A 72089-nucleotide genomic window follows, 5' to 3' on the forward strand; every position below is an offset into this window, starting at 1 on the left:
CTTGCTCTTGAAAGTTGAAGTAGTCATCTTTCCTAGTTGACATTCTTTACAAAGAGCATTAACCAGTTTGTCTAGCTGAGGCAGACCTCTTACTGTCTTAGACTTGCTTACTTTAATAATATTGTCAAAATTAATATGACAAAATTTCCTATGCCAAAGCCAACTATCATCTATTTTTTCAATCAAACAATTGCCAACTTTAGGATTGAGATGAAATAGATTACCTCTGGTCTATTTACCAGTTGCAATCAATTCTCCTTTGTTGTCAAAGATTTTGCATATACCATTTATAAATTCCAGTGGGTATCCTCTATCATTAATTTGTGCCACACTAAGAAGGTTGTGCTTTAGGCCTTCAACTCAATAGACATCTTCAACACTACTTTTCCTATTAAGAGAAATAACTCCCTTACCTTTAACTGTACAGGGTGAGTCATTGCCAAATCTAACAACACTACCATCAAATTCCTTCAAGGAAATAAATTTGCTCCGACCACCGATCATGTGATGTGACGAACCACCATCAATGATCCAATCATCACAATTATCCATTCTGGATACTAGTTTCATTTGATCTGATATTTCTTCCTTAATTTCTACAAACACAATACCTTCACTAGCATCATCATCCGATTCTTCATCAATAGCACCACTGTCAATAGCTACAAGATAATATCACTTGCCTTTACCCTTGTATTTCTTAAATTTGTCTCTCTTGTATTCATTTTCACCATTAGGGCAATTTGTTGCTATATGACCAATCTTGTTGCATGCAATACATTTTAAAGGTAGCTTACCTCTATATTTACCAGTGCCTCTAGGTAGTTGTTTTGCCAACAATGCTTCAAGTCCCACTAAGTTGTCTTCATCTTCAACATCTTTGCTAAGTCTAGATTCATAGTTATGGCCAGTATCTCTACTTCTTCTCATAAATGGGTTAGAGACAGGAGCTCTAAATGCATATTCTGATTTTTATACACTACCATCATAGCCATTTAGTTCAAAAGTAGTAAGTTTGCTAATAATAGAGTCAAGAGTTACCTTTGTCTTATCAATGGATTTCAGCTCCTGAATAGCTGCAACTCGGATAGCATAGACAGGTAGCAGGGCTCTTAGTACCTTACTAATTACTGTGGCATCTTCTACTTTCCCTCCTACACTCTTTATCTCACCAACTATCTCTTTAATCCTTTGACCATACTGCTGGATATTCTCACCTTTGGACATTTTCATGTCGTTAAACTTGCCTCTTAAACTCTCCTCCTTGGCAATCTTAACATGTTCATCACCACTTCTGTCCTCTTCTCTATCTTCTTTTCTTAATTTGGATCTTAGTATAAATGGATCTCATATCTGGAACCATGTTTCTAAATGTAAAGAGGTGATTGATAAAGGTGTGACATGGAAACTTGGAAATGGTAGAAAAGTGAGATTCTGGGAGGATCCCTGGCTTTTTGACAAACCCCTAATGGATTTCTATGAGTGGGCTTCCCATGCCCCCTCTTGTATTGGCTCTTATGGTACCTTAGTGGCAGATTACTGGGATGGGAAAAACTAGCAGAACATTGATAGTATTCATCCCAGTCTCTCCAAGATCAAAACCCAACTGTCTGCTATCTGGTTGAATAAGGAAGAGGATTCCCTGATCTGGAGATATAACCCCAAAGGTACCTTTACTATATCTTCGATGTATGGTATCCTCTCCCCCTCCCCTCCTATGAATCCTTTCTGGTCTAAAGCTTGGTTAAAAGGGCTAACTGCTAAAATCAATATGTTCTTCTGGACTATTCTCCAGAATAAGATCCTTACTGTTGACAACTTTAAATGCAGAGGTTTTGCTATTCCTAATAGGTGTGTGTTGTGCTTTCAAGAGGAAGAGTCAATGGATCATCTTGCCCTCCATTGTTCTTTCTCAACCTCTGTTTGGGAAAGCTTTCTCAAAAGCTTTAGTCTTGCTTGGGTGTTTCCCAATAACATTAGAGATTTGTTCTCTTCCTAGCAAATTCATTGGACCAACTCTTTTCTGAGGTGTATGTGGCAGCTCTCTTTGCCTCATATTCTGTGGGGTCTCTAGAAGGAAAGAAACAACTGAATTTTCAAGGATGTGTCCTTAAATCAAGACATTGTTTTTCAGAAAATTCAAAGGGCTATTCAGGAAAATATGGGAACTATGGAGGTCTCTTGTTACTCAAACAACTCTTTGGAGTCAAATATCTTAATAGCCTGGAATATTAAGATCACTGATGGTCATAATATCAACCACAATAAAAGGCTTGAAGTTAAATGGCAAACCCCTCCTCATGGTTGGCTTAAAATCAATTTTGATGGAGCAGCCAAAGGAAATCTAGGTCCTTCAGGCTATGGAGCTATTCTCAGAGACGACAGAGGCATTTGCAAAGGTATGGTTGCTATCCCTATTGGCATTCAAACCAATCATAAGGCGGAAGCTATGGTAGCCCTTCAAGGCATTATTCGAGCCAAAAAATGGAACTGTACCCATCTCTGGATCGAAGGTGATTCCAACAATATTATTAAGTGTCTCAATGGGACCTCTCAGCCCTCTTGGTTGATCCACAATATAATTTATTCTGCCATTGACATCATCAGAACCTTCAAAAAATGCCACATATCCCATATATATCGAGAGGCCAACTGTTCTGCTAATTGGGCTGCAAACATGGCAGTGAAGAATGATAGAATAACCATGTGGACAGGTGAGAGCAGTCTTCCCGAAGATGTAAGACAAATCATAATAAATGAAAGATATCGAAGTACCCCAAAGAATCTTGATTGACAAGGCAATTATGATATGTACTGAAGCAAGCACTTCGAGTTACTTCGATAATGAGGGAATTACTCATTATAACATCAAAGTTAGAAGATCGTGCATTATAACTTGTCAAATCATTAATGCTACGCACACTTTTTGGGCTTTTGTTTTAGCTTCGAAAAGCTTTTTGTTTCACCAGCTCTGTAACTTGAACTTGACTATGAGAAACGACACCATGGGCAGAAATAGGAGAAGATATGAGCTAGGAAGTTGCAAGGAGTGGAAACAGAATGAAGAGGTGTGGGAGATTTTGCAGAAGGGTGGTCTTTCGAGCTTCCTTGAGAGACTCCATGGCCATGATGGAAAGATAACCAGCTACTTCTACAAAAATTGGAAGAAGGGTAAGCTTAAAATGGGCGACCAACTGGTGGAAATTGATGAAGAGTTAATAGCTAAAGCTATGGGACTCAAAAGGGAGGGCTGCAATTTCTACAGAGACAGGAAGGTCAGCAGGGAAGCCATTGAAAGGTACCCGGTCATAGAGAAAGAGAAGAAAAGACTGGTAAAGTTGAGCAAAACCTATTTCCCACCTAGGGCTTTCGCAAAGCCTTGGTGGAAAATTCTCTTTGTTTTAATGAGATATATAACTCTAGATGGCAGGTTTACAAAAGTATATGGATATCACTTTGTCCTCTTAAATCATTTTAGGCATAACGATAAGGTGAATTTCCCTTATTTCTTGCTTTGTTCTATGAATGCATCCCTAAAAGCATATAAAGAAAATCCTCGGGGTGACATTGCAATGCACCAGGGACTTATGGTCCTCATTTATGATCATCTAAAGGCCAGTAAAATCAATTGAATGCAGCTCTCTATGGATTCAGAAGAAGAAATCTCTGATTCTGATTTCTTAGAGGAGGAGGATTCAGACAATGATTCCTTGACTAAAAATGAGGAAAGCTCTGATGACTCAGAGTATGAGAGGAGCAAGAAGAGGAAATCAAAACCCTCTTCTTCTAAGGGTAAAAAACCCCAAAGCAAACCCTTGATTAGTATTTCTTCGGAAGAAGAGGACTCTAATTTCCCTGAGGAGAAGAAGAACCCTGAGGGAGTGCTGAAGGAAAAAAGTAAAATCTAAACCCAACCTAGGAAGAAGCAAAAGAAAAAAGAGGAGACTGGGAAAGATCCGGAGGACACAGGCAAGGAACCGGAAGAGGACAAGCAAACAAGAACCCTGGAAGCTGAACAAAGCCTGGAGATGGAGACTATGGAGGAGACCCTCAAGGCCGCTGATACTATTTCTACCCTCCATATTGCTAAAGATGAACAGATAACCCCTAGTAAAGTTACTCCTTCTCCTGGTCCTCACCTCGAGGCCTTGAAGGGTTTTATGAAAACCATTGAATGACTTATTGATGGGAATAAGAATACTGTGAATGAATACAAAAAAATCTACAATAGAGTCATGATCCTAGAGACCATTAACATTGGAGAGGGGAACACTATGGCCAATTATATTGAAGATTTGAAGAATACAATTGCCAAAGTGGAAGACATCAGAGATGCCTTTAATCCCCAGTTTGAGAAAATTGAAAAGGAGATACAGGACATAAAAACCCTGGAGGAAACTAACGAAAAAACGCTCTCGGATATAGCTGCCAAAGTGGACAAGATAGAGGAGTGCCTCAAGAACATTGCGGAGAAGAGTCTCAGCATTCTGAAAAATCTCAGCCAACAACACCCATACCCTCATCAACAAGCTCAATGATGAAAAGGAAACCCAGGAAATTGACTTGGATGCATAAGGAACCGGGGAAGCCCAAGGTCCCAGAACTCGTACAAATGGAAAGAAGAAGAAAAAGAAAGTGAATAAGGACCTGGAGGAGCTAAAAGTAGTTGGGGCGACCTATGATGAGCTGGTGACTAAGGCAGAGGAACTGCTGAAGAAAATTACTATGTAGTGTCTCCTTGGGTTCTTTGCTGTTGTTTGTTGTTTTGCTATTTTTTCTGTTCACTGGTTTTTTGAACCAGTCGCTTTGTCTGTGGACTCTATTTTCTCATCTTTTTATTTTAACTAAGGTGTAAAGGTTTCGGGTCCTTAAAACTTGTTTTTCAATCAATCAAAACATGTTCATCACCACTATAAATCTCTTCCAGTTTCTTCCATACTTCATATGTAGTTTCAAGACCATTAACATCTACATATTCAACATCAGACATGAAAGTGATAATAGCTTCTAGTGCTTGGTGATTTTCTTGATGTTCTTTCTTCTGATCATCAGTCAGGGGTCTAAAAGGTGTAGTATACTTATTTTCTATATGCTCCCAATATTGATTACCAAGACTCTTAATGTAAATATTCATTCCGTCACTCCATATTCTATAGTTATCTTTGTTGAACTTCAGACCTTCTTTCTTCATCATGATCTACAAGATATTTTTCTCAAGCTGTTAGGCTTTTAGATTAAGAGGACCTAAGATGCTCTGATACCAATTGATGGTATGATGAAAGAATAAGTATCCGGTAGAATACTGGTGGGGGGGGGGGGTGAATCAGTATATTGAAAAACTAATACAAAGTTCCCAAACTCAAACTTAGTCAAACAAAGTAACCAGATCTCAGTCAAGATCAATATTCATAAGAATACTTGACATCAACCGCTTTAACTGTTATGACAACTTTAACAGTAAACAACTTCAATCTTGTGAATATCAACAATGCTTAATAATAACTCAACATATTCATCTCTCAATGCTTCTACTTAACATGCCTTATCAAAGATTAACCAAATCAACAAATAATATCACAACCACAAAAGCATTCACCACTTGACACAAATATTTATACGTGGAAAACCCAAATAGGTAAAAACCATGGTGAGATGAGACTCACAAGGATAGCTATCTGAACTCTTTCAAAGTTTGCCCTGTTAGGAGCCAAAGCCTGTTAGAGCTTTACAATAAGTCCTGTTAAGAACTAATTCCGGTTAGGAATCACCCGGTTAAGGGATTTACAAATATGCCTTGTCAGAAGCACAATACCCTATTAGGAGTAACCTCATTGGAGGATTTAAGAATCCAAGCTAATGGACCACCGCGTTAGAGGATTTAATGAGTAACCAAGCTTGTTAGAGCTTACTGTAATTATTTTAAAACAATAGGTTTTCTTGATCTATCTGAGTAGCACTACATTTGCTTGATCAGATCCTTCTATAACCTTTAGTCTACCTTCACTCAAAGTGCAGATCCATCCACCAGTTTGGCAACTACACACTCAACAGGTTTTCTACCAACCTTGCCAACAACCTTAACAAACAACTTCATTGACCTTAAATAGAAATCAATTACGTCGGTAACCCAGCAAAAAAACTAATTCTCATCATCGAGATTACAAACAAGTCGGTACAATCTTGACCATTAGAAATCATGACAATCTCTTCACATTCTTCAAGACAATTTCAACCGCTCCATGATCACCGCTCTATTGGACTTTGTAACTCATAACGCATTGTGCATTAGATGCAATCCACTTTGCTCCTTCCCTAGACAAGAACAAACATGCCAAAACAATTTGAATATATCCTTAATCAAATGATCACATGTGTCTCCATCATTACTACTTATTTGATAATAAACCATCAAACTTGGTCGATTAGGGTTTAACAGCTGATAGGGTTTTACTGGTTATTTTACATAGAAAGGTTTAACCCTTTATATCGATTCAACTCACAAACTTAACATACAATTTTACAACATCTTCCACAAATCTCTTCTTACCAATTACTAGCTAATATAAAAAACAACATTATCAATAATCACATGAATACCATTTACCGGTTCAATTGACATCAATGACAACATACCATTAATTCAATCTTGATGCAAAATACCAACAATCTCAAAATGCAACATAGCTTTCCTTATGGAATATTCATTAAAAGGATCCTTTGTCTCTATCTCCTAAATTTTTGCTTTTATTATGCCATCAAGTCTAATGTGTTCTTCATAGGCTTTAGAGGTACTTGTGTAGACGCTCCAAGACTTATCAACATACACAATCATTTATTGAAATCTATGTTTCACTAACTCAAACAATATTATAAATCGTAATCTTTGTCTGCACAGTCTTTTGTTCATGTTTCTTGTTAAATCTCTATGCCTACTCCTTCCAGTATGACACTTCTTCCTGCACCTATAAGAGAGCTTTATCTAGTTGAAATATTGATTTTGATGGGCCTAGTGCATACTTTAATTAATCTTTTAATTTTGCATTTTCTTGTTCCAATAGCTTATTCCTAGATTCATACACACTCTTCTCCTTTACCAAATTTTCAATTTGAGTTTGAGTGAAATTGGCCATATTTACATTCAAGCTGGCAGTCTCCATAGGATTAGTGTCATCAACTCTTTGGACTATAAGGTGTCCAAACACCTTACCTATATCAATGAATCTTGGTCTTTTGTCAAGAGGGTATAATGCCCATATCAGTAAGGTCTTCTTATCAGGGTTGAATCTAGATCTAGTGTAGATTTTATCCACTACCTTTGGGATAAACTTCATCTCTTATCTTTGGCTGGTTACAAAACTATTGAAAACAATGGCAAAGCTTATATCCCATCCAGGGAAAATAATGACAGCGGCTTCTTGAAAGAGCGCTCTCCCTCTTTCAGGGGCCATTTTACTCATTTCTTGATCAATATCCTCTTGAAATTTACTTAACAACTCGGGTTAATTTTCTAATGTGATTTCTACAACCCCTTTTCTAATTTTCTTACCTTTATATCCAAACAAGAATGACTTGAATTCTGATTTATGCACAAAAAAATAATTAGAAATAAATTATTTGCAAGCTAATTGTCTTACATCATTAGTTAAATTATCTAATGGTTGAATCTCCATAACCATTCTATCATTTGGGGTACTATAATCCCTAATACTAGGTGTCAAAATTATTTTACATTGAGACCTAGTTGGAATATCTCCTACTGGTGATGCCGTCTCATTTGTGGAAAAGTTAATTTTAGGAGTAGGCTATGGGGAGATATGTTGAATAGGAGACTCACTTCCTACCTCTATTCTTTGTATAATATTTCCCTTTGGCTCATTTGACCTTTCTTTGAACACAAAAGGAGGCACAACACTGGTCAAATCATTATCATGTGACATCAGTGCTTCAACTCTTGCAATTGGGTCTTTGTTCTCTAAAAAAGAACCATTGTAAGATGGGTAATTAGCAGTTTTCCATTCTTCTGCCTTCACTACCTTATTGTAGGTTTCAATATTCTCCATAGTTAATGATTCATCCAAATTCCTTATGATGTCATCATGGAAAAAAGGAATGTGTTTATACTCAGATTTTGTTTCACCTTTGTATTTTGGATGAAACCTTCAAGATAAAATCCTCTCTTGGCTTTCCTTGTGGTAAATAGAAATATGCCAATTTGGAATCTATAAGATCATATCCATCCATGGGCATGACATTGAAATCTCCAAAATGAAGGGTGTCTAGCATGAGAGACTATTTTCCATATGAGCTCATAACATCAAAGTAAGACAATTGTCTCACAATTTCCAAATAGGCCTATTCTGTTTGGCACAGTCCTTGGGAGAAGGAAGGGAGCCCCCTTGAATTGATATACTCTGATTTTGGTAAAATATTCAAGGAGTACCAATCTCCCCAATTGTGATCTACCTTGCCCCTTTCATCCTTTTCCTTTGGTCTGAGAAATGAGTGACCAAAAAGCTTCTAAAGTAGTTTAACAAAATATTCTTTAAAAAATAATAATGGGACTAGATGCATTTGCTATCCCATATTGCAGTCCACATTTGTACTGGCCTTAAATTTCCATGTTTATCATAATTCACAATCTTCAAATTATTTTTTCATACCACCATTTCTTGACCCACATACAAGATCATATACATGAGGAGTGAGTAATGTTTGAAGTATATACAATCGTTGTCACTTTAAATTTCTCTCAAACCTGTATTGAGTTTCTTTTCTAGGTATTATACATAGTCAAATGGATGGGCATCATGGATTTGTATATCTACATCCAATACCATTGGTATGATTGACATTTGGGAAGGTACATCCATACCCAAAACTTAACAAATGAGTAGTAAGCATATTGAAAATACTCCTCAAATACTTCAATAGGGAATGTCAGTTTGTCACTAGTGTCAAATACTCTAAGTTTCTTCCCATCTATCATTGGCATGTGTAGAGGTATCCTACATCTCTTATAGTCATTGTCCATTCTGTAGAACTCCTCCTTAAGCTCCTCTAATATAACTTTCTTGTCAAGCCTGGTATCCAACGCAAATACTAGGGATATCTAATCTTAGATAATCAATATGAAAGGTGATCCTTGGGAATCACAGATCATTTTCTTCTTTGGGTAATATTTTTTTGCAATTACCTTCATCAATTCTACATTCACATAAACATTTGGTACAACTAGCTTTCCTAAATTCAATTCTTGTGGGTGGCATACTACTTTTTGTTCGAACATTCTCTTATAATGGTACATGAATAGATCATATCCCCTTTCAAGGGTCCATGTATCTCTCAAATTTATCTGTCTTGTTGGATATTTTTGGGATAATGTGAAAATGTGTGTTTGGATTGGTTGAGTTATGTGTTGTCATTGTTGTCAGCATATTCCTCAATGTGTTTCAGTGTTGCTGTTAGATTAAGTAAGTTGGTTTGGCCAGTCTATTGTAGATGAGTTGTTGTGGATTGAAGGGTTTTGAGATAAGTATCTCTAGTTGATTCAACTCAAGTTTCAATGGTTCACATGGAGATTTGATCAAGTTCTGAGATCTGATATTGCGGTTGGTTTTTGAGTTGTTCGGTGTTGATCAGTATTCTGGATTTTGCTCCACATTGCTCCATGCTACAATATCTTAGTTTGCAGATTCGACAGAGTGTTTGGGACATTCTGGCGTATCCTCAATTTAGATGGTTTGTGATTTGGAGGTCCACAATTGAATCTTTCAGTATGTCAGTCATTGTAGTTAGTGTTCTTGAAGTTCGGTATAATGATGATGGAGATTGTAGTAAGTGGTGTTGGTGCAGTTATTTCTATGGTAATTCAAGATGCATGTGGATGTTTCTAGATCATGTCCTATTTGTGTTGGTGGTCCGTATTGATCATTTTGTGTGTTATTCATTATTTTCTTTGATTCAATGGTGTTCTTCATGTTCTTGGTAGACATGATGATTGTAGCATGTTGTGGATGTTTGAGGCATAATTCTTGGAGGTTTTTCATGTTCGAGGTGTTGATTTGGGTCCATACTATATCTTAGCAAACATTGTTTTGGTCTATATTTTTTTTTATTCAATAAAAGTGGATTATTCCACTAAACTTTTTTATTAATATTTTTTATTTTTTACACAGGATTCAAAGAGCATACCCGAGGAAAGAACCCTGGGAAGAACATTGCTTTGGTCTGTATTTGTTATTGTAGCGTGTATGGTTATATTTTATAATTTTTAATGTGGGTTGAGTTGACCTTGAAAGATAGGTTGATGATATGTATAAATTAATGTAATATCATGTTGCAGATGTATCTGTGGATGTGTGTGATGTGCAAATAATGCTTTGATCTTTCAGAAGCAGTGAAGAAGTGCAAAGAAGTGTGAAAGAGAAGTATATGTGCCTAACTAAAACTTTAACCAAGCATTAGGAGATGCTATTTTCTTAGTTCATGATCTTTTGGATGTAATTAGAATATCGTTGTAAGACAATGAGTCTTCCCTGGGTTGTAGCCCTTTGTTTTTTTTTAACAATGAGCTCTAGGCAGTGTACCTGAATGCATGCGCATTCCCCATTGTAATATTTTATATACTTCTAACAAGGTATCATCATATTATGGATAGGTTCCCACCATGATTTTTGCCTTGATTGGGTTTTCCTTGTCAAAAATCTTGGTGTTATGTGTGTTATTGATGTGATGTTGATTTATGCTTTCATTGTTGTTTATCAGATCTGAAATTGTGGTTAAGTAAAGATTTTGAGAAAACTGATTCACCCCCCCTCTCAATTTTTTGCCTTGTTGCCAACAATTGGTATCAAAGCTAGCTCCTCCAAAGAAGCTTGATCGCTTGAGGTGATCCAGGATGGTGACTTATAAGAAGGATATTCCAAGAATTGATGGAACAAACTAAACTCTTTGGAAAATCCGGACGGAGTGTCACTTGAGATGCATTGGTGAAGATTACTGGAAGATTACTAAAAATGTGTACAACGTTCCTCTAAATGGCCCTACAACTCCGGATGAGATAAATGAAGCTGAATATAATATTAGAGATAAGGAAGCATTGTTGAGTGCCTTGATTGATTCTAAAATGACAAATGTGATGGATTTGTAGTCTGCTCATGAGATCTGGAAGAGGTTGGAAATATTGTATGAAGGTGATAGTCATGTGAAGATTGCTAAGATGGAGATCTTGAAGGGAAAGTATGAGTTGTTGAAGATGGGAGAAGATGAGAACATTACTTCTTTTATGCAGAAAGTGAATGAGCTTGTGTTCAATATCATATGTGCTAGTGGAGTATTGGAAGAATCAGAAATCGTTGCTAAAGTGTGGATATCCTTGCCTCCTGCTTACAAGCATAAAGTTGTTGTTATTGAGGAGATCTAGATCATGACTAATGTGTATAGAGATATGTTGATTGAAAATATTTCTACCTTTGAATTGAGTGAGTTTGGTGACTCTCTTCATAAGACAAAATTTGCATTCAAAGCTACAATTTCCAAAAAATAGAGATATGATCCAAGAGAAAGTTCTTCAAGAAGAGTATCTAGAAATGAGAAGGAGATGAAAGAGATGTGTTGTTCTCAAAAAATGAGAAACCAAAGTTCACCTGCAATTGATCTATGAAATAGCCAATTTCAATCTATGAAGAACCTCAGGACTTGGACAACATAACATAGGATCCTAATGATCCTCTTGCACTTTAGGTTTTGCTAGACCTAGGGGAGGACACCCTTTTGATGCTTTAAATAAGACCTATTACACACATATGACAGCATCAACAAAAGCAAATAGATCTCATCAAGGCTCAACAACAAGGAGGTTACTGCAGATGGGCTAGATCTACATTGACATCTCAACTAATTGGAGCATGAGATAGGTGGAACCAATTATAACTGTAAACATAAAAGTAAATGGATGTTTGATTTTTTAAATTTCTGAGAATCTCTAGAATTTGCAAGACTAGTGCCTTATCTAAGGGCATGGAGTCATACATCAAACTGTAAATGAAAACCTCTACTGCAAATCCATCTTCATCATTGAATATCCTGCATTAATGCCTTACACAAATGCATTACTCAGTTCACTCACAAAATCATCAGATCTTGAATATATATTCCATTATTTATGATTGATTACAGAATTTAAACTCTTCATTGAAGAATGCCTACAAACAATCACAACAATCTCCTTGAGATGACAAATTCTAGCCTCCTTGAGGATTTAATTTGTAACAAAGAAATACATAACTCAGAGACAATTCTGTGTGAATTTAGGTTTCTCATTTTTTGAGAACAACAAAAATGGCGACTCTACTGGGGAAGAATGAACTATTGAGAATCTCTGGTTAAAGAAAATTTGCTTAATATATAGTTGAGATTATCCCATCCGAGTCACCAACAAAAATGGTGACTCTGCTAGAGACTTGAATAGAAATTGCATAATTTCATCCAGTTAGTCAATCCATTGAGATTGCACAGAGTTGAAAATGTCTTTTATGGTTGAGGGATTTAATATTATGTCTTGAGGTTGTAATGGTGTTTTCTGTTATTAGAGAAAGTTTCTTGTGAAGAATTGAAAAGTATATATTGTTGAGGGTTGTAAGAAGTCCTTCCAGTTGTTTATAAATTTTTTCCCAATGTCATAATTGGGTGGCGACTCTAGTCTCTGCACTAGTGCTTGTAGGAAGTTTGTGTTCCAAGATTTTCACAAATAATTATAAGAGAAGTTTTAAAATGAATTACTATGCTGCTCTAAATTTCAAAGATATTTCGGGTTACCCAAATCCCATACCCATAGAAATTAGAAAGCATTTGACAATATTTAGTGGGAAGAAATCAGAATCAACACATTTACATTTGAAAAAAAATTCAAACTTGATGGAAGATTTTGAAGTTTGTCAAGAAGATGTGTGCATAAAATTATTTATGCAGTCACTGAAAGAGGATGCAAGAGATTGGTTCTCTTTTTTGCTAGCAAATTGTATTTCCTCATGGGATTAACTAACAACTGACTTCATAGCCCAATTTGCTGAAAGGTGAGTGATTATGATATGCTGAGAGGATTCATGTACATACAAATCAGGGAAGATGAATTGGTGCCGACATTTAATATCAGGTTTTCACAAATATTGTCTAATATTTCTAGCAAGTATGAGTTTAGTGATGAAGCATGCTTGGAGATTTATATGAGTGCTTTTGACAAGAAGATGGGTTTCATATTAAGAGACAAGGAACCCAAAACTTTGCATGAAGCTTTTAATACAACTAGGCACATTGAAAATAATTTAAAATTTGGGATCTCAAAGAAAATTTTGTCTATTGTTGCTTCTTGTCAAAACATCTTCAATGGTAAAAGGAAATGTGAAGCTAAGCAAAACATTCCTTGTCAAGGTGTGTCAAGCTTTGCTATTCAAAATGGTCTTGCAGATATATGTGATTCAAAGTTAAATGAGAGTCAAGAATCTTTGTTGTCAATGCCAGTTGTCTCTCACAGTAGTGATGGAATAATTAGTGGGAAGTTTTGTGATAATGTTGTTGCAAAGATAGATATACATAAAGGATACGCACCATTTGATTTGTATGTCAGTTATGCTGATTATGTGGCTACAAATTATGAGGTTAATCATGCATCTCCCAAGGATAATGATAATGAAAATAATGATGATGATGACCATTGGTCTTTACATGCTGCTAATGTATTTGATGTTGAAGTACCAAATATTGAGGTATCACCAAGTGTTGCAGATTATGAGAGTTCTTATTATTCATCTTGTGAAGATGATATAAAAGGAGACCAAGTTATATATCTCAATCATGAATCTGAAAATGAAAGTAGTTTTGAAGATAAAAACATATGTGAAAGTGCAGATAATATTTCATTTTCAAATTTAAATGAACCTATATTTGAATGTTTTCAAGGTTTGACATACCATGAAGATGATGTGAATGTTGATGGTATGCTTGAACTAGATATGAAGTTCTTTGCCTTGATATAAATGTTCATAGTGCTGATGTCATTGATGAAAATGCTGAAGTTTCCCCTTGTGTTGAACAAATTTTTGATGCTAATGAAGTTGCCAACAACAGTAGCATGTGTTGTAAAAAATGACTTCTTGATGAAGATAAGAGGCATGGGTTGTGTTCGACCCTTAAATTTTTTTAAGGTTCCAGATTCATACAGGGAAGCAAATCTCTCTCTGCAATTATTGAGATCAAGTATGTATTCCACTCCAAGTTCCCTGCAACCTACTTTGATGCATGAGCAGGGTGGTCGATTTCCAAGTTTCGAACCTTCATCAACCCATCTGATATGTTTTTGAAAGAAAGACAAAAGGTAGTTTTCAAATGTTTACACCAACGAAATTTTCAGAAATGAAAAGTTGTCAACTTTGGTGATCAAAATATTTGCACTCAGTGATGATCTCAAGAAACCGGTTGGTGAAAGGTTTGTTGGTATATGGGATTATGACCCTGAGTGATTTCGCAAGGATCGAAGAAGTTTTGATATGCTTTTTAATTGTTTCCTGACTGATCTTAACATAAAAATGCGTCAGAATTTTTTTTGAATTTGAACGATCGGAGGAAAATCCACCTAATATTTTTATCGCTTCCATTTTAATTTTCACAGAGATGAGAGGTCATTTGATGTATTAATTTAAAATTTATATTGCCTGTGACTAGCTTCGACAGGCTAGTTTACAAAGCAAGTACCAAAATTTGGCGAACTAATTGAAATTTGAAATAAAAACCATGTTTTATTTAAATTATCATAACTTTTGGCCAAGTATCATGGTAATCAGATGCTTGGTTAGTCGGCAATGAAATTAAACCAGAATGAGCCGCAAGAAAAATTAATTATTTTAAATTTTTTGTATAGTTTGAAACAGTTTGCAAAAGGAAATACCGAGTTTATCTCAAAAGGAATAAGGTGCCAATATTAGATGGGAAGAATATATTTATTGAGTCATTTTAATAAATGATTTAAGAATGTATATTATGAAAGCATCTTTTAAGAAACATATATTTGATCTTTTAAATAAGAGACTAAATATATTGCAAAGGAAGTAATGAATTTTATTTCTACAAGGCACTTGTTGTATCCAACCAATTTGGTCTCAACTTTGTTGCTCATTACTGAGGATTTTGTGTTACTAAGATTGCAGGTTACAGAGGAGTTGAAAGGTAATCCACACAAATCATTGGTAGTTCAAGATGCAAACATTATGGATAATGATAGGCAACATCTCTGAATTTGCCAAAGGAAATAATACAGATGTGTATGGAACAACGCGTTGTTCTTCTACCCCCTTGAGACACTATGCATTGTGTTTTAAAAATGGAGAATATAATGTGTAGCTTCACTTTGCAAGATAGTAATAATCCAACAATTGAGAATGCATTTGAAGCATTAGTTGCTCGGACATTGTCAGAGGCTGAATACAAATCAATTGGAGAAGTTTAATACATATCAATTGGAGAAGTTTCAGAATCGTCAAGCTTTTATCATTATAGACTTGCCCTGGAGTTCTACACATATTTCACGTCTCCAATAAGATGATACACTGACATTGTTGTTCATTGGGTGTTTGCTGCATCATGTTCAAACACCATTTCCAGCCAGGGAGTGTTTTTCACCAAAAGTTTAATTTAATGATTTATATTATCATTATCTTTAAAATGGCATTTTTGTTTTGCAAATAATATTCCAATATTTATTTTTATTATCCTATGAAAATTAAAAAGGAGATATTTTGTTAAAAGGATAAAGGAATATTATGTTCTTAAATGCATATTAAAAATCATAATATGTTTTGATCATTTTCTTATAAATACTTTTACCCTTTGAATCATTAAATTTATTATATGTTAGGGTAAGTATTATTAAGAGATTAAAGTAGAAATATTATAATTACAAATAAACATTTTATTAAAAGAGAAAATGCATTTGTGTTTCTTTTATACAAATGATAATGATGGATAGTATTTTGTATTTTGGGTGTTATGAGGCCATCTTTTCATATGATATTTACCCTAAGTCAATATATTGAAAATGTTTACTCTAGGGTAAGATAATTTTTCCAAAAGGAATGATATATTTACATCATATAATAATGATTGGATTGATTTTTTGCAAGTATATATCCCATATGATAAAGTATTTCTGAGAGAATTGGAGTTGCCCTACAAATGTGAAAATATATTCTCATCACATGGTTGGAATATTTGTTCATAGATATCATTTTTAAGGGAAGTATTGTCTTTTATATTTGATATAAAAATCTTTTACCTTATATGAAAAATTATTATTAGGGTAAATTATTATCTTATATCAATGGATGTTATATTTGCAAATTATTTTCTTAAAGGATTGAAATACTTTGATTTAAATGAGTTAATTTAAACAAGTATTTATACAAGGAAATAAAGATTATTGATTCTTCAAATTAAAACCTAATTGAAGGTGAGATATATTTAATGTCCAAATCAAGGGAATTGATTGGTCTATCTTGTGTGCAGGATATATTAGGAAGATGATGAATATCTACCGAGGAATTTTATCAAGGCGAAGAATAAAAAAGCACATTATTAAAGCATCATTTAGTAGTTTTAGGGTTTTCATCTGTAATTATTTATTAAACCAAAGGGTGTGTCCTTTGGAAGGAATGCAATTGTCTATTACTCCCTTCTGTGTATGAAAGGGTGTGTCCTTTCATATATGTCTTTTGATACACATACTTATAGGGAGTCATTTTGTGATGTAAGAAGGGGGGAAGAGTCATAAGAAGAACATACTGCTATAAGGATTGAATATCATTTTGTATTAGAGAATTCTATACGAAGAATAAGTATCATTTTGTGCAAGCAATTTGTAATGGAGTATCTGCAAGTGCAGCTTATGTATGCAATTATTTCCTGAAGATTAATATAGAAGGTTCCTTGTTTCTTTTTCCAAATATTGTGTACACTTTTGTGTTGATGGTTATCTTTGTCCTCTTGATAAATTTGTTTATAGATTTTCTATAATGTGAATCACATGCCATTGCATTAAGTGAAAGATTGAGTTCTTATTGTTTATGTAACGCATACTGAACCTTCATAGTTGATGAGAAATTGTGTCTTGAGTTGATAAGATATTTTGTCCACAAAGTGTCATATATATCCCTAGATAGAGGCACTGGTCTATTATTGATCTTTTCAGGTTTTGATCCATATGCATTCAAGGTCCTTGATAGAGAAATATTCTTCCAAATCCTATATGAACTGATCTATACAGATTTCATTTAAGTCTTGAAAGCAATCTCATTTTCAATATACATTCACAATCACTTCTTTTCAAAGCATTCAGTTAAAGCACATAATAAAGCATAGTTGCAGAACAATAATTTGCTAGTTGTGTAAACTTGCTAAAATATTTAAATCTACTATAAATAACCTCTGTTGTGCTTGAGAGGAAGAGGCACACCCACCTAGGTTCAATGGAGCCTAAAGTGCAAAGGGATCTAGTCCTTGACTATCCCTATTCATTGGCCAAGGCTGATTGGATTACTTGAGGATTTGGCAAGTCTTTTGGTTTTCCAATCTATGGTTTTGGGAACCAACAGGTTGTGTGATGATTATTTCAGACTACAAATGGAAGTTTTTCAGGTGGATGTAAGTCTGAATGAGAAAGACTTAGCGAAGGATTTACTTCAGCCAGAAGTATGCATTCTTTTTCGTGATTGGGATATTGAGAATGCTGATGTATTGAGTTTGATGAACAAGGATAATATAAAGTGTGATCATCATAGTGAAGTATCACATCTGGACCAAAATGTTTATGTTCCTTGTTTGCATCAATTGGTTATTAATGTCCCTCATTCTATGAATTTAAATGATAATGAAGTGAGTGCTGATGAGAACTACAATGTTGAAAATGAATGTTTTATTTTTGAAATTCAGTATGATGACACCCTTGCAAAGAAGAGAGTTGATTGGGATAGTGAAATGTATGGCAGCTTGTGGAAAGGCCTATATGGTGATTTGTCTCATGATTTTACTTTTATTGAAGTAGTGTGTGGCTATAAAGTTTAAAATCAGGCAAAAGGTGTGCACACTAGTTGTTGTAGTAATGAGATGAAAAGGGTTGATTATAAGGATTATGCTCAGTTATCGTTAAAAGGTGTCTTTGTTTGGATCATGATATCAGGTGATGAGAATCAAATTTTTGATAGAGGTAAATGCTGAGATTGTTTGGGGCAATGTATAATCATTTGTAAGTATGTTTGTACATTTTGTATAGTTGCTTTGCTTTTAGTTGTGTGGTTTTCAATAAAGGAGCCCTGTTGTTTGGGTAGAATAAGGAACCCCTGTTTTGGAGAGTGAATCTCATTGAAGAACTTAAAATGAGGAGAAGTGATCTGTTTTTGGGTGGTCTGCTCTACCAAAGATCTGAATTCTTGTGTTGATCTTGCAATCGACCATCCCCAGTCAGAGCCACGGTTGGGACTCATAAATTTTGAGTGAATTTGAGAGGCCCATTTCAAAATTTTACTATTGCACTTTCAAATGACCACCTAATCTCATTTAGATGGCCTAGTTTGAAGAAGGGTAAAATGGAGCCAATTGATTATCAAGGGGTAAGGCTTGGGAAATGTGTCCTACACCCTTCATTTTTCCTATGCAGCACTTTACAACTTTCAAAATTTAGTTTGAATCAGTTTATCAAGTACCCATTTCAAGGGGTGAGCTGAAAGTTGTTCATAGGTGCAAATGCAGATTTTACCAAATGACCTACTTTGAGGCCTTGCATTTCATGACCAGTAGTTTGTCATGTTGAAATTCAAAGTGCACTAAATTATATGCATATAGGTGAGTCCACATGCCAAATTTCAAATCCCTATGAATCCATTTGCTCAGTTTGGTAAGCCCAATCCATTTGCAGTTTGTATTGTTTGCATAAGTCCCTATTTCAACAGCTAGTCAAAGCCTCATTTTGCACATGTGTAAAAGATGCCCCGACAAGTTGTGTTTCTAGTTTGAAGCTCCTACCAATCCGTTTGATCAGTTTTCCAAGATGGTTTCTTGAGCCCTTTTGTTCAGTTTTCTGCACTTTCATTGTTGCATCTGTTAAAGTGGCTATTTTCCTGAGCTCACCATTTGCACCCTATTAGCTTCTTGGTTGAACTGAGCATTCCATTGTCTTCCCTGTACTTCAAGGTATCTATGTCCCATATTTGGATATCTATGAAGATTATTTGATATTTTTAATGCATGCACTTTGAGGTCCATGCACATTGATTTTATCAGGTTCATTTGCTGATAGAGCCATTTGGTCATCTTTGTGCATTAATATTTCTTCACCCGGGATTCATCATGAGGAGTGGTTTTGTAGGATGAAATTTAACATATCAGAGTACACGCCTATCAGTTTGTGAAGTCCAAGAAGTTGTTCTGACTAGTTTTTAAAATGCATCTTTGGGTTTAAATGTGGAAATGTGACACAAGCGCCTGAAAGTTGCAAGTTGAGTTTTAATAATCAAAAAATTGTGCCAATCAACTCCAGAGGTATGTTCAAGGTGCCTGAGGTATTTCAAGGGTCAGTTGAATGAAAACGAATTTTTTTTTAGTCAGGCCCACTTTGGGGCCTAATCTGGCTCATACCCATGCATTAATTTTATGACGAAATATTCTTAATTCATAATAATGCATATCAATACCAGCTTGAATGCACATTGGCAACTTGGTTTATTGAGAGATGATTTCATTTCATTCGTGTGATTGGATAAAGAACAGAGAAGTATTTTTTCGCTAGCGGGATAGTGAGTAACTTCATTTTATTTGTCGTATATGGATTGATGGACATATACATGAAGTACTAATGTGTGAGCCATTATAAGTTGAAGATTTGAATTTCTTGGTACAAGAGAATATAAGATAAGGATTAGAGTACTTGCATGTTGGTTGTAAACCTCAAATAATTCACAGATATCAAATTGGCCAATATATTATTAAGTGAAAAATGGATGCGAAAGTAGCAGACTTTGGGCTTTCAAGGGAGGGGTCATCTAGTGAAGCAACTCATGTCTCATCGAATGTGAAGGACACATTTGGTTACCTTGATCCTCAATATACCATAGCAAACAAATTAACAAAGAAAAGTGGTGTGGAATGGGTAAGGCCCATTGAAGTTTTCAACGAATTCCATTGGCAGGTGCTTGTTAACATCCTTCCTACGTGGTGGCTAAGGAGGGCAATTTTGGAACTTCCAAGCAAATGGAAAATTATCTGGTGTAGCCTCCTTCTGCATGGAGTTTGGAGGGCTTTATAGAACTTTCTGCAAATGCAAATTGCCATGGTGTAAGCCAATCTTCCCCTGCTGCGTGGAGAAGGCGTTGAAAGGCCATTGAAACTCTCTAGCATTCTTCCTGCAGATGGCGATGGCTAAAGAGGCCAGAGAAAACTTTCAACAAATATAATCAGCAGTTGTAGCCTCCTCCCTGTGTGGTGTTTGGAAGGCATTCTAAAACTTCCAAGTAAATGCAATTTGTGTAGAGCTTCCCTCGTGTGCCTCTTCCTATCCCCTTTTGTGGAGGTGAGGTAGGATTAAAATGAAGTTCCAAACCAATGCAATTGGTAGGTTTAAATGCCAGAATCTCCCCTTGCGTGGTATGATGGAGATATGGAGAAAGTTTTATAGACTATCAACAAATTGCAATTGGCATATGAAATGCCTTTCCTTTTCCTGTGTGTGGGTATGGCATGGAGGAAGTGTTTCAAACAAAATCATTGTTAGGCGTAGAACAAGAAATCTCTCCCTGCGTAGCATGGTTGCCATAAAAAAAATTAGCAAATGCAAATTGATAGGTGTAAGTGCTAATTTCCCTCTGTGTGGTGAGGTAAATACTCAGAAGCTTCCAGGCGAATGCAAATGCTAGGGATGTGTAAAACCATTTATCCCACATTGGTGGTGGGAAGGAGCATTTTTGTATTTAAATACAAAGTCTCACACATCCATAGTGTCAAAGCTTAAAGGTTTTTGACAAGGAGCTAGCTCAGCGACCTAGTGGACCCCACGTGCATGCACGCATCCCGATGCAACCAAATTTTGCAGTAGAAAGGTGAATTAAAGGCCGAGCAAGTTGGAGATGATCTAACAGTGGTCGCTGATCTGCAAGACGAAGTTGCACGCTAGTTAACCATCGTGACTCAGCGACTAAATGGTGGGCCCGACAGAAGAGTAGCTCAGGTGTGTTAAAAGTTGAGCAAGTTGAGGAAAATCCAATGACTATCGCTATTCTGCAAGATGAAGATGCATGCCAGTTACCCATTGTGGATCAGCGACAAAGAAGTGGCGGTCCAGTGGTGGATGAGGTGGCGAACAGGTGGATTTGCAAGCCAATCATAGGGTGCCATGTGGCAGGGCGTCGGAGATGAAAATGGAGTAAAAATTAAAATTAAATATATAGTTCTAGCTATAGTGGAAAATTCAAAAATTTAAATGACTAGTCTGCATCCAGATTAATTCACTAGAGGGGTATTTTTTACCCAAATATAGACATATTATATGTCGTTGGAAAGCTCTCAAAATGTAGAATTCAGTTTTACTATCAGTTTCAATGAAAATAAGATATTTTGAGAGAAGTTTACATGGGAAGGATGCAAGGAATATTGTCAGTTGGGGATAGAGGACACTAGGCAATTTATAATGCAGATCTGATCTTTTTCCCTTTCTTTATATTCTCAATTCTTCTCATTTCTAAGGGTTCTAGTTTTTTTTTGGAGAAATTCTCCAAAGGAGATTTCCAAGAGGGGTTCTAGTCTTATGCATTTAATTTTCTTGGTTGTAACTGTTGATGTTCCCATTCTTCTGTCATTGAATATATACATTTAGCTGTAAAATTCTTAGTTGCAGGTCATATATATGTAAGGCATATATACATTTCCATTGGATTGTCTTCAGGCATTTTTCAATTTCAATAAATTCAGTCTTCAAGGGAGTTTGAATTTATCCTCTCCATGGGAGAGTGTAATTCATGTTCTTAGGTGTCTTTTATAGAAGGGATTTAAATTCTATGAGCAGAAATTATGAAACTAAATTAATGTTTGGATTTGTATGATCTTTTGATTTGAAGTTTAGAATGTATTAATGTTAGGCATTAATACAGGGATATCTTTCAGTAAATATGATGTGTAACTTGGATTTAATTTATGGTTATTTGTATTGACTCTATGCCCAGATTGAGGCACTAATCTATTACAGCTAGAAGTTACTTGCAACATTTAAAAATCAAATCAGAATATCTTTCTTTTTTTTGTTCTGTGGTAGTGTTCCATCCATCTCATGATTCAAACATTGTTGAGTTGTAAGTGTAGATCTAGCCCATCTATAGTACCCTCCTTGTTTTTTGAACCTTTAATGAGATCTACCTATTTTATTGATGTTGTCATATGTCAGTAATGGATCTAATTTTAATGCATCAAAGGGTGTCCCCCCTAGGTCTAGCAGAATCTGAAGTGTAGGAGGATCATTAGGATCCTATGTTATATTGTCCAAGTCCTGAGCTTCTTCATAGATTGAAATTGGTTATTTCATAGATCAATTGTAGGTGAACTTGGGTTTCTCATTTTTTGAGAACAACAAGATGGAAGAAGAAGAAAGAGATCTTGAGGAGCTTGAAGCCCTTATTGTCAGGAGATTGCTTAAAGGAGCTGGTAATTATGAAGGTAAATTGCCTCTTAAACGCTTTTCATGTAACAAGATAGGATATTTTGCTTCAAGGTGTCTAGAAAGAGTTTCTAAGAAGCCATACAGGCCTAAATATTAGAAGAAATGTTATTATGCTAGTGATGAAGGTGTGACTGATGATGAATCTAAGAAAGGAAATTCAAGTGATAATGAATGGGCATTTATATCTATCGAGGAAGATGATCTCGTGCCTATTGATTCCGCTAGTTGCATTAATGAGGAGAAAGCTTTGGCTGCTAAAGTTGAAGAGAAAGATGAATGGGTTATTGAGAGTGGCTACTCTCATTATATGATAGGTGATGAGATTAAGTTTGTGAGTATGGAAAAGTATGATGGTGGTGTAGTAAGATTTGGTGATAACAAAGTTGGTATAATCCATGGTAGAGGTTCCATTTCTTTTGATTGTAAGCACAATACTGATGATGTCCTCTATGTAGAAGGTCTAAAGCATAATATTTTGAGAGTTGGATAGATGGTTGACAAGGGATATGACTTGTAATCCAAGAATGTCAAGTGTAAAATCTTAAGTGGTTGTGGAACTAAGATTGCATCAGGGACAAAGAGTAAAGGTAATATCTTTCACTTGAATGCTGGTGGTAAAAGTTGTTTGATTGCTCAAATTGATTAAAGTTGGTTATGGCATATGAGGATGTGTCATGTGAATTTTAATTACATGGTTAAGATAAGTTCTACTCAAGCAGTGAGAGATATTCGTAAGTTGGTAAAGGCTACTAATCCGGTATGCAAGGAATGCCAATTAGGGAATCAGACAAGAGTTACTTTTAAAAGAAAACAATATTGTTCTATTGGATTATTGAATCTTGTTCAGATTGATTTGTGTGGTCCTTCTAGAGTGAGAATATTGTAGCGAGATGGGCATTTCATGTTGCTGATTGATGACTATTCAAGGATGATGTCAATTACTCTCTAAAGGGAGAAGTCTAAAGCCTTGAAGAAGTTCAATATTTTCAAAGCCATGGTTGAGACTGAAACAGGATTGAAGATAATGTGTCTGAGATCTGATAGAGGTGGTGAATTCACTTTCGGTGAGCTTAATGCATTTTGTGAAGAGCACAGAGTGAAGAGACAATTATCTGCGCCTAGAACTTCTTAGCAAAATGGTGTTGGGGAGAGGAAGAATAGAACAATTCCGGAAGTTGCTAGAACCATGATGTTAGAAGAAAATGTTTTGCATATCTATTGGAGAGAAGCTATGAGTACTACTATATACACTCTTAACCAAGTGCACATGAAAGGTGATACCAGCAAGACTCCATATGAGTTATGGTTTGGTCATGTTCCTACAATTAGGTATTTCAGAATTTTGGAAGTAAATGCTATATCAAAAGAGATGAAGATCTAGGAAAATTTGATGCTAGATGTGATGAAGGGTTTTTACTTGGTTATTCTACTAAGATCAAGGCTTACTGATGTTATGATACAAGATTGAGAAAGATAGTTGAAAGTGCAAATGTGAAGGTTGATGAAGGCAATGCGAGATAGATCAGATCTTGCAAATATGATTCTGGTGATCAGAGTGACAACTCTGATAAAGGAAAGCAAGTGCAGACCCATAATCAAATTAAGACTATTCTAGATAAGCCAAAAAATCAAGGAGAGACTAGTGCTAGTGCAGAAGAGAGAGCTCAAGGGTCTGAAAATCAAGAAAATCCTAAGACTCCCAATTATGTGAGATTGAATCATTCAGAAAATCAAATCATAGGTGATAAGAATAAAGGTGTGATGACTAGAAGGAGAATTATTGAAGAATATTGCTTAATTTCTAAGATTGAACCTAAAGATGTTAATGAAGCATGCAAAGATGAAAACTGGGTTAAAGCAATGGAAGAAGAATTGAACCAGATTGAAAAGAATAATACATGGATTCTTGTTCCTGGACATAAGGGTAAAATGTAATTGGAACTAAATGGGTCTTCTAAAACAAATTGAATGAACAAGGTAAAGTTGTTAGGAACAAAGCAAGACTTGTTTGTAAGGGATATTCTCAGATGGAAGGAATTGACTTTGAGGAGAATTTTGCTCTGGTGGCAAGAATTGAAGTTGTTAGATTGTTTCTTGCTTATGGGCAAGTGCAAGGTAATGAGTCACAAATTCGCGGAAGTCCACGCGTTGGAAAAACACGCTCTTATAAACAGGGGTCCGTTTATGCTTCGGGCTTTTGAGCTGAAAGGTAACGAGGGCCCGAAGCAAAAATAAATGGGCCCGCTTTTAAACAAAATGGGGGCCCATTTCTAAAAAATGGGCCCCCGTTTCTAAATCGTATTTTCCCTTTTTTTTCTACAAGTCGCCCTTGTTTGAAAACGGGGGCCTGTTCTATAGAAGTTGATTCCACAACCCGCCACTTGGCTTAGGATTAGGCCTCGGATGGCCACACCTAAGACATGGACCTGCAAATTCAAATCTCCATGAATGAAAGCACAAATATGATCTTCTGAAATAATTTACGTGCCTGCAATTAGAGAATTTTTATACGAAATCAAAACCCATTTTAGATTATAATGTTTAGATTCTAAATATGTAAATTTATTTAAAAATTGATTATTTTAGCTATTTTTCATTTAATGTATACTAAATTGGGTCCATAAACTTGAAATATTAACTAATTTTGTTAATTTAATAACTTTTTATTTTAATGAATTTTGAAAAAAAATTATGTCATCAATATACACAAAATTATTTTCTGTTTAAACAAAATAATAATTTAAAAATGTTTAGTTTACATCAAATTATGTGGGTCGTACACATCAAATTATGTGGGTCGTACACATCAAATTTTTAAAAACATAATTACAGTCATTAAAAAATTAGTTAAAAATAAAATATTTTTATTAAAAATACAGAAAAATATGCTCATCAATCTTCAGTGAGTTACAAACCATTTCCCAAAATGGTTTGAGAAAATAATTTTAATTATGTCAAAAAGTGTGGGTCGTACACATGCATGGTATGGTCCTAAAACAAGGATTTTTAAAACATAGTTTTTAGAACTCCATTCTAAACGTTATTTTTTATTATGTGGGTATTAAAATAAATTACATATTTGGAAAGTACACTCAGAGGGATATCTTTTAAATTAATGACTTTTTCCAAGATTGAATCTCCAAGTGTTTCAAAATTTAAGCTCAAATGAGACAAAATCTGAAAAATTCGGGAAAACACTTCCACTTTTTGGCCAAAAAGTGGAGTCAGCTTCTTGCACTGACCCTTATGCTACTTTCAGAGATTTCAAAGTTTATTAGATGGATGTAAATGCAGCCTTTCTTAATTGTGAGTTGTAAGAGGAAGTTTATATTGAGCAACCAGATGGATTTCAGTTGATAGATTAGGGAGATATGGTTTGCAGATTGAAGAAAGCACTATATGGATTGAAGCAAGCCCCAAGAGCTTGGTATGCCCGATTGGGTAAGTATTGCTGAAGCTTGGACTCAATAAAGGTACTGTTGATAGTAATTTGTATTTCAAGATTGATCATGATAACATTATGATTGTTGAATTTTTTGTTGATGATATTATTTTTGGAGGGAATGATAGTTTGTGCAAGAAGTTTATTGATGAAATGTAGAATGAGTTTGAAATGTCTATGATTGGTGAGATAAAATTCTTTTCGAGATTGAAAATTACACAGTCACATAAAGGTATTTTTATATCTCAGTCCAAGTATGTAAAGGAATTGTTGAAGAAGTTTGATTTAGTTGATTCAAAGCCTGTTGGTACTCCTATGGTGACCGAATATGTTGATTGGGCAAGTGATTTTGATGACTGAAAGAGTACTAGTGGTGGTGTATTTTTCTTGGGAAATAAATTGGTTTATTGGATGAGTAAGAAGCAAAAGGCTATTTATTTATCTACTACAAAGGCTGAGTATATTGATGTTGCTAACAATTGTACTCAGGTGCTATGGATGAAGCAGATGTTAAAGGATATCAGAGTTGTTTATGATGAACCTATTGCTATATGTTGTGATAATTCAAGTGCTATCAACATTTCTTAGAATCCAGTATTGCATTCAAAGGCCAAGCATATATCAATCAAGTTTTATTTCTTGAGAGAAAAAGTGAATGAGAAGTAAGTAAGATTGGAGTATGTATCTACAAAGGAACAAATTGTAGATATCTTCACAAACCCTTTGCCTAAAGATACCTTTGAGTATCTCAAAGAGAAGCTAGGGGTGATTGCCCCTCCTAATAAGAACTAAGATGCATGGATTTGCATCATTCCAGTGGATTTTATGGTCTTATCTTGTGATCTAGATTGATGAGTTGTGGCTGCTACTTAGGGCGAGTAGTCATTTTTGAGGTTCAGATATTCATTTTTGTGTGATCTATGGTTTTCAAATGTGTTTCTTGCATTGATGTAAAAGGGGGAGAGGATCATGTAAAAAAATGTCATATCATGTAGTACCCCTCCTCGATCAGCCTCTTTTGTATGTTTTGAGTTACTTCAGTGATTGTTCTGTGGAAAATTATTGTATTTTGATTCAGATATTATGCGATCTTATTTCATTCTTTATCTGGAGTTACGGTGTATGATTTTATGCAGTATTTCAGTGCTTATGAGTAATGTTATTTTTATGGATCATTATCATGGACTGACACTTTTCCCCTTATATTGTGATGCGTTATTTATATGTTGTGTGTTTGCAAGTGTACTAGGATGCGAGGGGATGATTTTCCTTCACTCACTCCAGTGAGACAAGGAACATCACGATTCTCCTTCATCGGTGTGCGTGACATGTTTGTATTTATGTATATTGTCTATATGCATGTGTGGTTATTTGGTGCAGGACATTGCAAGTACTAGTACCGGGTAGGTACGGGGTATTGACTCCACCTGGTTTCATAGGTATGAGCATGCCTTATATATCTGCTGGGAGTGGAGGAGATAGTTGTTGTACCCTAGCTTGACTGCAGTTACACTCATGTGAGTGTTGTCAGTCAGTTGTGTTTCTCCATCTAGCTGTTCTACATGTCATGGTGCCTTGGTCTGGTCATTTGAGAGTCGTCATTTGCTTTGTCTTGGTTTTGTGAGTTTCCATTTAATTAAATGGTTATTTAATGTAAATGGATGATGCTATCTTGTGTAGGCATAATCATTTAATTAATATGCTCTGTGATTATTGATTTATTTAAATTAATGATTGCTAGATTAAATGGTTAAATGGCTTAATTTATTGTGTAAAGTTGCATTGATATTTTTGTGAAATAAATAAATTGCCTATCCATTTAAAAAGGTTAAATGCTTTTGTTGGAGGAAGTATATATGGAAAAAGAAATTAATAAAAGCTTTCCTTTTTGCTTTTCCATTTGACTTTTGCTTTTTCATTTTAATTGTTGGGAAAAAATTATTATTTTTGGGAAAGAAATAAATCTGATTGCCTTTTAGTTTTAAAATATTTAAATTTGATTGGATGAAAAAAATTTAACCTAGAAGCTTGGGTTAAAAGATATTTTTGGGGCATCCATTCTAGGCATTCACAACAGGAGAAGAAGAGAATTTTGGAGAGAAAATTATGGAAAAACTTCCCGAAGGAGCTGGAAATTCGACTTGGTAGCAAGATTGGTTATTCTTCATCTCTTTGCTGCCAATTGCTTCAAGGTTGAAGGTTTCCTTCTTGTTTTGAATTTGTTTTGTAATTTTCAGTTTGCTTCCTGTGCATGGAAATTTATTCAATCTTCCTGTAGATGTTTGTGGAATGATTGAAATGAAAGAATTAGTGTTTACTACTGCTGGTTTTGTGAAATCTATATCATATGGTTGCATTCAGGAAAGAAATGGTTCATTTCTCTATCCGTTGTGTATGTTCTTGGAAATCAATTTATTGATTTACCTCTTCTTTGAGAAGAAAGAATTTTAGATTGGGCTTGCTGGGTACATCCTTGTTTCTATTTTGTCATGATTTGGTTAGTCATTATTTCCAGTATGTTTATTTCACCATTTACCTTGCTGGTAAACTCTTCCTTGAATTTTTGGAAATTGGCACTGTATGTGTGTGCCCGTCAAATAATTCTGGAAATGGAGTGTTACCTGTTCGAAGAGGTAAGTGTTACCAGTTCGAAGAGGTAAGTGTCACTGGTTTGAAGAGGTAAATTATCTATTCGAAGAGGTGAGTGTCACCAGTTAGAAGAGGTAAATTACCTGTTCGAAGAGGTAAGTGTCAGCGGTTCAAAGAGGTAAATTACCTATTCGAAGAGGTAAGTGTCACTAGTTCAAAGAGGTAAGTGTTACCGGTTCAAAGAGGTAAATTACCTTTTCGAAGAGGTAAGTATTACCGGTTCGAAGAGGTAACTTACCTGTTCAAAGAGGTAAGTGTTATTGGTTCGAAGAGGTAAATTACCCGTTCAAAGAGGTAAGTGTTACCGGTTCGAAGAGGTAAATTACCTGTTCGAAGAGGTAAGTGCCACCTATTCGAAGAGGTAAATTACCTATTCAAAGAGGTAAGAGTCACTGGTTCGAAGAGGTAAATTACCTGTTCGAAGAGGTAAGTGTTACCAGTTCGAAGAGGTAAATTACCTGTTCGAAGATGTAAGTGTCACTGGTTCGAAGAGGTAAATTACCTATTCGAAGTGGTAAGTGTTACCGGTTCGAAGTGGCAGTATTACCGGTTGGTAGCGGCAGTGTTACCAATGGTAGCAGCACTACCGGTAAGTGGTGTCTGTCGTCTCGACAGCAGCACAACCATGGGTTGGTTTGACCCCCGCTTGGTTTTGAGGCCTCAACGGTCTTCAAAACTGGTTAGTGTTAAGAGCTTAAATTTTATAAATGGAATGTTTAAAGTGGTTTTGTGTGATGTAATGTGATTTTCATCTGATTTTATTATGTGGTTAATAATTTTACCAATGGAAATCAAGGTATGAATTAGAGATTCAAATTGGTAGATTTGGATATATTCTGAAAATGATTTAAATGTTTGTTTGGAATTCATGTTATAACCGATTGAATGTTTAAATGTGGATTTCATTCCTGATGGAATATTGATTTGGGAATTGAATAATGTGATTTTTGCAAGAGTGTTATATTTAATTTCAATCAATGATGTTGCAAGTGCTTATGATGTTGATATTCTCAAAGATAGTCTGAGTGCGGATTTGATGTATTTAGCTATCCTTGCAAGTGTGTATTGTGATATTTTGGTCTGTGGTTCAGTCATCCTATGGTTGTGTAATTGGTACCTTTGACCAAGTGATATATGTTGGCTCCGTTGTCTTAACCATGTAGTGTCTTTGCCTTATGGTTAGTCAAGAGTCAGTATGTCTTTGTTTGACCACTTGTTTCTAATAGTGGTGTTATGGTTGTCTATTTCACCATAGGGTCCTCGGGGAGTGACCATGCTTGTGTAGTGTCCTTTGAGAGAGTGGCTTTTGCTTGGGGATTGCACCCAAAGTGGTAGGCATTATGACCAAGTGAAAGTTAGATAATAACTGGTAATCTAATGAAATGATTAGGTGGGTAGTATCATAACATTAATAAAGATAAATGTACCTCGTGCATAGGTGAGTGCTAGTATAGGGCTCATAATGTTGCGAGAAGGTCTGGAATGGCAAACCAACCACTTGGTCTTCACGAAAGGCTGGTAGGGTCCGCATGAGACTTAGTTAGAGCCAAAGGTTCGGGAGAGGTTACCAGGACAGAGAGTCGGGACCTATGAGGGCCAACCAGGGTAACCATCTTAAGCTATGTGATGACACTCTCTCATTTCGTTCACTTGTATTTTGTGATGTCGGTTCACTTGTGTTTGTGAAGTTGAGTCACCTGGATTCTTGTGGAGTCTTATTGTGTTGTCGTGGAGTTGTATTATTTTGTTGACCATGTCATGCTTATGCTTGTTTGAGGGTCCTCAGCTATCTCCTAGCACGATGGGGTGATTCCATTTGGGAATTACATGGTCGGGTGGTAGTGCCACTTCCCATCGGATGTTCGGATTTGTGCCTTCATGCGAGGATTGGCTTCACAGGTGTTCCCGTGGTTTGTGACTCATGCTTCATCTCATGTTTTGGAGATTATTGGTATTTGTAGGCCTATATGGTCATTGTATCATTGTAATATTGATCTTATGTAACCTTGTAATTGAATGAGATCTATCCTTTATGTTTATTGAGAAGCTATGTATTGGAAGAGCAATGTAATCCTATGTTTGGATTTTTTTATCAGTTCCTTGATGATGATAGTAAATGCTTGTTGAAGTGGAGATTATGTTGTATCCTTTCAATCTTTCAATGATGAATCTTTATTTACTTTGGCTTCTTGTGATCATTGAGTTGATGATGCATATGTGGATTTATGATGTTGTGGAATTTATTCTTGAAGTTAATTCTTTGTTGGTAACCCTTAAGGAATTCTAGTGTAAGTCTTCCACTTGTGTTATCATGCATGTTGTGTAAATGCACTTATGATGCTTGTACTTTAAAAAAAAAATTGTTTCACCCTTGTTGTGGGTTTTCCTTCGTGGTTGCTGGTGGGGCATTACATTTGGTATCAAAGCCCATGTTTCAACACTGGGTACTCTGGGTTTGTAGTGAGACAATTTGCCTTGACCTTTTTGTGTAGGTCTTGTGGTGTGACTTTCTTTTCCTTTGATCTGAACCTTTTTTTTCTCTTGTGCAGTGTTAGGTCATGGCTAGGAAAGCCAAGGGTGGTGGCCGTGTTGGTGGTCGTACCAGAGGAAGAGGAGGAGGAAGGTGTCGAGGTTCTGACAGCCATAGTCCTTCACCTCCACCCACTCATGCAAGTGTGGATAGTGATCAGTCGGTTCATCAAGAGGAACCACCTTCAGTAGAGCAAGTTCCTGAAAGGGAGGAGCTACGTCAAATTTTTCAGGAGGTACTAGCTAGACTAGGCCCTAGACCCAAGGTGGATCAGCCCATCCATGGCTGGGTAGAGGAACCGCTTCAGCAGTTTCCAGAGAGAGAGAGAGAGAGATCTCCTAGGAGGAGAGAGGTCCCAGTGGACCTGGATCTAGCTATCTTAGGGCACATGAGGGACTTGATGAGGTCCAATCCTCCCTTCTTTGATGGAAAAGGTACCGGTCTCAAGGCAAAGACCTGGCTTATTAGTTTAGACCGATGTTTTTCTATGTATCCTTACAGTAGCAACACCAAGGCAAGATGCGTGATCGTGCGTCTAGAGAGCTTCACATCTTTCTAGTGGAAATTAGAGGAGGAGAGGATCGGTGTGAGAATTAACACCACATCTTGGGAGATCTTTTTGGAGAGGTTCAGGGCATGATTCCTCTCACCCCAGTGGAGGCAGTCGTAAGCAGATGAGTTCTATGCTCTGTGCTAGTTTGGGTTGTCAGTGGATTAGTTTGAGCACAAGTTCTATGAGCTCAAACAGTATGTCGGGATCGACAATGATGAGACTATGCTTGTACAATACTTCTTGAGGGGTCTTAATGACCGCATCAATGGAGGAGTGAGAGTTTTTGAGCCTGCTTTAGTAGAAGTAGCTATGGCAAAAGCTAGGTTGGTAGAGAAAAACCTTAGCCGTGCTCATGGTGGCCAGTCTGGAGTTCAGATTGGGAGTGATCCTTTTAGTGGATCTAGAGGTAGAGGGAATCAATCCTAGACTGTTGCACCTTTTAGGGGTCCTTAGACACCCGCTAAGGGTGGACAGCAACAGTAGCAGCTACCGAGACCGAAGCAAACTTAGAGCCAGCAGGGTGGCATCTATCAGTCCCAGAAGAGAAAGAGATGGCCAAAGGGTAGGTAGACCTTTCCAGGGCAGTCTTCTCAAGGAGCATCTCAAGCCCCTACTGGGAAGAGCTTTCAGCAATCTAGTGGACCGTATGGGAGTAGAGAACCTAGCAGTGGAGCTTGCTTCACTTGTGGTCAGTTTGGCCATAAGGCTGCTCAGTGTCCTCAGCGTTCGCATCAGTCGGTTAGTCAGAGGCTAGCCGCATCAGAGCCGATAGTGGGGAATGCAAATAGATCCCATAGAGTTTTTGTAGTAGTGGATGACCACCAGGTTGAGCATCAGAGTACTATGATTGAGACCATAGGTGTGTTGCATGGTACCACTATCTCTGTACTTTTTGATTTTGGTGCTTCAGATTCTTTTATTTCTGCATCCATTGTGGAGCAGTGCGGGCTCATGTCTGCTAGGCAAGCAGATAGGTGGCAAGTAGAGTTGGCTACCAGTGTGCGAGTGTTTGTAGATGCCTTCGTTCCCAGTTGTGAGTTGGACCTAGGACCCTTTGTCACTTTAGTGGACCTTCGAATCATTCCTTTGGGGTCCTATGGAGTTGTGTTGGGGATGGATTGGTTATCATCTCACAGTGCTCGTGTAGAGTATTGGCAGAAGACAATAGAGTGTGTAGATGACCTTGGCAGGAGAGTGGGGATCGTTGGAGTTCAACGATCAATATCCTTACGTATGACTTCAGCTATGCAACTTAGGCGGTGCATGCGTCAAGGGTGTCAACTTTTTGTAGTTTCTCTTGAGGATGTGGATGAGGGAGAGAGTTGAGAAATTGCTCTTGATGGTCACCCTATTCTTCGAGAGTATGCAGATGTGTTTCCTTTGGATATTCCCGATATGCCTCCGAAATGAGACATAGATTTTTGCATTGACTTGGTTCTTGGTGCGGAACCTATTTCGAGAGCACCATATTAGATGACTAATTAGGAGTTGAGTGAGTTGAAGTTGCAAGTTGAGGAGTTGTTGGCCAAGGGATTCATTCACCCTAGTGTTTCTCCTTGGGGTGCGCCAGTTATCTTCATCAAGAAGAAGGATGGCTCTCTTCGATTATGCATTGATTATCGATAGTTGAATAAGGTAACCATCCGGAACCGATATCCATTGCCTCAGATTGATGACCTATTTGATCAGGTGAAGGGAGCCAAAGTGTTCTCTAAGATTGACCTGAAGTCTAGGTATCATCAGTTGCGCATTCATGAAGCAGACATTCATAAGACGACGTTTCGTACTCATTATGGTCACTATGAGTTCATAGTGGTGCCATTTGGGTTGACAAACGTGCCTTCAGTGTTCATGAGTCTTATGAATGGGGGTTTTCACACCTACCTTGACCACTTTGTTCTTGTGTTCTTGGATGACATATTGATTTATTCTAGATCCATGGAAGAGCATGAGGGTCACTTGCGTTAGGTATTGTAGTGCTTGAGGGAGAATCAGCTTTTTGCGAATTTGACAAAGCGTGATTTCTTCTAGTCAGAGGTGGGCTATCTTGGTCATATAGTTTCGGGAGAAGGTGTATCCATAGATCCTTCTAAGATCCAAGCCATTGTTGATTGGCCAGCACCAACCAATGTTTCTGAAGTTCAAAGTTTCATGGGTTTGGCCAGATATTACTGTCACTTTGTTCAGAGTTTTTCTTGGATAGGCAATCCAATTACTTCTCTTTAGAGGAAAGGGAAGAAGTTTGTTTGGTCAGAGCATTGCGAATTATATTTTTGTACCTTGAAGGAACTCCTTGTTAGTGCTTCAATTTTGGCAGTTCCTGACCCATCCAAAGATTTCATGGTATGCATAGATGCCTCTTTGGAAGGTATAGGTGCGGTGCTTATGCAGGATGGACGTGTGGTTGCCTATGAGTCTCACAAACTCAAGGATCATGAGTTGAACTATCCAGTTCATGACTTGGAGTTGGCAGCTGTAGTGCATGTGTTGGTTCGTTGGAGACATTTCCTGTTGGGGCGTCGGTTTGAGCTACATAGTAATCACCACAGTTTGCAGTATATTTTCACGCAACCAAACTTGAATGCTCGACAGCGAAGATGGATGGAATTCCTCTATGAGTATGATTTTGAGGTTTGTTATATTCAGGGGAAAGAGAATGTGGTGGCAAATGCTTTGAGCCGTAGGCGGCATGAGGTTGCAACATTGTCCCTTGGTGTGGACTTGAGAGAGAATTCTTGGAGTTCTTCCTCAGGATGTTAGAGCCGTGGCAGAGTCTGGAAGACCATTGGAGGGTAGATATTCTAGATATACTCTTGAGTTAGGTGGTCTTCTTAGACATCTTGGATGGATCTATGTACCTCCTTTGGAGGGTCTTTGCATTTTGATCATGTTAGAGGCCCATCGTGCACCTTATTCGGCACACCCTGGTGTCAAGAAGATGCACGTAGATCTTAGACAGATATATCATTGGGCTGGTATGAAACGTGACATTTCTAATTTTGTGTCCAAGTGTTTGGAATGTCAGCGGGTGAAGGCAGAGCATCAGCACCCTACAGGGCTTTTACAGTCGAATTTGATACCGGATTGGAAATGGGACGTCATTTCCATGGATTTCATAGTAGGGTTGCCTATTTCTTCATGGTGTCATGATGCCATCATGGTCATTGTTGATAGACTGACCAAAATTGCTCATTTTGTTCCTATTCGATCTTCTTATACTACAACAGTGGTGGCACGAGTCTTCTTGGAAGATGTGGTGAGGTTGTATGGGATCCCAAGGTGGATCATTTCTGATAGAGACCTAGTCTTTACATCAGCCTTGTGGACCTCACTTCAGCATGCTTTGGGGACCCAGTTAAATTTTAGCTCAGCTTATCACCCCGAGATCGATGGTTAGGCTGAGCGTGTGAATCGGGTCTTGGAGGACATGCTTCACATGTATGTTATGGATCAACAGTCGCGTTGGGAGGAATATCTTTGCCTTGTGGAGTTTGCTTATAATAATGGATATCACATCTCTATAGGCATGTCACCCTTCCAGGCATTGTATGGTCATCCTTTCCGTACTCCTTTGAGTTGGGATCGGTTGGAGGATAGGGTGTGTTTAGGCTCGGATTTGGTTTGTGAGATTGAGCAGCAGGTTGAGCAGATTCGTGGGCATTTGGTTGCTGCCCAAGATAGGCAGAAGAAGTATGTTGATGCTCACAGAGTGGATCGCCAATTTTCGGTTGGCGATCATGTGTTCTTGAGAGTGCGTCCGTGGAAGAGTCCGATCCATTATGGAAAGGGTTCTAAGTTGGCGCTTTGTTTTGTAGGCCCTTTTGAGATCCTTGAGAGGATAGGACCTGCTGCCTACCAACTTGCCTTGCCGCCAAGTCTATCCTACATCCATGATGTTTTTCGTGTTTCTGTTCTTCATCCTTATCATTGTGATGTGACCCATGTTCTTGATTGGAATTCTTTACAAGTCGAGGATGGGCAGCTTTCCATGGAGCCTGTGCGTATCCTTCAGCATCGGGATTTGACCCTCAAGGGTCGCACCATCGAGCAGGTAAGGGTTCTATGGGACCCTAGTGATGAGTCCTCTGCGACTTGGGAAGATGCAGTGAAGATGAGAGAGCTTTATTCTTATCTGTTTTAGGCTTCTAGGAGTAAGGCTAGGCTAGGGGGGGAGGATGTAGTACCCCTCCTCGATCAACCTCTTTTGTATGTTTTGAGTTACTTCAGTGAGTGTTCTGTGGAACATTATTGTATTTTGATTCGGATATTATGCGATGTTATTTCATGCTTTATCTAGAGTTATGGTGTATGATTTTATGTAGTATTTCAGTGCTTATGACTAATGTTATTTTTATGGATCATTATCATGGACTGACACTTTTCCCCTTATATTGCATTGCGTTATTTATATGTTGCATGTTTGCAAGTGTATTGGGATGCGAGGGGATGATTTTACTTCACTCACTCCAGTGAGATTGGGAACGTCATGATTCTCCTTCATCGGTGTGCGTGCCATGTTTGTATTTATGTATATTGTCTATATGCACGTGTGGTTCTTTGGTGCAGGACATTGCAGGTACTAGTACTGGGTAAGTACGGGGTATTGACTCCACCTGGTTTCGCAGGTCTGAGCATGCCTTATATATCCGATGGGTGTGGAGGAGATAGTTGTTGTACCCTAGCTTGACCATAGTTACACTCGTGTGAGTGTTGTCAGTCAGTTGTGTTTCCCCGTCTGGCTGTTATGCGTGTCATGGTGCCTTGGTTTGGTCATTTGAGAGTCATCATTTGATCTGTCTTGGTTTTGCGAGTTTCCATTTATTTAAATGGTTATTTAATTTAAATGGATGATGCTATCTTGTGTAGGCGTAATCATTTAATTAATATGCTCTGTGATTATTGATTTATTTAAATTAATGATTGCTAGATTAAATGGTTAAATGGCTTAATTTATTGTGTAAAGTTGCATTGATATTTTTGTAAAATAAATAAATTGCCTAGCCATTTAAAAAGATTAAATGCTTTTGTTGAAGGAAGTATATATGGAAAAAGAAATTAATAAAAGCTTTCCTTTTTGCTTTTCCATTTGACTTTTGCTTTTTCATTTTAATTGTTGGGAAAGAATTATTATTTTTGGGAAAGAAATAACTCTAATTGCCTTTTAGTTTTAAAATATTTAAATTTGATTAGATGAAAAAACTTTAACCTAGAAGCTTGGGTTAAAAGATATTTTTGGGGCATCCATTTTGGGCATTCACGGCAGGAGAAGAAGAGAATTTTGGAGAGAAAATTCTGGAAAAACTTCCTGGAGGAGATGGAAATTCGACCTGGTAGCAAGATTGGTTGTTCTTCATCTCTTTGCTGCTAATTGCTTCAAGGCAGAATGTTTCCTTCTTGTTTTGAATTTGTTTTGTAATTTTCAGTTTGCTTCTTGTGCATGGAAATTTATTCAATCTTCCTGTAGATGTTTGTGGAATGATTGAAATGAAAGAATTAGTGTTTACTACTGCTAGTTTTGTGAAATCTATATTATATGGTTGCATTCAGGAAAGAAATGGTTCATTTCTCTATTTGTTGTGTGTTTTGTTCTTCGAAATCAATTTATTGATTTACCTCTTCTTTGAGAAGAAATAATTTTAGATTGGGCTTGTTGTGTGTGTCCTTGTTTCTATTTTGTCATGATTTGGCTAGTCATTATTTTCAGTATGTTTATTTCACCATTTACCTTGCTGGTAAACTCTTCCTTGAAATTTTGGAAATTGGCACTGTATGTGTGTGCCTGTGAAATAATTCTGGAAATGGAGTGTTACATGTTCGAAGAGGTAAGTGTTACCGGTTCGAAGAGGTAAGTGTCACCGGTTCGAAGAGGTAAATTACCTATTCGAAGAGGTAAGTGTCACTGGTTCGAAGAGGTAAATTACCTGTTTGAAGAGGTAAGTGTGACCGGTTCGAAGAGGTAAGTGTTACCAGTTCAAAGATGTAAATTACCCGTTCGAAGAGGTAAGTGTCACCGGTTCCAAGAGGTAAATTACCCGTTCGAAGAGGTAAGTGTCACCGGTTCAAAGAGGTAGATTACCTGTTCGAAGAGGTAAGTGTTACCAGCTCGAAGAGGTAAATTACCTATTCGAAGAGGTAAGTGTCACCAGTTCGAAGAGGTAGGTTACCTGTTCAAAGAGATAAGTGTTACCGGTTCGAAGTGGTAAGTGTTACCAGTTCAAAGTGGTATGTGTTACCGGTTCGAAGTGGTAGTATTACTGGTTGGTAGCGGCAATGTTACCAGTGGTAGTAGTACTACTGGTAAGTGGTGTATGTCATCCCGACAGCAGCACAACCGTGGGTTGGTTTGACCCCCACTTGGTTTTGAGGCCTCATTGGTCTTCAAAACCGGTTTGTGTTAAGAACTTAAATTTTATAAATGGAATGTTTAAAGTGTTTTTGTGTGATGTAATGTGATTTTCATGTGGTTTTTATTATGTGGTTAATAATTTTACCAATGGAAATCAAGGCATGAATTAGAGATTCAAATTGGTAGATTTGGATATATTCTGAAAATGATTTAAATGCCTATTTGGAATTCATGTTATAATCGGTTGAATGTTTAAATGTGGGTTTCATTCCTAATGGAATATTGATTTGGGAATTGAATAATGTGATTGTTGCAAGAGTGTTATATTTAATTTCAATCAATGATGTTGCAAGTGCTTATGATGCTGATATTGTCAAAGATTGTCTGAGTGCAGATTTGATATCTTTAGCTGTCCTTGCAAGTGTGTATTGTGATATTTTGGTCTGTGGTTCAGTCATCCTGTGGTGGTGTAATTGGTACCTTTGACCAAGTGATATATGTTGGCTCCATTGTCTTAACCATGTAGTGTCTTTGCCTTATGGTTAGTCAAGAGTCAATATGTCCTTGTTTGACCACTTGTTTCTGATAGTGGTGTTATGGCTATCTGTTTCGCCACAGGGTTCTTGGGGAGTGACTATGCTTGTGTAGTGTCCTTTGAGAGAGTGGCTTTCGCTTGGAGATTGCACCCAAAGTGGTAGGCATTACGACCTAGCGAAAGTCAGATAATAACTGATAATCTAATGAAATGATTAGGTGGGTAGTATCATAACATTAATAAAGATAAATGTACCTCGTGCATAGTTGAGTGCTAGTACAGGGCTCATAATGTTGCAAGAAGGTCTGGAATGGAAAACCAACCACCTTGTCTTCACGAAAGGCTGGTAGGGTCTGCATGAAACTTAGTTGGAGCCGGAGGTTCGGGAGAGGTTACCAGGATAGAGAGTCAGGACCTATGAGGGCCTACCAGGGTAACCATCTTAAGCTATGCGATGACACCCTCTCATTTGGTTCACTTGTGTTTTGTGATGTCGGTTCACTTGTGTTTGTGAAGTTGAGTCACCTGGATTTTTGTGGAGTCTTATTGTGTTGTCATGGAGTCATATTGTTTTATCAACCATGTCATGCTTATGCTTGTTTGAGGGTCCTCAGCTATCTCCTAGCACGGTGGAGTGATTCCATTTAGGAATTACATGGTCGGGTGGTAGTGCCACTTCCCATAGGATGTTTGGCTTTGTGCCTTCATGCGAGGATTGGCTTTGCAGGTATTCCTGTGGTTCGTGACTCATGCTTCATCTCATGTTTTGGAGATTATTGGTATTTGTAGGCCTATATGGTCATTGTATAATTGCAATATTGATTTTATGTAACCTTGTAATTGGATGAGATCTATCCTTTATGTTTATTGAGAAGCTATGTATTGGAAGAGCAATGTAAGCCTATGTTTGGATGTTTTTATTAGTTCCTTGATGATGATAGTAAATGCTTGTTGAAGTGGAGATTATGTTGTATCCTTTCAATCTTTCAATGATGAATCTTTATTTACTTTGGCTTCTTGTGATCATTGAGGTAATGATGCATATGTGGATTTATGATGTTGTGGAATTTATTCTTGAAGTTAATTCTTCATTGGTAACCCTTAAGGAATTCTGGTGTAAGTCTTCTGCTTGTGTTAGCGTGCATGTTGTGTAAATGCACTTATGATGCTTATACTTTAAAAAAAAATAAAAATGTTTCACCCTTGTTGTGGGTTTTCCTTCGGGGTTCCTGGCGGGGCATTACGTATCATATGATAGATCTAAGGGGGAGATTTTTGAGAGTTGTTCTTTCTTTGTCATTGATTATTTTTTATCATATGTTGCCATCAATGCCAAAGGGGGAGATTGTTGGAGATTGTTGGGATAATGTGCAAATGTGTGTTTGGATTGGTTTAGTGATGTGTTGTCATTGCTGTCAATAAATTCCTCTGTGTGTTTTAGTGTTGCAATCAGAATAAGTAAGTTGTTTGGCCAATGTGTTGCAGATGAGTTGTTTCAAATTAAAGGGTTTTGAAATAAGTACCTCTAGTTGATTCAACTAAAGTTTCAGTGGTTCACATGAGATTTGACCGAGTTATGAGATCTGATATTGCAATTGGTTTTTCAGTTATTCGGTGTTGATCAGTATTATGGATTTTGCTCCACATTTCTTTGTGTTGCAATATCTTGGTTTGCAGATTTGGCAAAGTGTTTGGGATGTTCTAGTGTGTCCTCAATTCAGATGGTTCATGATTTGGAGGTCCGCAAGTGAATCTTTCAGTTTGTCAATGATTGCAATTAGTGTTCTTGAAGTTCAGTATAATGATGATGGAGATTCTTGTAAGTGGTGTTGGTGTGGTTGTTTTTGTGGTAATTCATGATGCTTGTGGATATATCTAGATCGTGTCCTATTTGTGTTGGTGGTCTGCATTGATCATTGTGTGCATTATTGATGATTTTCCTTAATTTGGTGGTGTTCTTTGTGTTCTTGGCTGACATGATGATTATAGTGTGTTGTAGATGTTCGAGGCATAATTCTTAGAGGTGTTTCATGTTCGAGGTGTTGATTTGGTTCCATACTATGTCTTAGCCGACATTGTTTTGGTCCACATTTGTTATTGTAGCGTTTATGGTTATATTTTATAATTTGTGATGTGGATTGAGCCAACCTTGAAAGATAGGTTGATGATATATATAAATTAATGTAATATCATGTTGCAGATGTATCTGCAGATCTGTGTGATATGCGAATAATGCAAGTTGTGTTGGATATTGTTGGTCATTGTTGCTTCTAGGATATGTTGTTGTCATTGATGTCAACATATTCCTGTGTATTGCTCCGGTGATTGCAGATTGGGAAGATCTTATGATTTGGTTTGTTGTTTTGGTTTGTTGATCACTATTTTGCAGAGTTCGGTATATCCTCTGATATATTCTAGTGTGATCAGATCTTGTGTTGTGTTTTTGGGATGGTCTTGTGTATCTTCATTTCAGATGGATTGTGATTTGGTGCTCTGCAAGTTATCCTTCTTCTTGATAGTTGTTGATTGGTTGTGTTCTTGAGCTTTCAGACATTGGCCGATGAAGACTTGATAAGTGGTGTTGGTGCAACTATTCCTGATGATTCTAATGTGTTTGCAGGTATTTCCTAGTTGTGTCCTATTTGTTTTGATGATCTACATTGATCGTTGTGTGAGTTATTGGTTGTTTCTATCAACCGGCAATGATTTTCTTGTTATGCAGTTTTCCTGGTGGTGTAGCGTGTTGCGGTTGATCTGGGCATGATTTTTGATGGAGTTGTGCATTTGGGAATTTGATTTAGGACCCTATTATGCTATGTAAATCATTGTATTGGTCTGGTGGTTGATCTTTGTATCGTTTTTTATAATTTTGTATTTGAGGGTTGAGGGTTTAGCCGACCTTATTATCAAGGTTGATGATTTGTATATATAGGTGATATATTCACGTAATTCAGGTGTCGATGTTGTGTCTGCATTATTAGAAAGAGGTTTATGTGCAAACAAATGATTTATCCTTCGGTTCTGAGTTTGAGGAGAGATTGGTGTTGTAGGGCAGACATTTGTGCTTAACCAAAACTGTAATAAGGCATTTGGAGATGCTATTCTTTTAGTTCATTTCTTTCAAATTGTAGTCTGAATCTTATTGTAAGTTAGTGAGACTTCCCTGAGGGTTGTATCCTTCTGAGCCATTATCATTTGATCAGTAAGCTCTAGGCAGTGTGCCTGAATGCATGTGCATTCCCCATTGTAATATTTTCACATACTACTACAAAGTATCATCTTACTGTGGGTAGTTTCCCACCGTGGTTTTTCCCTTAACCGAGTTTTCCACGTCAAAATCTTGGTGTTGTGTGTTGTTCTTTCAATTTTCTTATCTGTCTTAGTGTTGCAATTTATCAGATCTATGTTTTGTGTTTAAGTTTAATATTCTGGTGAAGACTGATTCACCACCCCCCCCCCCCTCTTAGTCTTCCCTCTTGGTTGCTCCTAACAAGTTGATCTTTCAGAAGAAGTGAAGAAGTGCAAAGAAGTACAAAGAAGTGTGAAAGAGAAGTATATGTCCCTAACCGGAACTGTAACCAGGCATTAGGAGATGTTATTTTATTAGTTCATGATCTTCTGGTTGTAATTCAAATGTTGTTGTAAGACAGTGAGTTTTCCCTGGGTTGTAACCATTTGTTGTTTTTGAGCAGTGAGCTCTAGGCAGTGTGTCTGAATGCATATGCATTCCCCATTATAACATTTCATATACTTTTAACAAGGTATCATCATATTATGGGTAGGTTCCCACTATGTTTTTTCTCTTGACTGGGTTTTCCACATCAAAAATCTTGGTGTTATGTGTGTTATTGATGTGAGGTTGATTTATGCTTTCACTGTTATTTATCAGATCTGAAACTATGGTTAAGTTAAGTAAAGATTTTGAGAAAACTAATTCACCCCCCTCTCAATTTTCTGCCTTGTTGTCACCATGTCTATCTTCCAGTTTGGGAGCACCAGGGTTTAATTGTGCAATTCTTGTAGATTTAGGACCCAAACTAGGCATTTGATCTATCAAATCTTTATTGGCTTGTCTCCTTTCTTTTTTCTGCCTTTTAACCTTTGGTTTCTTAGAAGTTTCTTCCATAATTCAATTATTGTTTTTCCTTAAGAGATTCTGAATGGACTTTCTTACAAATAAAACCCTAGGGTATGGTTTGTCTTCAATATAACTTGCAGTATGGAGACACTTACTTGCAATTAGAGTCTAAGGTAGTACTTTTGCCTTGGTCTGGCCAATTCAATTCCTCTGATTTTCCAATGTCTTGCATACAATATATTCTTCAACACTCTCTAGATTATTTTTAGTCTATCATTCCTACTCAATTTTGGTTCATGAATCTTCACTCATGCGAGCTCCAGTGTCAGTAGAGTAGCCATTAATGATTTCTAATTCCAATTTTGAATTTTCCTGCTGATATGACAACCAATTTCTCATTCCATCAAGAAGACTAGAAAAGCTTCTCTTCGATCAGGAAGTGTCTCACAATGTATCTGCTCGGCACCACAAACCCTGAGGCCTCTTTATTTGTTCCCTATCTTCATATTTGAATGTCTTCTCGATGAAGTATTTTGTTAGCCTTGTGACTGCTCCAAGTCGAAGAGATTCTCGAATCTATATTCAATATTATTTATATGTCTTCAAAGAGACATTAGCAAAGTATTTTCGAAATACCACTATCTCTCCAATGCATTATCCTACCTCATAAGGTTCTGTATCGAAGAGAGTTGAAATATTTCCCTCCGATAATAGTAGTTCGTTGTTTCCATTTGCATTCTCTCTTCAATGGTTCAATGCTTAGTGAAGGAGACTTATAAAATGACTCTTTGATGATTCATTTGCTCTTGCAAACCGTTCTGTCAAAGAGACTTGGAAAATTTCTCTTTGATTTTGCCATTTTTCTTCCAACAAAACTTTTGCTGGCGGTAAAGAAAACTTTACCTACATGGTCAGAGAGACATAAAAATGTTTGTCCGATATATGTTAAAATTTGAATTTAGAATCTTCTATGAATAATCCCATACCAGTGTTTGCTATATTATTTTGTATGTGATCTATTGTCCTCCTGATCCGCCCTCACGATGTTTGCTATTGGTGATGATGAACACACAAAGAGTCGATTCATTTGAATTAGCCAATGTTATAGACAGTAGTGGGAAACACAATAATATTCATGTTGACCTGAGAAGTTTTTGTAATATCTCTGGTTGTTTTACACGATATTTTCACACTCCAACATTATCCTTGTAGGTAGTATAGTACATGCAGATGTAATCTATTTTGAATGGCTTCTAATATTTTAATCCATTTATAAATATTCTTTGATAGTCAAAATTCATCCAACTACTTCTTCCCACATTCATGAGGAATCCCCTCCAGGACATTACAAACTAGACAAATGCATAAACTTCTATTGAATAAAAAATTCATATAAAAATTAACAAATAACACCCTTATAACCTTTATTGATATAGGTTTATATAATGATGTAAAGTAGATGCAACCATGTGTTAGACATGTATGGAGTTGAGCTATGTGTGTTGATACAAGTGCATGTTTTTCTCATTTGTAAGTCACAAATAATGCGAGAAAGGTTGTATAGCTGGAAATGCTGTTGAAGCTAAAAGTTTGAACTTCGTGGTGTGACTGAAGACTACATGTGTTCTATATTGCATTGTGTTATGCAAATATTTAAATGTGTATATGAATCCATTATGAAAAATATCTCATCCATGATCAAAGCATCTTAGTGCTATGTTATGTGTGCAAAGCAAGATGGTGACACGAGACAAGCTTATGTCGAACCAATATGTAGGAGCACAAGTCGCATAGATTTGCACAAAGATCACAAAGACCCCTTCAATAGTGCATGTTGATGCAAATAAATTTTAATACATGTTGCATTGACCATGCGACTTCTTCCTCTCTTGTTTAATTATATTTAACCATTTTTCTTACACCATGCCCTCTTGTCCTATCATCCATTTACCTTGTGTTCTCTTATACTTTGGGCCCTTTGAATATTCTATGTTTATGGTATTCTTCCTATTCCCATTTCAACTTTATATTTGATTCTATGATCTTGTTTCCCTAGTTGGAGCCATATTTCCTATAAAAAATGCCTTATTTGACTCTTATGCCCTCTTACATCTATGTTTACCACCTTGGGTTTCCACATGCCCTTTGTTGGATGCTACATGATTTTATGATGGCATATTATAATATTCCTAGGATGTTCTCCATGCGATGATATTATGATTACATTTGTGATGGTCCTAATGATTTTCATATTTACATCTTGGGATACCACGTTGTTTAGGCAATGGCTATCAAACCACTAGAATGCACCAAGCACCTATTATAACATATTTATAATGTATAAATATAATAATGTCTTGGTGCATTCTAGGGGTTGGATAGTTGTTTCCATGTTATTTATGCTTATCATATTCACATCTCATGATCATGGTCTTTATCATGTTTATCATCCCCTAGGATTTTAATCATTTATGATATTAGGTTGTGTATACATCCTATGATTATGATCCTTTTCTTGTTTCCTTGTTGATGATAATTTTTGTGTTATGGATATGAACTTTACATGTCTTTATCCCATGCTTATTCCATTTTTTAAGTCATACCTTCACATGATATTATGCTTTCTTATCATGCCACTAGATCCCTATCATATCACATTGTCCATATCAAGGGGCAGTCATCTTTACATGTACCTTAATAATCACACATCACCTATGTGTACCTACATGCCTATCCTTTGATACAATTGTGTATTTTTAATGTTGCATTTATCTAGCCAATGGCAACCATCCTACCTTATCATTTAGGCAATTGTATATCACTTGTGATATTTCTTATGACCATTACACTATTTGTGCTACATCTCATTATTATGCTCATGTGGGGGTAGTCACTTTGACGTGTGTTGTTGTGACTATTTTATATCATTGTAGATACATGATCTAGCTACATTATAAGAGCCATCTCATCACATTAGGAGCATTGTTCCTTATGCCTTCCTTATCAATTATGTACTTGGATGATCTAACCATGCTCTAAGAGTCATATTGGGCATTCCACAATGTTCATTGCATTATTTCAACTATGTTACCACTAGGGTCTTATTTCCTTGCATAAAAAAATGTGTGTATGATCTTGGATTCCACATATAGAGGCACATTATTAAACTATTTTTCTATGTACGTACATGGATGTTTCTAGCCATTAAGGGCTACAACACCATTCTTCACTTCCCTTTATTGAAGGAAAAATTATACTACTTGCTTAGCTCTAGCCTATGTTCTTACTGTGCTTATCATTAATTTTATTTAATGTAATTATTACAAGATGTTTTTATGACACTATTTTACTTTATATGATTTGTATTCCTATATTCCTAACCTACTTGTACATTTTATGAACTATTTTTTCTTCAATGACTTGCAATTGATGGATGCAAACAATTGAACAGGGTATATTTTATTCCTTACAATCTGCTAGATTGTAATAGTGTATACCATGAGAGTTACCTATAAAGAGATTCATCACCATATCTATATGGATCATTACCATGAAATATGAAAATCTTCAATATTTCATGTCATCCTATGTCCACCACACAAGGCAAATCATCATACCACTTTCTATACAAGTAGAATTTTCTTAACCTACTCTCTTTATCATGATCATTAATAGTAAAATTCATCTTGCAATTATTTTTATCTTTAGATCCATGGTTGAATCTTCTCATTGAATATAGTTTATTTGTTTTGTAGGTTCTCGTGGAGTACACGTACCATTTATGAACACACACAATCATTTAGAGGGATCCATTATTCATGCTTGTGGGTCTTCTTCAATAATTGTCTATTGTCTATCAGGAATGCATTCAATATCTAGTGGAGTGGATGTGGTTCCTTGATTCTCTTTGTTGAACAGTACACTAATACATTTGGAGTAGTTTTCCGACGAGCTATGGGATTTGTTTTGTTTTGTCAGATTAATTTTTTTTTTTTCAAAAATTATCCCGTGTTTGTCGGAATTCCAATGTGTTAAAATTTCACGTCAGAATCCAGACGAAAAATCGACGAACATTTCCGACTGGCCATGGGATTTCTTTTGCTTTGTTGGATTTATTTTTTACTTTTTTTAAAGTATACCTCGTGTTCGTCGGAATTTAGACGTGTTGAAATTTCACGTCGGCATCCCGACGAACACGGATTTTACCTGTTGATCGGCATATGTTGGTCCGATGATTTTCACAGCCTCTTCATTTCTTCTTACTCATTGGGATAGCATAAGCCGATGACCTCTCTTCCTGCTGATCAGTGAGAGTTATCTTGCTAGTCTCATTGGGCATCGGGATAGCTTAAAATGTGTTTAGGCGATGGGTATAATTTCCCTGATGTCTTTTCCCTCAGCGTAGCTCCTCCCGATACGTTATGTCTCCTCAACATAATCTTTGATCCTTTATCGCCATAACCTTTTTCGATGTGTTTTACTTTTTCCAGTGTCCAACAAGATAAGTCTTACTGATAGCATCATCGGCTATCGACAATACAAGATTTCTTCATTGCCACTAGTGTGTGTTCTATTAATGGACTTCATCGGTGTATTCTATCCCGATCACATGCTTCTACTTGTGTGTTACCATTGGGTTGTCTTTTGCCGATAGTTCGAATTTCATATTTCATGTCAAAATTCCGACGAACACGAGGTATTTAAAAAAAAAAGTAATTGTGCGCCATCATTACACGCGAGCTCAGGGTGCAAAAATTGGGAGGGAGCGGGCACAATTGCTGCAGATAGATGCTCGGCAACAACTGTACAAGAGGTTGGTCCTTTCGTTCTTGTTCACTTTATTTCCAGTTGTAACCAACTTTAATTCCTGGTAAATGGCCCCATAGAATAGTAGGGCCTTTGCTTTCAGTTTGAATGAATTGGAATTTAATTTCAATTTGAATGAAATGGCCCTACAATTCTATGGCCTTTGCTTTTCGAGTTGGCTAAATCTTTTAAGTTTACTTTTGGTTTTTGCATTTGTCCAAAAAACTTCCATAAAAAGAGGTTCCTAATGCCTCCCTTTATAATAGTAGGGGCATGAGATTGTATTCTGTTTGTATTCCTATAGCAAGAACAAATTGCATGAGATTGTATTTTGTTTGTATTCCTATAGCAACAATAGATGGGCATATCCCTTGCCTAGATGGTGAACTTACTAGATCATCTGTATTCCTGTAGCAAGAACATGAAGAGTAAGAAGGGGGGGATCCCGATTAGAGGACATAGAAGTGGGGAGCTAGGGCATATAGGTGGGTAGCCTCCATAGCTTCTTCTCCAGCCGTCCCCACTCTGTATAGGGATGGAAAAGTCAAGTGATTTAGAGCTTCCCCTACTGGGGCCTCAGTTCCCCACTACATGAATCCTGAGTTATCCCGTTAAGAAAATTGCGACCAAATTATTAGCTCGAATTCCCTTGTCAGATAGTAGGGCATTAGCAACTAGTAATCAAATTGTGACCAAATTATTAGTTCGAATTAGCTCAAATTCCCTTGCCAAATAGTAATCAACAACCATTTCTTGTGTTTCCTCATCCATATCATCTATATGTTGTCCTACATCTTCACAATATACATCCTCAACCATTTTTTTGGCTAGTTCATATGACTCTGGATGAATTCTAGTATCATCCAATGGATCCATAACATGGTTCCTAGAAGTTGCTTGCCCGATCCCTCTAACCCTTAAAAAACTAGCAACATTTATAAAGACAAGTCGCTTCATAGCTTCTAGAGGGGTCAAAAATTCTCTGTGACTGTATATCCTTCCAGCCCTCAAAATAGCCCTTTGTATGGAAGCAACCTTTATACGATTATTTAGGACTCTACGGGCAGTTTCTTGTATAATTTTCCCCACTGAAAGGGTCTCTTCATTTTCTCCAATTAGCAAATAAAATTCCTCATCCTCGGATGGCTCTTTATACGGTGTTCACCAATCCTTAAATCCATGTACCAATTCAATCTTTATGTCAACAAGAGTTTCCCACTTTTTATTGGATGTCCGTTGTTCCACACTTCTAGCATATTCATCAATATCAAGGGCCTTTAACACATGGGGATATTTTTTGACATGTTCAACTACCATTTCTTGTGTTTCCTCATCCATATCATCTATATCATATCTTGTATCTTCATAGTATACATCCTCAACCATTTTCTTGCCTAGTTCATATGACTCTGGATGAATTCTAGTATCATCCAATGGATCCATAACATGGTTCCCAGAAGTTGCTTGCCCGATCCCTCTAACCCTTAAATTACCAACATCATTTATAAAGACAAGTCGCTTCATAGCTTCTAGAGGGGTCAACAATTCTCTGTGACTGTAAACCCTTCTAGACCTCAAAATAGCTCTTTCTATGGAAGTAGCTTTTATACGATTATTTAGGACTCTATGGGCAGTTGCTTGTACAATTTTCCCCAGTGCAATTGTCTCTTCATTTTCTCTAGTTAGAAGATAAAATTCCTCATCCTAGGATGACTCTTTATATGGTGTTCTCCAATCCTTAAATCCATGTATCAATTCAGTCTTTATGTCAGAAAGAGTTTCTCGCTTTTTATTGGATGTATGTAGTTCCACACTTCTAGCATATTCATCAATATCAAGGGCCTTTAACACATGGGGATATTTTTTGACATGTTCAACTGCCATTTCTTGTGTTTCCTCATCCATATCATCTATATCATGTCCTCAATCTTCACAATATACATCCTCGACCATTTTCTTGGCTAGTTCATATGACTCTGGATGAATTCTAGTATCATCCAATGGATCCATAACATGGCTCCTAGAAGCTGCTTGACTGATCCCTCTAACCCTTAAAAAACCACCAGCATTTATAAGGACAATTTGCTTCATAGCTTCTAGAGGGATCAACAATTCTCTGCGACTGTAAACCCTTCCAATCCTCAAAATAGCCCTTTGTATGGAAGCATTTTTTCTAGGTCCAAGGCCAACTACAAATTGCGTTTTTATTTGTTAGTTGCATATTTTGTTATGGGTTAATATAAATCTAGGTATTGTATATAACTTGAAAAGAAAGTAGAATCTAATCAAACATTATATTTCATTTGATGTTATCAAGAATTTTGACTAGTTTTCTTCATAATATGTATCTTGTATAGTTTATCTTAATATTGTCTTTCTTGTATCCTGTAGTAGTTTTGGAAGAATTATCACAACTTTCATTTGAACCATTGGATCTTTCTATAAATTAGAGGATAAGTATGTAACAATGATATCAAGAGACTGACCAGAGAGATTGGATTCATTACAAGGTAAGGGAAGCCTTTTTCATGTTTGTCTTCCTCAAAGTATGGTTGTTGTCTATTAAGTTGTTGTCTTGTAAGGGTGTTTTGAAATTGAGAAGAGACTTTTGATAGGTATTAATCCCATTGTTGTCAAGTATGCCTGATTGGAATTGAATGTTTCTAAGGTTTATGTGCATTAGAGGGCAAATGATTCCTGATATTGTCACTTCAATTAAATAATTACTGAAAACTTTGAATTGCTTGCTTGTAAATGAATGCTTTAAATAAAAGGTTACTTTATTATAAGTATGATTTTGTAATGTCCCCTAATAAAATGCCTTAAAATATCCCAGTTATAGATCTTTGTTCTTAGTGTAGGGGTTAAGAGAAAATACCTTAGCCTCTGCTGTAGTAAAAAACTTGCAAAAATAAACTTAGAAGGTGCTACAAATTTCATTAAGGAATGGTCATATAAATTATCATTTGTTTGAATTATTATCAGATGTTGAAGTTATTGTCAATACTCAGATTATTACCATTTATTTACTTTGTTACCAATGCTCAAAATATCATCAGTTATCTAATCTATTACTAGCAATTAGAATGGTTATTAAATTCCAGTTTATCCGTTAGCACATACAATTTTAGAGAATTAGTAATTTTTCAGATTATTTCCAGTTTTATCTCCAAGTGACATTGTCCACTGATATCAATGATCATTCTAATATATATGTATATATAAAGGTTATTATTATTATTTTAAGAACTTATTATTGCAAAAGTATTGGATCAATAATATACAAAGATTAATATGGGGGTCACAGTATATGCAAGTGCTAAACATAAATACATACCAGAAAAAGGGTGAAAGCTTGGATGTGATTATCGTGCACACACCAGATTACAATCGCCTATAGTTTCCTCCATGTTCTATATTAATATTACTATCAAATTCTCTTCATGTATGCCTTTTGGCAAGAGACACACCCTTTCACCATTAGCATCCTTTGAAAGAGTGCACCTCTTCATTCTTTCTGCCCTTTGAAAGGGACACAAGCTTTCACAATCAGATGTGCACTTCTTATTTATATAAGATCTGCACCTCTCATTCCCCAATTATCCCCCTTTCAAATGAGGTTCTCTTCTCCCTTTTATATCTCATGTTTGAGGGAGTCACACCTTTTCATTTTACGTCTTTTGATCATTCATTAACTTAATATTAAATTTTAATTAATATTTTAATCTAAATGAATAAATTTATCATAGGGAACCCTTCTGTGACATATTCAAGAATATCATCATCCACGATTGTAGTAATAGGTGTCTGCATGAACTTTGAAGTATGTGTACAACATAACACCATGTTTGGGTAACAATGACGCCAAAAAAGGAGGATTAATTTTTTTAATTCCTTTGTACTATCATTGGCACTCATATTTAACTCTTGACATGATTTATCATAGTTTAGGAAGGCTTGTAGATCTTCATTTTGAATTGATGCATTAGATAACATTCTACACATAACAATAACTCAATTAGAGTACTATAAAATAGTTCAACAATTTAAATCATCATTAAATAAGAGACAAAGTAAAATACAAATTTTGTTACCTTGTACGCTTAGATTCTGTGATAAATGCCATTGCTCTTACAATTATTTCTTCGAACCAACTACTCAATTACTACAAGGAAAGAGTAAACAAACATGGGTGAGTGAGATTTGTTGCCTATTAAAAAAACTTAGAGATTTGAATTTATTAAGCTAAAAACTTATATAGTATACCCTTTCCAAATTATAATTAAAAACCTATTTGTAAAAAAAATCTTTATAAAATAAAATGAATATAAATACTATTTGTAAAAAAAATCTTTATAAAAATAAATGAATATAAGTATTTTTTTAACATAAATTAGAACTGAAAATTAGATACTATTTCACTAAACATATTACTGTATATAAAAACACAAAAACTTCCAGCATGTAGGAGTGAACTCACACGTCAAAAAGAAATGAACAAATAAGAAAATCAGATTTCTTTGAGCTGGTAAAAAATCAATTTGCTTTGGGTTAGTAAAATTAAAAAATATAAGGTGAAAACCAAGGAAAGAAAGAGAAGTGCTTGCTGTGGAGGGAAGAAATTGTGGAAGAAAAGTATGGAAAGGAACGAAAATAAGAAGTCAAATGTAAAGAAAATAATTTTGTTGTGTAACAATGAAGTTGCAATATTAAAAGAGGCAACAGTTTGTAGTTTCTAATAGTTGCAAAGATAAGGAAATAAGTGTATAAAGTGTGGGAAATGAAAAGAAATAAGAAAATGCAAAAAAAAATAAAAAATTGTTGTGTAACAATGAAGTTGCAGTACTAAAAGAGGCAATAGTTTGTAACTTGTAATAGATGTGCAATTAAAGAAATAAGTGCATAAAGCATGAGATTTTATAAGAGTTGTTTTTTTAAATTACATGTAAAAATGCACATACATTGGAGGAGACAATAAGCTATGTCATAATTAGATAAATGACGGTTATATGAATGTAAAGAAACTACTGTTACCGTAGATTGACAAATCCTTCATTAAAGAAAGTTTGTATTGAATCGAATCAAATCCTCACAAATTTAAATAGAGTGTGGTGATTAATAGAATCTTGAAATAACTATTGGTAGTAATCACAATAATAGTCTTTAAAGTAAGATGAAACTTGTTGGAAGTGAAGTCCAACGGACTCCTTTCGCTTGCCGCCAAAACTCTTGGCTATTCAACTTCTCCTTGCAATCTCTTTAAGAGATGATTGTAATTCATTTTTAGAGGTTAATTTTGGAGCTGCTTGTAGTTGTGTATGTGTGTAAACCATATTGGTTATTAATCTATCAACTCCCCTGCTTCAAGTGTGGATGTAGGCAATTGTGGAACCAGGATAAATATGTGTGTCTCATTGTGTCTTGTTGTATGTTTATAATTATGTTCTCTCTGTTGTTTTAATTTGTTTTCTTCATCCTAACAATTGGTATCAAAGCAAGGTTAGATCATTGTTTAGAATTTGGTTGTTGAAATTCTAGAATCATGTAAGAAGCGAAGATAGAGAAGTTCTCCGGTCAGAGCTTCGAGTTATGGAAGGTGCAGATGGAGTCTTTTCTGATAAAGCAAGACCTTTCACTCGCGCTTGAAGGGAAAGCAAAGAAGCCAGCTGGCATGGCTGACGAAGAATGGGAAAAATTAGACAAGAAAGCAAGAGCAACAATTTTTCTCTCGCTGTCCAACAATGTTCTCTTCAATATCACGGGTGATGCAACAACAAAAGATGTATGGGATAGACTCACAACCATGTATGAAATGACATTGATTGCAAATAAAGTGTTTATCATGCAGCGCTTGTACAAACTGAAAATGAAGGAAGGTTGTGCTATGGCAAACCACATCAATGAATTTAATACATTGATTAGTCAAGAGACTTCGGTGGGGATGACACAAGATGATGAGAGAAAGGTTGTTCTCTTATTATGTTCTTTGCCAAGCAGCTAAGATGGTGTTGTAACAGTAGTTAGCACATCTATATCCAGTAAAAATAAGTTGGTTTTTAATGATGTAGCATCTACTCTTCTCAGCGAGGACTTGAGAAGAAAGAATGATGAACCTTCATCCGATGAAGCTTTAACGGTGGTCAGCACCGAAAATAGAGGTAGAAGTCATAATAGAGGCAAAAATAATTACCATAAACGTTCAAAATCAGCAAGGAGATCAAAGTCTAGAAACATAAATGGTGAATGTTGGTTTTGTGGCAAAGTTGGTCATGTGAAGAAGGATTGTAGAAACTTCAAAAGGGCGCAAGAGAGGGTGCGGGATGGTGAATAAAATACAGTCTACGATAAAGATGATAGTGTACTAATCCTTTCAACAACCGACACTACTCCAGATTCATGGGTGCTTGATTCCGGTGCCTCCCATCATGCTACCTCATGTCTTGAAGCGTTCATTAATTACCATGAAGGTCATCTTGGAAATGTTTTCTTAGGAGATAACAAAGCTTGTGAAATTACAGGCAAAGGGGATGTATTGCGGCCATTAGAAGGTGGTAAAACATGGCTGCCCAAAAATGTTCGCCATGTCCCAAAATTGAAGCGGAATTTGATATCCATTGGCAAGCTCTTTGATCAAGGTCTTAATGTAAATTTTCTTCCGGATACATGGAAGGTGACTCATGGTACCATGTTGATTGCAAATGGTAATAAAGTGGGTAGTTTATACACATTTAATACTCATGGTGAAGTGGGAGCTACAATGGTGATTGAGGACAGCAAAGCGGATCTTTGGCATCAAAGACTTGGGCACATTAGCAAGAAAGATCTCCATTTTATGCATACAAGAAATTAGCTTTTGAGCCTCAAACTTGTTGACTTAGCCTTTTGTGAACATTGCCTTTATGGCAAACAAAAGAGAGTCAATTTTTTGAAAGGTGGGCATGACACAAAGACAACACTGTTGGAGCTTGTCTACTTGGATGTTTTTGGGCCTACCGAGGTAACCTCCATTGGAGGAGCTAACTATTTTGAAACCTTTCTTGATGATTGTACAAGAAAATTATGGATTTATATGTTTTCTAGGAAATCTGAAGTCTTTTCAAAATTTAAAATTTTCAAGGCTTTAGTTGAAAATCAGATTGGGCATTAGATTAAATGTTTACAAATTGATAATGGTGGAGAATTTTATTCACATGAATTTGATGATTTTTGTGTTGATAATGGAATTTGAAGAATCAAGGTTGTTCCTTTCACTCCTCAAGAAAATGGTGCAGCCGAGAGGATGAATAGAACAATTCTTGAAAAGGCGAGGTGTATGTTGTCAAATGCAGGCTTAGGCAAGGAATTTTGGTCAGAAGCGTGTAACACGATAGTGTATTTAATCAACCAAAGTCCCTCATCTAAATTGGGTTTTGGTATTCCGGAAGAGGAATGGAAAGGGAAGAGGATTTCATACTCACATCTTCATGTGTTTGGATGTGAAGCCTTCTCGCATATACCCAAGGAGAAGCGAACCAAATTGGATCCAAAGTCGCTAAAATGTATTTTTATGGGGTATGGCGAAGAGCAATTTGGTTTCAAATTGTGGGATCTAGTTCACAAAAGATTGTTCGTAGCAGGGATGTAATTTTCCATGAGACCTCCTTCCCCATGCTACAAGATTCAAATAAATTGGAGAAATAATATGTCCCTATGTCTTTGTTTCAAAATTCGACTACCAGCGCTCTGCCTCCAGTCTCTCATTCAGTGGGAGCCCCTATGACATCTACCATAGTTGAATACAATTCTTAGACTGAGAATGAAGAAGTGAGTGTTGACAATGTTTGCTCTCCGTTTAATTTTGAAATTGGGGGTCTGCAGAATAGAGAACTTCCTCTTCACACTAACACTTGTGGCACAGAAAATATGGACGAACACCCATATGGTGAGCATTTTGGCTCACATCATCACCATTTGGTTGGGAATTCTTCATGATGGTCTGAATCTCCACCGTATCCTTCAAGTTTTGTTTCACTCCCCCCACAGCATGCTGTGAAGTCTTCAAACCACGTAGCACACCCACCTCCGTCTCCACGGTAGCCGTCCCCACACCCTGCAGCTTGCTCACCTCCCCCACGGGCTCTCTACAATCTTCTCCATGGGCTTCGTGCAGGCTCCACCTCTGCAATCAAACCGTGGAGTCACCCTCCCGTGCAGACCATGGAGGATGCCACCACGGCTCCCCATTCCCTGCACTCCCAACAACCCCAGGTCGTGGAAGATGTCGCCTTGGCACCCAGCTCCCTGCACACTCACAGAACTCGAGCAGTGCAAAATACTGTTGTGGGTTCCTCCTCCCATGACTTGCCTGCATTCAACATGGACAAAAATCCATAGGCTGTTGATTGCCCTGCAGATAGGGAAATTAATAGTAAAACTACCAGGCAAATTAACAATGGGAGAGATATCAATTTGCTTAAACAGGGATCGCATAAATTGAATGATTCTACTAACGAAATAGAGAGTCAATTGAGGAAATCTACTAGACAAAGACAACCTCCTGCAAAGTTCTCCGACTATGATTTATTGTTTTGTGAAGAAGATGAGCCTACCTTGCTAATCTCTGATCAAACAGAGCCTGCAACATACAAAGAAGCTTGTAAAAATGCAGATTGTGATAACTAGCACGCTGCAATGTGCGAAGGAATGGATGCACTATTGTGAAATTAGACATGGGATTTGGTGCCACTTCCGCCTGACAAAAAGGCATTAAAAAATAAATGGGTGTATAAACTCAAAGATGAAGCCGGTGGCTGCAAAAGATTTCGAGCAAGACTAGTTGTAAAGAGATATGCTCAGCAGCAAGACCTCGACTTCAAATAAATTTTCTCACCAGTACTCAAAATGACTACCATCCTAGCAGTATTGGGCTTAGTTGCAGCCTAGGATCTTGAACTTGAACAGTTGGATGTGAAGACGACATTTCTCCATGGCGATCTTGATGAGGAGCTATTTATGCATCAGCCAGAAGGGTTCATTAAAAAGGGGCAGGAACACCTCTATTGCAGATTGAAATGCATTTTGTATGGGCTTAAGCAAGCCCCCCGACAATGGTATCTTAAATTTGATAAATTCATGATTGATCACAAGTTTACTCGCAGCGAGTCTGATCCTTGTATCTACTTTAAAAAGCTTCCTAATGGTGAATTTGTCATGCTTCTCCTTTATGTGGATGATATGCTAGTGGATGACACAAGCATGAAGATTGTGAGTGAACTTAAAACTCACTTAGCAAAGGAATTTTCCATGAAAGATTTAGGGGCAGCAAAGAAGATTCTAGGAATGACTATTTTTCGAGATAGAAAAAAGAGAGAACTCAAACTATCTAAGCAAGATTACATTAAAAAAGTATTGGAAAAATTTGGTATGGCGGATGCTAAGTCTGTTTGCGTACCCTTAGCCTCTCATTTTCAGTTGTCTTCTCAATTGTGTCCAAAAATACAAAAGGATAAGGAGTTTATGGACAAAATTCCATACAAATCTACAGTTGGCAGCCTTATGTACACTATGGTGTCTACTCGTCTGGACATTGCTTGTGTTGTGGGTGAGCAGATTTATGGCTAATCAGGGCAAATCACATTGGGAGGCAGTCAAGTATATCTTGAGGTATCTCAAGGGTACTTCTGATTTTTGTTTATGGTTTGGAAAGGACAAGACAGTTTTGCAAGGGTTTACTAAGTTTGATTTTGCTGGGGATTTAGACAAAACAAATTCTACTTCAGGTCATGCTTTCACATTTGTCGGGGTAGTGATTAGTTGGGCTTCAAAATTGCAACATATAGTTGCTCAATCGACTATGGAGGCTGAATACATAGCTCTTTCTGAAGGAGCAAAAGAGATGGTATGGTTGCAACTCTTGTTCGGTGAGTTGGGTTTGAAGCAATCAGATTTTGCTTTGTTTTGTGATAATAGTAGTTCCATCTTTATGACTAAACATTAGACATCTCAGCCTCAATCAAAACATGTTGATGTTCGCATTCATTATGTTCACCATATGGTCGAAGAAGGCAAGTTTCATGTAGATAAAATTCATACCGACAAGAATCTGGTTGATGTGCTCACTAAAGTGGTTAAGTGGGAGAAGTTCTATTTATGCCGAGCTTCTCTTGGACTAAGTGGGGGAATCTACTTGTTGCAGCAGTTCGTTGGCCTTCAGTGGGAGATTGTTGGAAGTGAAGTCCAACGGACTCCTTCCGCTTGCCGCCAAAACTCTTGGCTATTCAACTTCTCCTTGCAAGCTCTTTAAGAGCTGATTGTAATTCATTTTTAGAGGTTAATTTTGGAGCTGCTTGCAGCTGTGTATGTGTGTAAACTAGATTGGTTATTAATCTATCGATTCCCCTACTTCAAGTGTGGACGTAGGCAATTGCCGAACCACGATAAATATGTGTGTCTCATTGTGTTTGTGTTGTATGTTTATAATTCTATTCTCTCTATTGTTTTAATTCATTTTCTTCATCCTAACAAAACCAAAGTATGCAAAGCTGGAGGTGGACATTTGTAAGGGTGACAAAAAAATAATGACAATTACAAAATATGAACATTAATTTCAAAATGAACATAAAGAACAATGTCTATCTAAATTAATAAGGAATGCAATGAATCTGAAATGGGCTTTAAAATAAGTTGTAATATAATTACTGAAGCTATTGATGATTTAACCCAGCAAAAAGAAAAAAAGCTATTGACGATTTATTTAGAGACAACATTTGATTTACTGAATTGGAATTTAAGTATTCTATGAAATGTCTCGTAGATGCCAATATTTCAGGAAAGCCTATTTTAGAAATCAATTTATAAAGAATTATTGGGAACCTAAATTTTAGCAAATGTGGGCTTCCTAAGAGAATAAAAAATATTAGATCTATTTTTTAGAGGCTTTTAATCATATTTTCTTAATTGGTTCTCAGTAATCTGATAGACTATATTGCATGCACATTTATGACTGTCAAAGCCTAAGAAATGCATATAGGGAATGAAGACTAAAATATTTTTTGATATAATGATTCAAAATTCTGCTTTCTACAAAGCTACTTGGCTAGGGTTTGAAAACTGTGAAGATAAAACAGAAAGGAGGAAATTGTGGTGACCAATGGGGAATCCATCCTTTCATTGCGTTTCCAAAATGATTTGGGGGAACACGTACAAAATCGTGCCTGCAAAGGAATTTCCCCATGATGTATAGTCGTACTACCACTGATAGATTTTATGTAGCAGAGATTGTGAGCAACTACATAGTTACGACATAATCAACAGATAATTGAAGCTTGAGATCAATGGTTGTGTGCAACCAGGTCGATTCAATCATTATGAGGGGTGGAGACTTCACATGGCTAAAATATATTGGCATGTTAACCTTATCGGTCTATCAAATTACGTAAGACTCTATATGGAGAAAAAATAATGCACTTCAAAACAGATCTAGACATGCATAGAAAAGCTTTTGCTACAGGATACAAACATAATATACCTAATGCATAGCCAATCTGTAGCTATTGGCATGTTAAAAACCGACTCAGAAATCATAAATAGCATTCAACGGTGACGAATAAGAAAGTTAATAGAATGAAATCGATCTTACCAATAATGGCGCACCCGAGGATTCGATCACAGAACCAGAAAGCCAAGTCCTGCTGAGGCGTCAAAGCACAAGCATGATTCAATTTGCTTAGGAAAAAGTCTAGTAAATATGCAAGGGATTGGCAGAGACTTACTTCAGAAGTTAAATGTAAGAATAAAATGGATATAGCTTAAAATCGAAATGAAAGCAACTCTCTGGAGGATGTATATGTAGCATTCGTACACCAGTTGTTTCAGTCGTTTCATCTTCAGCATTAACGTTCTTCATTAGCTAGTTGGTTCAATCGCTTCATCTTGAGTAGTTACGTTCTTCATGAGCCATACAATCCAGCGTTGAATTGTAACGACAAGAGCATCTTGTGTTGAATATACGACTATAACTGCTAGAGCATCCATTGGATTGTAACTGCAAAAGCATCCAGCTTTGAATGTGTGATTGTAATTGCCAAACTACATGATTGTAACTACCAGACAATCTTTATTATGTACACGGATAGGCAATCTCCACCCCCGATGCCACTGTAGGGATGCCTCTCAGCGTAATTATGGTTCGCGTAGCTTCAGGCGGTGTTTGGTCTTCCATCATAGTAATGCTTGGTCTTCCATCATGTTTCCGTTTTCTTTAGTGTTTGCACGAAATATTCCACTTTTATTCTATCCTTCACTCCCCCTGCTGCGATTGTAGGAACAGCGTAATGAGAACTATTAATAAAGACTGAATTGGCCTTGTCAAGATTAAGTAATTTTGTAACTTCTACATTGTATTCAAGGTTATATAATCTTTAATCGTCTTGGTCAAGAAATCAACACTGATTAAATTAGTGTATAGTGTATACGACTTATTATTGTGTTCTCATAAGTTCATTTTTATGTAGCCTTCAACTATTAATAGGATTGCTAGTTGCTGGCTAAAGTAGTTGTTTTCTCTATATATTATACCTTATGCATTTCCCATTTATTTCTTATTTGTCGACTCGTTTCCTTCGGGTAAGGGAGTGTGGGAGACCAATGAAAGACAAAAAGCAGCAGCATGCCGAGAAGCTTTAACAGAGGCTGGGTGGGGTGAGCGGAGATATTATGGTTAGGTTTCTTACTTTCATTCTCATCTTTTTATATGCACTTCAGAATTATCATTTGACCTGTTAAGAGAAATTTGTGACATTGGAACTTGTGGGCACTCCAAAACGTTTTTTACAGCAGATAGTTTGGTGGGGGAGAGGTAGAGGGGCTTGGTAGTTTAACTGATAAGAAAATAAAATAAAATCCTCATTTAGGCTGATAGATAACTGTTTACAGGAAAATGCACAAGCAGTACCATTTTAAGTCCTCAATTTGTGAATATATACAAAGTACCAACCACCTTACATGCTTGGTAACTACAGGAACTACAACTTGTTATTAATTAGAATCTTTTACTATCATGTATTGCAAAGTTGATACGGGTTTTGAGTTGCACTTCTTTTAAGTAATTTTTTTTGTGGTGTCTGCAGAATTGTTTGGGTTCATGGGAATTCACAAGCAAAAGTTGCTAAGATGAACATAGTTTACAATGTATCTGCTGCGTGTCACCGAGGAGTTGGACTCATGGCCTGAAGATGCTGTGGGTCAGTTGCATTTATAGCATAAGATTGTTCGTCTATTATTGAGTGCGTAGATATTTTTCACATTTATTGGGTTTCTCATATTAACTACATTCAAGTGCATTGAATACAGTTATGGATGCTACTTACAAGGGAAAACAGGGAATTTATCTCTTATGATTAAGTCTATTGAATAATTCCCTGACATAATTGATTGCTTTCAAAGTCTGCCTGAGTCTATCTGTCAATGATTTTTTTAGTGGCTGATATTTGCCAACTGGCTAATAATTGAAATTTGGGAATTCAAATTTGGCAAATTTTTTTTTATTTTAGTATTATTTAAATAGCCACATAATTTATTTTATGAAAAAATTTAACTCAAAGATTCGCCACAATATTTGATACATGATTAGATTAGATTTGCCTAAATTTTATAAGTTATTGTAGAAATCTAAATCAATTGGCCAGTAATACATCGTAATTATTAGTTATTTGAGGGGACATATCACTAGTCTTTAGTTATCAACACTAATTTAAAATATAATCAAATGATCCTCATTGTATTCCATGAGGTAAAATGTACTTACTTGATTTTTAGTACTTACTGAAATTTATTTTGGATTGTTGATCTTAATGGAAATTAGTGGTCTTGATGAATTTTTTTACCTCATTAGAATTACAAAATATAGGTACAATTATCAAAAAGAATACAATGAAGGTTGGCAGATTATAATTTAAATTAATGATAACATCTAAATTTTATAGAATCTACCCCTTAAAACCATCAATGGTTTCCACCTTTAGGCTAATCCTTTTCTATAAGAATTTTATTTTTTTAAATGGAAGGATTCACCATGGTGAGATTCATCAATATTTTCTACAAAAAAGAAAGTGATTAAAATTATAATAGCCAATAAAAATAATTATTTTTCAAAAAAATGGAGAGATTCGCCTATAGAAATTAATATTTCTTTTTCCCAAAAAATGAAAGATGCAATATTTTATATGTTTTTTGAGGTGGGGTTTCTTAAAGTTATCCTTGCTATTTGTGCCCTTCTATTGACTTATGAGACGTATAGTTGTAACTAATTTATTTAACATGAGATGTATTTCTCATTCAAGCACTACTTCTATAGTTGGTACCAAAATAAATTAGGTATTTTAGTTTGATTATTATTAACTCTTGGGAAGGACGTTTACGTCATGCTCCTATATGTTCTTTTTTCATCACTTCTGGACCTAGTGCTTGATGTCTCCACGTCTTGTTGAAGTCTTTTGACCAAGGATAAATCCAAGGCCCAGTACCAATGGTTTTGATGTCTGAGTCCCTCAACTTGAAATGTGAAATGTTTGCTTAAATCTTTATGCTTCCCAAAAATCAACCTCTCTCCTAATGCATTCCTAATCATCAGAATCCTACACAATCAATTACACAGTATGGCTACATATTGTACACATATTTAAATCAAGTCTCAAAGAGAATTCTAGCATATGGGTACAAGCTACCTCCAATGCAATACATAGTGAGAGTAGACGAGGCCAACCTTGATTTACTTTATGTTTCTACACATACACAATTTGACAAAGGTAACATATGGTCATAACAGGTTTTATTGCAACAAGGACAATACACCAATTTGGGTAATTAGTAAGTTACCGGTTTGGGTTTGGGATCAGGATTAGGTTCAAGGATGCGAACCCAATTCATGGGTTGGGTTCGTCCATACACACACACACACACACAAATTTAAAGAAATATACAAAATTTCAAATCTAAATACATTTAATAGTATGCTACTTCGTCATTGATCAATGCTAATTACCAATTGATAGTTTATAATTTCAATAATATCATATTATGTCATATACTCATATTCCATATAATATATATCAATGTATCATAGATTCATATATGTCCATGTTCAAGATTCAAATGAAAATCATTACAATTACAAAATTGACAATCAAAAATAATAATTGTCTTCTATCTTCAATGTTCATCAAACCTGGGTTCACTTGGGTTCGCCCGGGTCCGGACAGGGTTCACACCAACCCTATTTGAACCAGTCACAAACCCAACGTGAACTAGGACCTACGCGAATCCGGTCCATGTTAGGGGCTCTAGACAGGCAAACCTGGTAACTTAGGTTAATTATGATCACCATGAAACATTTATAATTCTTTTTACCATCGAAGACATGTAAGTTGTTCCTCACTGCTTCCCTAGCCACAATCCATGGCTATTTCTCTAAGGCAAGGGTATGTGGCTTATGTTTTTGAAGCTATACCTAGCTAGTATCTTGCATTTGCTACCATATTCATAATTTCATAAAGATGGAATATAGTCATTGAACGTTACATAATATTATTGGACAACTACACAAAAGTAAAGGTACATTGTTCATTAGGACGAGGATATTAATGTCCTGAATTCCAATAGGAAGTTACTTATATATTTCTAATGTATGTTTTCTTTGTATGTCTAGCATGTTCTGATATTTCTTCTGCCTCCATTCTTGTGCACTGATATCAGACCTTTTATTTTGGCAGACGTCTTTACCATAGATGATTCAAATTCATTGAATATTGCTTCAAAGATGGTGGTTCAGGGTAGCTTATACATATGTTTCCACCAATAGACTTAATAAAAATAAAGAATCTTGTTTCCAGGTAAGAAGTAAAACAATAACCCAAAATAGTGGGCTTCCTCAAGATAATAATGGGATTCAAACAGAAGCAAATTCTAAGCATTTAGACTTTGAACCAAAAATGTTCATTTTTTTTCCCTTTTGGGGGCTGAAATGGTGTACAGGGATTGTTTATGATTGGTTGCATCCATGATTCTACTAATAATAGAGAAACTTATTTAGACATAAATAATGAGAAGTCGTGGGCCATCTTGAGGATAATATTGGTATTCAAACATAAGCATCTTCTAAATATTTTCCCCTTTCCTTCCGGGGGCTTAAAAAGTGTATTAGTGACAAGTTGCATCTCTGCTTACACTATTTATTGCTAACACATGGTTGAGTCCATTAGGATCTAAATCAGGCATCCGTTAGTTCATTGTAAAGAAAATCACTGATCTTTTGAATGTGATTGCTTGACAGATACATTTATTTTGAGTTGCATAGGCTACATAGAAGGTTAGGGATTGCAAGTAGAAGAAAGACATCGGCAATGCTTGTGAACCTTTGTCTTTGCTTACTTATCATCAAGTGTTGGTTAGTATTGATTTGCATGAAACTACGCAATTAAATCCAATGGGAGAGTTTCTTGAGAATGAAGAACAATTGAGATGAATATCTATCTGTCAATATGTTATTTATTTTGACTTGAAAATCATATAGCTCGCTGACTTGAGTTTGAAGTGGATCTACTAAGACTTTGTGTTTTGTGTTTCATTTCACACACTGATTTTCTTGTGGATTACATAAATTTAAATCTCTTTCAGAGAGCCATTTCTTGTATAAATCAACAAGATATTCTGATAATACATGATGCAGTCTGGAAAATCTGGAGTTCATTTGGAGGACACTAAAATTGTATTGTAACCAAAGTAGAGAGAATATCACAGATGAACTGCCGTATTTTTTAAAACTTGCTGACTGTCCACCTACTTGCAAGTACTCATGTGTTGCAAGGCTTAGTGAGAAGCTTGTTGACAGAGATATGGATGAGTTGTAGGCTTGAACTCACTGTGACTGCTTGGTCGGTCTGCACCTGCAACGTGGTATGATACTTTTCCGCCCCCTTTATAAGCCTGCCTTGCCCTCATTTCTCACTTAAAAAACAATGTCTCCTTTGAGCACTCACAGCGAGTTTTGAATATTTAAGGTATGCTTCTTTCCTTATGTTTTTGGCCTTTTTTCAGAATTTGTGATAATTATCCAAATTTGCCCAAGCATTTAGAAGTAGTGTTCTTTACATGTTCGTATGCATTCAAATTAATCTTTCCTAATTAGGGTTTTTGCATTTAAAATTGTATTTAAAAAAGAAAATTCCAAAGTCAAGGTTCTTCAGTTTTATATTTTTTCCAATGCAACAATTAAGTTTTATTTATTTATAATGCTAAGGTTTCCAACAATTATTTTTTATTTATTTATAATGCTAAGGTTTTCAACATTTTTTTTTAAGTGTTGGGTTTCACACTTTGTGTGTCTAGTGGCATTAGGAAGTGGAATCCAAAGAATTGCCAACAAGGATGCCACTTGGAAGAATGGCATAGTAGGACCAACAATGGGATTGAGCACCTTTGACTATTATTGTTTGAAGATGACTCGAGCATCAATTATCTCAAATACCACCTTGCACGAATTGTTGGTCATAATGTCAAATTGTGTCTTAATATTGAGCCAAAGGTTGTACAAGAGATGGATGTTATGCTTGCAAATGGCCATATCATTCCTTGCTGGGAGAAACGACAACATCCCATCTTATTTTGGGGGAGGTATCAAGACAAGGATGATTTATGCATTGTGGGATTAGGTGAAATGAATATAGTCTTTGGCTTGCAATGGTTGTACTCATTAGGAGAATTTACTCAAAACTATCAAACCCAAGCATCCCAAATGGAGCCCCAAGCATGGCTTAAATGAAAAGAATGTAGATTTGTGTTTAGAAAGACCAAGCCAACTCCATACATGGAGATAATTAGGACTCCCTTCAAGGTATGATACTCCACTACTATGTTACCAGAAACGAGAAACGGAACGACAATGGCAACGTGACAAGAAATGAGATATTTAAAAGGTTACGTATAAGAAATGAATATATATATATATATATATATATATATATATATAAAATAAAATAAAAAGTATTTTCAAAATTTTCGTGTTTGCCATATCAAATAACAAAACTATTTTATACATCTCAAAAAAAATTTAATTATTAAGTAATTTTATAAAAAATAATTTAATATTCTTGAAACTCAAAAACTATTTTTAAAATAAATTTATGTAAAAAAAATAAAAATTAAATAGAATAAAAAACTAATGGTTAACTGTAAATGCCCAATTCACAGCTCTATTAATCTTCAATTAAATCATTAAAAAAACTAATAGTTTTAACTACAACATACTAATGAAAGCTCTATAAATCTGCAGTTGAATAAAAATATAATAATTTAAACTCCAACATGCCATTGACAGCTCTCTTAATCTGCAATTTAGTCATTAACAAACTTGTAGTTTTAACTCCAATATAACTTCCAACGAATTAATGGGTAGGTAGGAAAAACTGTAAATACAGTAAATACAGTGAACAGCCTGGAATCGGCCGTTGAAATGCGAAACGAAACGGCTCTTCCCCGTCACGTTTCTGGCAACTAAGCTCCACTATGATAATGTTTAGTCCATTTTGAATATGATCACGGTAGCACACCAAAAATGGCTACCGTATGAGGCACTGGCAAAAAGTGAGCTTTTTAGGAAGAATCATCATCCTAGCATGCCTGTTTCCAGCCGACATTTCTTTATTTCTGAGCAAGGAGAAGCAAAATGAAAGCCATGGCAAAATATTTCAATTGATTTGGGTTGTTTAATACCAGCTGATATGAAAAGAGCATTTTGTACGTACATCTTAGCATTGTCCACAACGTCAGTGGTGAAGTTCGGGGTAATATGCGACTACTATAATCACCTATTGACACTCATACAATCTATTTTACACTATTTACCAAAGGGGACGTCATGAGGTCTCATGATCAGCAAATTTAAAGGTGAAGTTCATAACAAAGTTTTGGAAGAGGCATTTGCTCATGATGATGAAGCTTACACATGATGATAAGGGTATTAAGAAAGCAAGGGCAATGTGGAAACTAGGATTAAGTGAATATTACTACTAAAGAAGACAGTTTACTTGTTTCATTGTCTAAGATTGATGAACATGGATCCATGTTATGTTATCTTGGCATGAAATGGATAAGGGTTTCTAAAGTTATTATTGCTTGTGGACTAGCAATCTTGGGAAGGGTGGATTGTAATGCCCCGCCTAGAAATAAATCACCACTAGCCGCCTATGATAGGAGTGATCGAAGAGGAATAAGTAATATCATAAAAACTAAAAATTAATGAAGTTAATGAAAGGGTCAAAAGGTACGAAATGAAGGGTCATGACAATTAAGAAGAAAATATATATACAAGAAGGTAAAACCAAGAGGAAGGCATCAATTGATCAAGACATTATTTATTTTCCTTGTGGAATATGAACTAAGGATTTGGCGATGAAACCCCTCAAGATTAGAAATTTAAGGACAAAACCCCATAATTTCTAATGTCAAGTTAGCGGACAAAAACCCCTTACAAAACATTAGGAACATTACAAAGGCATTTATACGAAGAGGGGTCATTGGAAATTTTTAAGAAGAATTACAGCAGAGGCTAAAAGGACAAGTTTAATATTTTCAAAAGAAACATCATAAGCTTTAAATTCAAATTATATGATCAAAATTATAATTTCTAAGATAAATTATCATTTATAATCAACAGTGCAATTATTATTGTGAGTTAGGGTTATTTATTGAAGGCAAAATATGGAAATTTCAGAACAAGACATTATAGCTTGTGTGAGCGGGTGTCACATTGTTTTGTCACTTTGCAAGTTATTCATGTTATTACTAACACTGTTGAAGCATATGTTTGTGAGCTAATAATCGTCGGATTCTTCTTATTCGAATATGGATAGAGAGGGACTAGTAAATACAGTTTGTGATAATTTCATTGTGATGAGCTAATGAGATCATAAGTTAACTTCAAACTATTATTTAAAATGTAAATTGTATTCTTGAAGTTCGGCCTGTCTATTTTATTTTTTGATTAAAAGGCGAAAGTGGGTTTTTAAGAGGGCCTAAACAATTTACAATTGACAAAAGACGAGCTTTAAAGGCCTATAGGCAACATATCATAGCAAGTAACTTTAAGACACATGGACAAAGTTGAAAGCTAACAATAATTAACAATGAAGCAATAGATACACAATCCAATAATAGTACAAACCACCAAACTTATAGCTAAGAAGAGGAGATTCTTCGATGAGGCTACTCATACTGCATTCCACTCCTTTTAATAATTGTAAATGATCATCCATCAACACATTTCCCAAACCAACAATATTTGTCTCCTTTTAACTCATTTGACTCCTAGTCCTTTTTACTAGGGCCCACATCAAGACTCCTCATTTTCCTTTTCCTTTTGAGCATAGTTATGTTGGTAGTTGAGTTCTTAATGGTGATCTTGCTAAGTTGGACGAACTTGTTCATTGAGATTTTCAAGTCTTGATGATTCCTTTTAATTTTACCCATCTTAGTGTCAAATGTATATCGTTTCCTTTTTAAGATCACATATATCCCATAGCATATTCCATCTGTCCTCATTAAACTTGACATGGACCTCAAATTATGGTTCTTCCCTATTGACCTATTGATACAACTATCTCATGCTAAGCTTCAATCTCATTCTCAATTTTAAACCACTTCAAAATATTGTGTGGAAGGTTGAAATCTATTTCATGGGATTCATTTTTACTTTTTAATTCCTTTAAGAACTCCCACTTCATTGTTGTTGTGATTCTCAATCTCAACCTTATTGAAAGTAGGATTAGCATCCTCTAGGGCTCTAGGGCATTGTCCTTTTCAAAAAGATTGTCATTTATAATCTCAATTACTCGTTTCCCTAGAGGTATTGGACCCTAAGATTCTCTTTCACCTTCCCATTCACCAAGGCAACGTGCCTCTAGGTTTCCAACCCTTTGTCTTTGTCCATTATTCAAAATCCAAGCATTATTGGCCCTAGAGTCAGGGCCTTGAAACACGATTCTTCTCTTAAGGAATTTTAATCATTTGGGGAGGAAGCACATTTAACTAGGAGAGGACTTGGAAGAGCTGATATTTGGGTGGGCTTGCTGCACCACCAAGACCTTCATAGGAGGCTGTAGAGGCACTACTTTGGCCATAATGAATTGGTAAAGTCGATTGATCATGGTGGAGCAACGTTTTTGCCTTATTTAACCACACATCACAATCAAAAACTCCAATGACATAAATAGGTAAAGGTAAAAATCATTGGATTCTTGTGCTTGAAGTGGTTAAGCAAAGAGAAATGATAGGAGAAGATGTAGTTGTACCACCTGCCTTCTAGGGTTATGTATTTGATTAATTGTTTGCTCACCTCATTGCACGAATTAGATATAGTCTTTGAGGTAGCCAATTTAAAATATAACTAGCTTCTCGTTACCTTTTAGGAAGGCTTCCATATCTTCTTTCTTTTTAGTTTTCCTTGCTTTGTATGCCTTTACTCTTTCCATTAGTATTCCATGGCTTGATCAATTCTTTCTTTTGACCTTAAGCAAATCCCTTTGACAGTGACCCCAGCTTTGGCAAATTCTAGTGACTTTTCTAACCTTTCTGAATTTTTAATAATAATTATATATTGTTCATTTTTTTAAAGCTTAATTTTTTAATTGCAATTTTATTTTATTTTCAAATACTACAGCCTTTAGCTACATTTTTTGCACTTGATGTATGGGGGGAAAAACCCACTGAGCATCTGTATGAGGCCATTGGGACAGTGCCAAGGAGGCCATCCAAAACTATTACAGGGAAGATAAGAGAAATTTTAATCTATTTTGAACTTTATAAAGTAGAGATGAAACAATCAAATATGCTAACCCATTCACATAGGTGTATACCATCTCAATCCCAATTTTTTCTTTATAGATGACTTCAAGGATGCGATGGGCCTCTCAACATGTATCGAGAGGATATCACTTGAGGTTGAGTTAAAAGAATTGATTATTCAAGAGTTGCAAAAATACGATCATGTTGAGAGTAGAGTGTCACTAGCTTTCTAAGGGAGAGCCATCCAAGCTTTTGGTAAAAAAATCTAATTGTTCACTTTACTTCAATTTAAATCTTTGATATTTGCAATTTATTTTACTTACAAACTTGTGAATGTAATTTTTGCAGCTGCTTGGTGGAAAGATTAGGGCAGAAAAACCTCAAAACTTCAAAAGCTAGCCCTTTGAATTTTGCCCAACCTTGTAGCACTTCTTGATGTCAGCCTAGTTTTAGCTTATTTGATGTCATTCACATGAAGATGTGCAATATGTCTACACAAAAGTGCCTTAATGACCTCATCATCGTGCAATACAACCTTTACCTTTTGCTCAAAAAGGTAGAAGGCTCAGATAGTTATGAGGTGATTGACACAGATGATGTTGATCCATATAGCGACTAGACTCACCTAGATGAGGTCCCTATGTTCGTAGAGGACGAGATTGTTGATTTTGAGAGGCAAATAGAGGAGGGTGTTAAAGAAGCAAAAGTAGGATGTGTCGGATTGAATGACATCTTGGCTTTGGATGATGTTGAGCTTGAGAAGTCATTACCTTCAAGATTGATTAGGACCCTAACAACATGTATCACTAGGACGTATCTCAGGAAGAGAAAGTTATCAAGTATTGTAACTTCATTGAATTGTAATTTTTTTATTATGATTTTCAATCATCATGAGATTCATATCATATTTTCGTCTATTGTATTTACATGTTGATAAGATATTGTACCCTTTTTAATATTCAAATTTAATAGAAAATACTTCCTTTAATCTATAACAATTTATGTTTTGTAATTATATTTTGCATGAAATTGATGTTTTTGAAATTGATGTTTTTTAAAAGAAATATAAACATTCTTAATTTTTGTTAAGAGTTTTGGCGAGTTGGAAACAACATTGGGTTGCCTGAATTTTGCCGAGTGGCAAGTTTTTGATTACTAATGGATTGGCATGCATTCCATCGACAAGATGACACCCTGCCATTTAGAATAATAATGGATTGGCATGCTCTCTATCTACAAGATGACACCCTCTCATTGTCTCAAAGCATCTAGGTAATAAGGTTCTGGACTTTTATTATATCATGGAAGTTAGGGACTTTGTGGTTTAATGGCTAAGAACAACTACTTCCATTTCATGTGTAATGTGTTGCATGACGTCTATTTGGAAAGGACCCGGTCTCACTCTCTCTTTGTTTTGCAGGTCCCAGTTACAGAAGCAATGGGCCTCTGTAAGAATGAGTGGATGCGTGAAGCTCTTGTAAAGTTTACAGATTGTCTTGAAGGTGGAGATACCTTAAGTTCATCGCCTGTATCTGGTGATGATTCGGCCTCAGATTCTCTCTCACATGTCTCAGATGAACAACCTTCAGAGCAGCCTCAGATTGTTGTAACTGGTTGGCCTTTTTAATGACCCCTTTCGTAAACTATGGAAGCTCTAGCCTTGAGATGTAGAATTGCAATACTCTGACTTTGAGTTAAATGATGCTTTTCTTATTCTGCTGTTACTGTCTTTGACGTGTGCCAGTGATTTTTTAATATATTTCGTTAACAATGGTAAACTTGGGCATAGAAATAAACAACTTAAATAATTATCTGTTTTTTTCTGGCATCGATTGTATGTCATTGTTCAATTGAAAATAGTTTGGAAGCAACCCATACGAAATCCGTTGTTAAAACAGACCGAGTGGTGGACAAAATGCACGGCGTCAATACTGCAAAAGGATCTCTGTGCTAAATTTGAGCCCATATGTGATATTTTCAATATTATCTTGCTTTCCAAGAGTAGTTGGCGAGAATATTTTTTCAATAATATCTTGCTTTCCAGCCTCCTCTTCAACCTCCTTCAATTTCACTCTTGATATCTTCAGACTCAATCTTGACTGTTGATTCCTGCCACCTTACCCCTGGCCTTGGAAATCCTATAAATATCCCATTTGGGAGCAATAAGGATCCCATCTCATTTTCATCTTATGCATTGTTACTATAGGCATATCATTTGAGCATTGTTGTTTTAAGCAATTGCATCTTAGATTTAGTTTAATTTGATCACTTTCTAGCATAATTGTTGAATCATGTAGCTTAATCAATCTCTTTTCTAGCTTAATTGCATCATCATCATAGTTTAATCATGCATATCATTAGCTTAATTAATCTCTTGGATCAATCTAGCATAATCAATCTCATCCTTGCATATCATTATCATTTCAAATCCTCCATCTAGGTGTAGTCAAGTCACTGGGATTGCTTATCCAGATCTGAGAGCAAATCCATACTCGCATCTCTTAGGAGATGATAGGTCACTTTGTCATGGTTCATCTTTGTTTGCTTATTATTTGCTAACCATGCTTGTAATGATCTATTGAGTGTTTTATGT

This window comes from Cryptomeria japonica, chromosome 10 (genome assembly GCF_030272615.1).
Source record: "Cryptomeria japonica chromosome 10, Sugi_1.0, whole genome shotgun sequence".
In the NCBI taxonomy this organism is placed as follows: domain Eukaryota; kingdom Viridiplantae; phylum Streptophyta; class Pinopsida; order Cupressales; family Cupressaceae; genus Cryptomeria; species Cryptomeria japonica.